Below are 71,389 nucleotides of genomic sequence, written 5' to 3'. Positions count from 1 at the left end.
ATATAGAGTGCGACTTTCGTCGCACTTCCATATAAAATTAAAGATTAAAAATTCAAGATCAAGTTAAATGAGGCTTGAGCATATTCTAGCCGCATGGCAGTACTCGAGTATGTTTGAAGACTCGATCTAATGGAGTACTCAAAGAGTATGTCAGACATGGTGACTACGGTGCAGGACGGCATGGTCTATGTGGCAAGACAAAAACTAGTCGAGGATTAGGAAACTACTCGTAGCAATTAGAGTAGGACTCACTAGTCGAATCCGACTAGTATTGTTGTAAACAACCGATCTGTAACCTTGCTCCCAGCAATATAAGGCGAGGTAGGGACCCCCTCCAAAGTAATTCAATACAACCAATATATAGAACGTAGGGTATTACGCGATCTAGCAGCACGAACTTGTCTAAATTGTGTGTTCGAGTTCACATTCGAGTTCCTGATCCCTGTTGTGGACTTGATAATGGAGTCTCCTCGTCCAGATCCGAGTAGTAGTTGAAGTCCTCGATCAAATTCGAGTTGAATTGTGATCTGGACATGATAGCTTGGTATACAACACCCGAGCTTCGGATTCCGAATGGGAATCAACTTGGGTTGTAGACCGATTCGCATGATGGCTTAAGTTTCAGCTCGTGGGAACCAGTCCGACTAGCGGGAGCAGTCGAGTTGTACTCGGACTCGTCCCACAAGCCTCTGACTAGGACAGAAATTGAAATTTTGCTGAATTTTTCGACGAGATCCTCCGGAGCTTGATGCCGAAAGTTGATGGCATGCTGCTTCTTCTCCAGGGCCGGTGCAATGTGGTGGCGGAAGTTCCCAGCACCGTTCATGACGCAAACCCAGGAGCCGAATATGAATGTCGCGCCCGCTTCGAATGCGATGGAGGGTTGATGACAACTTGAGCCATCGAGTTCACCATTGGATTCTCAGCAAGAACCCCTACCTGGTGTGCCAGTTGTCGGTTTAAGACCTGGCAACCTACCAAGGGGGTGCCTGAGGTAGTGTTTAGTGCGTGGGGCTCGCTGAGATTAGGAACTTGAAGGTGAACTTGAACACACGATTTAGACAGGTTCGGGCCGCTGAATAGCGTAATACCCTACATCCAATGTGTTGGTTGTATTGTATTGGATTGAACTGCTTTGGAGGGGCTCCTTGCCTTGCCTTATATTGCCGGGGGCAGGGTTACAGGTCAGTTGTTTACAAGAATACTAGTCGGATTTGATTAGTGAGTCCTACTCTAATTGCTACGAGTTGTTTCCTAATCCTCAACTAGTTTTTGTCCTCCACATAGACCACGACATCCTACACCGTAGTCTCCATGTCTGACATGTCTCGATGTACAGCCCTGTATCTAGGACTGTCCTAACCTTTTGGTGGGCCCATAGATGTATGGACGACAGCCGCAGCCACGCTGGCTAGCTCTATCAACGTCAGGGCCTCCGCCGCTACTGCTATGATAGTTGAGTCAGCGCCCGCCGGGGCTGCCGTCGTCGGAACATCGGGGACCCTTGTTGCTGCTGCCTCCACTTCGACGACCCCTCAGCCAGACAGGTGAGCACCCATTGGGGCCGCCGCCGTTGGAACCTCAGGGGCTCCCATAGCCACCACCTCTACTCTGGCGTCGCCTCCATCCTCAGTCTCAGGCGGAGTAGAAGCAGAGGTAGATCCGCGTGATTGCACAGCGGCATCCAGGGCCCCACCAGCGGAAACCTCGAAACCCAACGGGCTGGTGGCACATGGGCGAAGTGAGATCTGGTGGGACCCGCTATGGTCATCCACGGTCGTAGGGGCTCCACCCGCAGAGGACTGCGGTCTAGTGAGAAGAAGACCCTTCATGGGAGAGATCTACCAGGTGGAGGGAGGTGGAGATAATGGGACCCTACCTCCAGCCTCACCAGGAGTAGCCCCGGTGAACCACTCGAGCTCCTGGAGAAAGATCACCATCAAAAAGAAAGAAAAGAGAGAGAGGGGAAAGGACACGAAGGTCAAACCTGCATCTGGACCCCGTGTAGATCCACCGAGACGCCAAGGCCACCATGGTCATCCCTATCCTAGGACGCTTGGGCAGGGGGGAACAGCTGGCGAACGCACCTGTTGGTCTACCCACCACCGCAGATGACGTACATTGCCCTAGGGCAGGTGGAGCGTGCGGAGGAGAGAGCGGTGGCGGCAATGATGATGAGAAAGAACCTATCAACGCTTCCCCTTCCATCTAGGAGTCATCATCCCTAACGACCCGCTCGCTCCCCCCTCGATGCGGATGCCTCCAGAAGGGCGAGCGCGGCACGCGACGAGACCGCACGCGTCGGTCTCCGAAAGCGTTGCGAGGAAAGCATGGTGCACCTAGTCCTCACACAAGGGCATGACACCCCCAGCAGGACCCCCATCACCGGATCCCGCACTTCTGCAATTAACACCAACAGCTCCAAAATCTCCGCCTCTATGAAGTTCGTGCCCACCCACCTCCGTGTGCGGGTCGTGTCGTCAACATCAGTGTAGAACCACGCCAGGCAGACCCGTGCGTGCAGGGGGGTGAGATGGCGGTAGAGGAAGTCCGCCACTACCATGATTGATGCAAGTCCGACCTGTCACAGCTAGACAATCTGGTCCTACACTGGCCGCCATCCTTCTCCAAGGACCGGTGGGGCAGACCAGGTGTCGGCAATGGTGACCGAAGGAGAGGCCAGGAGGCAGAGGCGCTTGTGGGGCATGACGACGTTCATGTGCAACCACTGCCGCTTCCAATCCTCCCACTTGTCGCAGAGGATCATGGTGATGTACTCCCCCTTGCACGTGGCTCGAAGCTTGAAGAAGCACACTCCCACCACACGAGGAGCGCTGCCGGTCAACACGCTCGGACATTGGAGGTAGAAGAAGTGGCGGAAGAGCTCAACGGAAGGCAACATACCGATGAACATCTAGCACAGATAGGCAAAGATGGCCAGTGTGAGGACGTCATTGGGCGTGAGGTGCACCAGATGCACCTGGTACTCCTCCAGCACGCAGAGGAAGAAGGTGGAGAATGGGAGAATGAGCCCGCAGAAGAAGAAGGGGAAGAACATGACCACCTCCCTTGGCTCATCAGGAGTCACCGGCTCTGTCGCCCCACGGATTGCCACACCACCATCTGGCCCGACCGGAGGTGGCGTCGCCCGAATCTTCCCCAGGGCATCCCTAGATGTGAGTGTGGAGCGCCTAAGGTGGGCGACTCGAGGGTCGCGCTACTGCGGTGGAGGCGCGCGGCAGCTGGAGCGGTCACTCCTAGCCATGGCGGTGAGCAGAGGAGCAGGCAAAAGGATTACGATAGAGAAGGTGAGGGGTCGAGGAAGATGACAAGTGGAGAAGGAAGCCCTAAAGCTCATGCGGCCTTATAAGGCGACAGGCGTGGCGCTTCAACTTCAAGAAACGGCTACTGAAAAATGAGCGTGGAATGGGGCCTAGAATCTAAGGGAATCCCAACCGAAACCTAGGCATTTTGCGCACAAGGAGAAGACAAAAGCGATGAGAGGCGGCCCTCTTTCCTTCTTCTGGGCCCTACGCTTGACCTAAGGCGGTCCAGCCCAGGGTCGGGGGCTGCTGTCAGCGCCAAGGGAATGGGGGTCCCCTGAAAAGGCACTTACAAGTAGGGTCTGCCTGCAAAAAGAAGTTGCCACCGCGCAGAGCCCAATTAAGGAGATGGGCCGTGCAAATCTGAAGCCCAGGAAGGGCTCAGGAAATACCGCCTCCACATTATGGGACCCATTGGAGGCCCACGCAAAGGGAGCGGGACGGAGCTGAGGAGGCCTCCCGGGAAGCCTCCTAGGAAAGTTTGCTTCCAAGCTAAGCAAGCAATGGTGCATCCTAGTGAAAGAAAGGCACGACAGTCGAGGTAGGCTGCCAACAGGCGCCCCATCCCTGTAAAAACACCATCATTATGGTTGATGCGACGCGTCTGGATGCCTCGGGGACTGACGGCCTCACCCATCCCGTCCAATAGGCAGCGGGTGTAGCCCTCGTGTCAAGAGCGCTCGCCTGGCTCCCGGCTGCCCTCTACTAGAATAGGGCCCATTACGTGGACCCGGGAGGCTGCAAAAGCCTCATGGGATTCTACCATGAGGTAGGACCACCTCGCAGACGCGAGAAGAGGTGAAGGCCTCCCGAGAACTAGGTTCATCGCCCTCTATCCCGGGACGGTGGGCTCGGACTGAGAGGAGCAAGAATTACCAAAGTAAGATGGTAAAATATGGTGATTGCCATCCAGAAGACTTGGACGGGGTGCTCCGGCACCATGCGTACCAAGGCAAGAAGGCGTCAGGGTAAGTGGATGGCACGTTAGAAGAACTATAGCAAGGTGGCCGGCCATTGGCTGCCGCGTTCACACGCACAATGTAAAGGGATGAATTGGGATGCAAGACTCGCCCCAACCGGTCCTCCCTTAGGCCTAGCCTATAAAAGGCCGACTCTTGTACAAAGAAGACAAATAACTCTAGCAACACAACACACAAGATGTAAGGTATTACGCTTTCGAGCGGCCTGAACCTGTTTAAAAACTTTCCTAGCAAACTCATATAATAATTCCTCTAAACGCCTCTCAAATCCCTACACACGAACTAACCCCAGGCTAGATCTCTAAAAGGGTAACCCTCAGGCTAGATCTCTAAAAGGGGTCCCTCCCGATCCCCGCTCTCGGTGGACCACCGTCAACTAAGTATGATTAGATTGAACTGGCAAATAGGAGTTGAGGCGGGCTACAGGAAGGTAATAATACCCTATCTAAACAAATGTGAGAAATCAGAGTTTGAACCATGGCTGGCTAAGTCTTTCCCTAAGAAGACTAACCAGCTGCACTGTAATAAGCTTGTGATAAATCTGAACGATATAATAACTGCAAAAATCAGAATAGTTTCGATAAATTTTATAATGAAAGGATATATTTATCACCATGGTTGTAAAGAGTGGCCTTATAATTGCTACTATTTTCCCAAGATCAATATGGTCCCAGGATGCCCAGGAGTGCCAGCCTGACGGGGCCTCGCGTGAAAGCATCGCTTGTCGTGTCCCATCTTGTCTAGCTAAGGCCTCCTTTGGAACGTAGGAATGGAAAAATATGGGAATTGGAAAAAAAAAGAATATGCTAGGAATGCATATGCAAAAACAAAGGAACTAAAACTAGAGAAATTGTAGAAGGTTAGGTGTTTGGATGGTGTAGGGAGAACATAGGAATTTTTAGTAAATTTTGATTAATTAATGCGGCATGCTTTGCACAAGTTACCGGTGCCTCCTTTGATTAGGCACCACCTGCAGCTATTTATCTCTTGCTTATCCTCGTCCCTTGTGCATAGGAAATTTTCAAAGAGATTTGAGTGGATTTTTTTCTTATGAATTCTATGTTTTTCTTTGTTATTTTCCGCTCCAAAGGAGGCCTAATTAAATATTTAAATTTGTTGTCTCCTCCGAGGATTATCTCACGCGCGCGAGCTCATAGTCCGTCGGTCCGTGTCCCAGCGCGTCCCGGCTGCTTCGACGAGGAGGCAGGTCGCGGGAGCGAGCGTCCCGGTAGCGCCCCACAGGAGCCCTCATCCGTAAAGCACGATTCACTTTTTCGTTGCCGTTCTCATCTCAGCCATCCTCCCCTTTCCTTCGCCGGATGGCACCGAAGGAGCGTGTTGCTTTCGTCTCGGCGGTGACGGCGGTATGGCGGACGCGCCCATTTGCTTGTCCGTGCCCGGCGGGCCGGGCCCAGCAGCCGCCTCCCCAATCACCACGACACAAAAATGTCTCTCTCATTTTGTTTTTCCTTTTGCCCGCAAAGGAGCGTCGCGTCAGTAGTTGCACGTGAGCCTCCGCTGTTCCGCCTTTGATTTCAAGGCGCCGCCGCCGCGCATACCACGGCGGGGCACCGGCCCGGATGGGACTGGCAGCGGGCGGGGCAGGTTGGATCCGGAGTTCCGGACCCGTGCGATGCGATTGCCCTTCAGGACGACCACGACAGACAACCGGGCAGCAAGACTGCAAGAGCAAAGCCGACACGGAAGAGGTTGTGGTTTGCTTTCGTGAACGGAAAAAGGTGCCGGCGTCCTGGCGTAGCCTGACAGCGGCCGGCCGGATTAGCGAAGAGGTTGTGGTGATGGACGAGCAGGCGTGGAGTTTTGCAGCCCACCGGCCACTGGTTAGGCTTTTCAACCTGCTTTTACTCTTGCAAAAGCTAAAAGCCAACCAAATAGCTTAAAAGTCCTATGTGCTTTTATTCAAAATGTGCTTTTGCTCTAGTACAAAATTAAAAGCACATTTCTCCTGCTGTCAAGTGTTTTGTAAAAAATTACCCACCTGCTTATGAAGGAAACAGTTCATTTTTCTCCCAATCTATTTCTTCCGACACCATCCGCTCCTCCCCCGCACAACCGTGGCCTCCTTCGCGCGCCGTCCTCGGCGGCCAGTCACCCGCCGCCCCCGATTGCCGACCGCCGGCCCGTCATCCGCCACCCCCCGGTCGTCGGTCCGCCGCCCCCGAACACCCGCTGCTCACCGCCCGCCGCCCCAGCTGCCCGCGGCACCCCACCCTACGGACGGTCCCGTCCTCCATCGAGGTGCGGCCGAGCTCTTGGTGCTCTACGGCACCTCGGCCAACCCGCGTCCAGCACGTTCAGCTTGCTCTGAGCCTGTTCCACAGCGCCAGGGCTTGCGCTGAGGAGGCGTGCGGCTGTGTGGAGACGTGCCGCGTCCACCTGCGGACGCCCGGCGACGTGCACGACGGCCCGATTATTCCGGGCATGGACGGCTTACTCGACGTTGAGCGCTTCATCGCCCTCCACGCAGGCCTCAAGGCCGCGGCTGATCTCGCGGGGGTCAGCGCCGCGCTTGCCATCACCGCCCACTGGTCGGTGCGTTAGGCGGTGTCAACGAGAAGAGGCCTCTCAGTTGTGTTGGACTCGCGATTTGATCGATCTCAACGCCTGTTCTGTGTTCTTACGTGTTCATTGTGTTCATGCCTGTGTCACGATGAACTCTGAGAAACTGATGATCCAGCAGATGTTCTCTGCTATTGATATATACTTAGCACTTTCTGCAGATGCATGTACGCGCGCCCTTTTCCGTTTGCCACTGCAGATTGGATTGTTAGTTATATCAGGTGTAATGTTCTGATCAGGTTACTTCTTATTAGTTTTGCAATAATATGATGTTTAACACATCAATCATTTTTTTCCTTTTCTCCTCTATTTACGGTGGAATTGTCCTGCTGTCCACTATCATTCAGAAATTCCAATATAGTCATAAAACAACAATTCGGTGAACATGTAAAATTTATTTTTTTCTTTCTAAAATAATTATTTACATGCGAATTAGTCAACACATTATTTTATTATTGGTAATTTTTACATTATTTTATTACGAGTAATTTTCACATAGACAGACCCTCAGACAGACATTACATGTATTTCTTACTGTTGACAATGAATTTTGGAAATATACTCTGAAAGGAAGGAATCGATTGATGATGCAAAAAATAACGAAATCTTCTAAATAAGGTTATTTGTGAGCTGGCCGCAGAAAGTAGAAACGTGTGCATGAAGAAAGAGAAAGCAAGAAAGCTAGAAGATTAAAAGAAGGAAATCGACGCACACATGTGTACAACAAGAGTTCCAATTTATTTGGCATACAAGGGAAGCGCACGTACGGGAGGTTGTCTTATAGAATAAAATATTCCGGAGATAGAGTTGGTTAGGGATAAGCTTGATTAGAGATAGAGTTGGATTAGTTAGAGATAGAGTTTTGATTCGAAAAGATTGTGTACGTGACTTGCCTTGTACGTGATTGGAGTCATGCTATGTAACGTCAAAGGCCATCCGCCCTATAAATATAAAGGGTCGTGGCCATTGTAAATCATCACACGATCAATACAACATATTTACCTTTTCGGCTTCATGCCATTGCATTAGGAGTAGGAGTAATGTAAATTTTCTTCAGTGAGTTCTTTCTGGCAAGCGGGGCTGCATCGACTTCGATCTCTGGTAAGCCGCAAGTTCCCACCACCAGGTATCCTAGACTCCAACTTCCGAGCGCATCGCTGTTGTTGGATCTAGTTCTTACCTACAAGTTATCGAGTATATTGAATCTTCGACTTACGGCACATCGCTTCTGTCTCAATCCACGGTATTCACCAGTTATCGGTTTTGTCATATCTTGTAAGGCTGCATCGTTCGATCTCTTGCTAGATGTGGTAGAATCACAGTTATCCTGCCTCGATTCAACTTGCATCGGCTAATATATATTTAATCTATCGTCTTGCTGTCTAGTTTGCTTTAATTAGCTTTAGATCGTATCACAATGGACGATAGATCGCTTAATAGCCTGTTGAATCTTAATCTCGGTTACCCCTTGAGTGCTGTTGGAATCGAGTTCCATTGTGATTAGATTCGTCGGCTGGCGAGATTTAGATTGACGTCCTGCTGAGTGTTTCTAGGCTGCAACTACCAGGCGCATCACTGTGATTTCACCTAGAAATATTGGTAGTGACGTTAGTTCAAATCTCATCGGCTTGTGGCTCTAGCTATGATGGGGCAAGAGCTCAACAGCGCTCCGTTTCCCATCGCCTTTCTAGCCGATGGTTTCTATGCTTCATTATCACCAACTGTGTTGAATCGGCTGGATAGCCGATGAACCACTCACGCTCATCAGGATACTGGAATCGACTTCATAGTCGATAATTTATTCATCATGCATTATTCTGCTACACTATCATAACTGTTGGTGCTAGGATCACATCGGTCTGATCGGCCGGTTGCCTCGAACTTCAGAAGGATTATCTTCATCTTGTCAGTTGAATGGTCAAACTAACTGACACGCCTGCTTACACCACGCGCGCCGATCTACAGGACCTGCATCGGAGTGAAGCAAATCTCTCAGACCTTTCGTGTGTTAGTACGTGAAGGTCACCGCCCGGTTTTCGCGTCAACACACTTTTGGCACGCCCAGTGGGACCCGATCATAAAATCTAAACACGATCAAGACAAGCATGCATGTGGTGCAAGGATCCACTCATCTACATGGCTGAAAATCGAGTTCAGATATTATTTATCCCGCGGAGAGGAAAACCAATCGGCTGGGGTTAAGTTTGGTCTATGACATCATACTCAGCCAGGACTCTTAAGTATATAAGCTTTTCTGATGGTCGATGGCGATGGTTGAAACAACTCTTGAGCCGATGGAGTTATTTTGTACAGCCAATGGATGAAAAGGAGCCGATGAAGTCCTTTGCTGCGTCTTAGCCAATGGATGTTTATTTAAAAATCTGGGCAGCAAGATTAATGTCCAAAGAAGCTCCAGCGTCTCCTGTGAATACAATTATTAAATGATTGCCGACGGATGGATTCCCTCTCAATATTTGGACGATCTGTTTCATGCATCGGCTACTAGTGACAGAGTTGAGCCAATGAAGAGACGAGGCCCGCATAGGAGAATCGCTAAATGAAGCTTCTGATGCTCACAAAGTGCTCCAGTCGATCTTCAAATATAACTGGAGCTACCATAAGAACTCAGCCGATGACCCAGTCGATGTATAAGTTGGGAGCCAATGACAGTAAAGAAGAAGAAATCCATACTCATAGAGGGCATCGGCAAATCAATTGGATGATAAAATACTGGGTAGCTGCTAGTGATGATTATAAATTCCGTCGGCAATTGGCGAGCTACACGTTATTGATCGGCAATTGGAAAAGCCAACAGTAACAAAAGATTGTTGGACTTAACTACTGCTGCGACTGCCGGCTCATAGTTTTTCCTTGCTGCCGATATTGTTCATCCGGAGTCTCCATCGGCTATGTACCCTCCTGTTATAAGTACATGGACAGCCGATGGAAGGAACAGAGGAAGAACCGATTGCTATTTCCTAATGGAGCCGATGGATGAGGCCAATGCAACGGATCTCAGTGTATCATTAGCCCATGGAGGCTCTGTTGCTGACCACGGAAGAAAAGCAGAGGAGATCATCGGACTGAAATAGTTCGGAGCACGAAGAAAATTGCATCGGCTGACTGCTTGGCAAATAAAAAAAATAATAGCATCGGCTGACTGCTTAGCAAATAAAGGATAGCATCAGCTGATTGCTCGGCAAATGAAGAAAATTGCATTGGCTGATTGGTTTAAGCATAATTGCATTGGCTGATTGGTTTAAGCAGAATTGCATTGGCTGATTGGTTCAAGCAGAATTGCATTGGCTGATCGGCTGCTCATAAAATATATCGGCTATTAATTTCGGAGCATGAAATATTCATACTCCAAAATTAGGGAGGCCTACGTATTGAAAACAAAAGCTTGCTGGTTACTGCACCAAGTTTTGGTGTCCACAGACTGATTTGTTATTTCCACTGCAAGCGAATTCATCAGCTCAGAGTGGGATCAAGGCATTAAGCCGATGGGGTTGTTTATATTTCAAGAGGAGTCGATGTGGCTTTGAATATTGCAATCAGACGTCATTGACAAGCATCGGACTTCTATAATTAGTTTCGGAACATGAAGCCTTCATACTCCGAAACTGGGGGGGGCTGTGTTGACAACGAATTTTGGAAATATGCTCTAAAAGGAAGGAATCGGTTGATGATGCAAAAAATAACGAAATCTCCTAAATAAGGCTATTTGTGAGCTGGCCGCAGAAAGTAGGAACGTGTGCATGAAGAAAGAGAAAGCAAGAAAGCTAGAAGATTAAAAAAAGTAAATCTACACGGCAAGAGTTCCAATTTATTTGGCATCTAAAGGAAATGCACATACGGGAGGTTGTCTTAGAGCAACTCCAAGAGTATCATAAAAAATTCTTCCCCAAAACTATGTATTAGGGGTTTTCCCAAAACAAATTTCCCCCAAAAACATATCAGTCCACAGCAGATCGCTAATAAATAGCCTCCAATATTTCAAACACAGGCCACGTCATCGTATTGGGCCCATCGGAAGGGACGCGCGGGCGTACGGGAATCAGGATTGGGGGAGGAACGCTAACGCTAAAATATACGCGGTGGCAGGCTATTTTTTAGCGTCGCTAAAAAATTGGGGAAGGTTTAGGTGGATTGTTGGAGTTCATTTTTTCTCTCTTTTTTCCTAAAAAAGGTATTGGGGGTAAGATTAGCAGCCTCTTGGAGTTGCTCTTATAGGATAAAATATTCTTGAGATAGGGTTGGTTAGGGATAAGCTTTATTAGAGATAGAGTTGGATTAGTTAGAGATAGAGTTTTGATTAGAAAAGATTATGTACGTGACTTGCCTTGTACGTGATTGGAGTCTTGCTATGTAACGTCAAAGGCCATCCGCCCTATAAATATAGAGGGTCGTAGCCATTGTAAATCATCACACGATCAATACAACATATTTACCTTTTCGGCTTCATGCCATTGCATTAGGAGTAGGAGTAATGTAGATTTTCTTCAGTGAGTTCTTTTTGGCAAGCGGGGCTGCATCGACTTCGATCTCCGGCAAGCCGAAAGTTCCCACCACCGGGTATCCTAGACTCCAATTTCTGATAAGAGTTACAGTATTTCGGCCGATTAGTTGAGGGAGTCGATGAAGACTGGCCGATTGGAAGCTAGAGTAGCTTGGCCGATGTGGGCCTAAGATGGGCCAAGGCGGTGACCAGATGAACACGAGGATTGGACCATAGAAATGCATTAAGAGTGTCGGACCAGAAATAAGATGCCGCAATGAGTAGAGAGTCATTCCTTTCCATATGAGACAAGGACAGATTTATGCAGTGGCCAATTTTTCCCTCATCCTAAAAGACTCTCTTGGAGCTGGACATCTTGAAGAACCACTCTCTCCAGCCGGGAGTTTCATTCGGCCAAGACCTGAAGGTGCCTGTCTAATTGTCCAAATCCATAGTTGATTGTTTAAATGGGATCCTATGAGTTTCCAGGTTAATCAGATTAGTTGGATCAGGATATCCCATAGGGCCAAGTTCGATGAGTCCAAGGGTATCAGCTATGGGATGGTGATTCTTTGCCTGAGTTCCTGAGAAAATATGAGAAAAATTAAGAACAGATCTGAGAATCGTGAAAAGGTAAAAGAAAAGGAGGGGATTAGAAGATCTACCTCCGGGACGAAGGCCATGGTGGCTGTAGGGATTGCCATCGAGATTTAGAAGACTGGCGCAGTTGATGAAGAATGGGAGGAACACCGAAGTGCACTAGAATGCACCTAGAGGAGGAACAAGCAGGGGCGCCGGAGTGCATCAGGAGATGATTCGCCGGAAGGGAAACTTTTTCGCCCGAAGAAGAAGAAGCCGCGGAAGAGATGAGTATTTGAAGGATGGTTCGAGAGAGGGGTAAATGCGGAATTTTTACCGTGCCATCCGCGCAAATTTTGAAAAGAGCGATTGCCTGCGGGCACTCTATTTGAAAAAATGCAATCATTAAACAGAAGATTTCAGAATGAAAAGGGTTTTGCCGCATGTGTTGTTGCGCTTTCTCCGAAGGAAGGAATCGAAGTTGAGAAAAATTCGAAGCAAAAGATATGCTTCACTCCAAAATTGGGGAGCATGTGTTGACGCCGATTTTTGACACGTGTTAAGGTCGGCGTCAAGGAGAGAAAAGTGGCCGATGCGGATAAGCAAGGTGCTTTGGCTGGGGGAATCGGTCGATAAGAGTTACAGTGTTTCAGCCGATTAGCCGAGAGAGTCGATGAAGACTGGCCGATTGGAAGCTGGAGCAGCTTGGCTGATGTGGGCCTAAGATGGGCCAAGGTGGTGACCAGATGAAGACGAGGATTGGCCCATAGAAAAGTTGAATAGTGTTCGACTCCGATGCAAGTTGTATCCGTGTGTAAATATTTGTTATTTTGAATTAGAGATAAAATCATAGTCGGTTCGGAAATCAGTTGTAGCAGGGTATAAATAGGTGCCTCGCAAGGCTTGTAAAACAACACAACAATCATCAATACAAATCTACTTTTTCACGTAAACTTTACTTTCAAGTCGGCAACTTCGCTAAATCTTTTTTTCATGTCACGAGTTTGTGCGAGTTGGCAGGACTGGATCAACACGATCTCCGGCCAATTTGTAAGTTCCGCGTATCGAGTAACATTTAAGCTTTAACTTCGGGCGCATCGCTGTTGTTTCAATTAGATTTATTCACTAGTTATTGATATTTACTAGAATTATAGATTTTACCTGTTATTTTAGTTTTTATCAAAAGTTATCCAGCTTGAGACACAACTTGTCGACTATATCAATATTTTATAGCCGATTAGATCTATTCCAAGTGTTGTTTCTATAGCATTGTTTAGGTCACTCTAGTAATTTCTTTTATAATTGCTACGTGATCATCGGCTGTCTCATAGCCGGTCATCTTTATACTAATTTGGCCGATTCACTGATATATACTTTGAAATAGATCGAAACTTCAGCCGATCGAACCTTTGAAATTCAATACCTTTCTTCGTTTGTCAATCAACAAGTCAGATTGACTGGCACACCGCGCGAACCGCACCAAGGCGATAACCCGAACAGGAGCAAAGCAGATTCTCCCAGGTCGTGTGTCCGACGCAGAGGCCAAATTCATCGTCCGATTTTTGGCGTCAACACACTTTTGGCATGCCCGGTGGGACAGAAGCAAGATCCAACATGTCAAAGGTTGCCGAAATCTCAGAAGAAAACGTCATTGAAGTCACTGAGGCAGATCTCAAGGACGACCAGAAGGCTGAGTTGGCAAAGTGTAATGCCCCTGGTTTAATCAGCCGAGTTAACCTCAAGACAAACCCCAAATCTGCAGTTTCCATCAGCTCGACCCCTGAAACCCAACAAAATCGCACCAACCCAGCAAACGGCAGCTCTTCTCTAAGTCCTGAAACCAGTGTTCCTCCAAATCTTGGAGCTGTGAGAGAGCTATAGACTGGATGGAGGACCCAAAACCAGATCCCACGGATCTCTCGAGTCAGACGTGCCAAAGCCAGTGTGCGCCCTGCTTCAGAGTCTCGCCGCCGCGTGGCTCAACCTCCCCGATGAGCGCCGCCTCGCCCAGTCGCCGGCCGCGACAAGATACATCAGCGCGCCTCCTTCCCAATCGCACGCGGAAGCCCCCTGCAGCCCTTTCCGCCTCATCTTGTCTCACCCGCAACCTCGGCGGCGGCGCTAGGCGCCCTGTCGCCGCTGCGACAGAGGATTGGCCGCTGCCGCACCAAACCACCTCGCCTCCCGCGCTCATCATCTCGCTCGGATCCCCGGTCGCACGCCCCGATGCCTTCCGGCTTTTTCGTCTCCCCCACAGTCGCACTGCCCACGCGCGCGCCCCGCGACGATACCGCCCTCGCCAACCACAGCTCCGACAGAGACAACTCCTTTTCCCACCTCGCCAGTAGCGTGCCCTGGCAAAGCTGCTGGTTTGCGCTTGCTAGTGTCGCTACTCGCCCGGTCACCTCGCCTGCAGCGCCCTCGCCTGCAGTGCCCTTCCTTCCTTCCTATCGCACGCTAGCCGAGCCGCCGCACCCAATCCGCCGCTTGACGCGACCAGGCACACACTCGACCTCGCCAATCCTTCCTTCCGGCAAAACTGCGCCTGCACAAACTCTGTCTCCAGTGCCCAATGACCACAAACCCTATCCCCGAAGCTCCGCTTCGTCGGCCAATGGAGGCATCGATCAATCGCCGCCACGACAGAGCACTCCATCCTCTTAGACCTTATCCTCGCACTGCCTGAGCTCCTTCTCTTCTGCGTAGTAATAAAACGGAGTACCAGAGCCTCTACCTAAGTTCCCTTCGCCATCGCTGCCCTTGCCGCACCTTCCTCTGTTTCGTGCTCAAGCACTGCCGCATAAGCTCTTTGAGGGAACTCTCCCCCTCTCCACTCAAACCCACTTTTCCCAACCTACCAGCCGCCTGTTTCCTCCGCACGGTGCTAGAGCTTGCTTGTTGTCCACAAGAAGCACCGCCGCCGCTGGAGCACTGCCGAACCCTGCCGCCGCCCAAGCCTTAACGCCTCAAGTCCTTCCGCCTGAGTCTGTTCCTTTCGGAACCCAAGACTTCACCAGTAGGCCAAGAGGTAAGCTGCCGACTCCTTTCCGTCTCGCCCGACCCCTTTCCGGATCGCCTGACCCCTTTTTCCGTTTCGCCCGACCCTATCTCTTTCGCTGACCCTTGTCTGCCTCGCCCGAGGGCTCGGCTGTATCTTTTCGTTCACCTGAGGATATGTGTGTAAAATTTCGAGGACTTCTCTGTGTTAAGTCTGAGAACCCCGGTACAGTTATTTCTTAGGTCTGAGGGTCAGATCATAAGTTTCCCCCAATCCGACCCTTTTGTCTTGTTCTCTATCAACTGAGGCTTGGACTTCCAGACCTTATCTTATAGCTTTGCTACAAATTTTTGAGCGAAATCTTGATATTCTTGTTGAAATAACTAACTAAATGTTTAACCCCTTCATTTGCACTTCCGTGTAGAACTAAATCTCGCCGACGGCACATACGAGTTGCATCCGGTGCCAGAAGACGGAACGGTAGCTAAGCCGCCGACCGCAGGAGCTGAAACAAAACCTGAAAGAAGACCAGTTTGCCTCCATCCCACTCGAAGGCAAGCTCTGGAGCATGACCCCAACTTTCTAAACTTGCGCATGCCTTCTTTCGTATGTATGTGCATTTATGTTATAGGAGTTGTTTGAAACCATAGATGCATGACTTAGTTCCATTGATCTGAACACTAGTCTGATAAGTCCGAGTAGTTGCAATGCCTAATAGGACTCGGTAAAAGTCGAGTGATTTCCTGTCACTCGCGAGTTATAGGAGTTGGTTGTCCTCCATCTGGTTACAACTATAAGGACGGTGGACGGGGCAGGGCCTTGTGAACTCTTTTTGGTGGTCGGTGGATCGCCCCGTCTGTCTACTTGAATCCGATTAAGGTCTGAAAGTGGTGGTGTTCGTGATCAAGTGTTTGAAAGTACTAATCTCATACCTAGTATGGGTGGGGAAGCCTAGTACCTGATTGAACCTGGACGTAAGCGATTTGATCCACTGTCTTTGGAACAGAGTTTTCCCCTGCAGCCGCATGTGGTGGCAAGTGTGGTCACAGAACGGCAGAGGCCGGGTCTGTGGAACATAGCACCAAGAGAAGTGGGCCCAACACGAGTCAGGGGATTGATGGGGATGGCTGACACACGTATCTGCCCGAGCTATTCACATAAACTCACCTCTGCATGGCAACTCTACCCTACACTTGACCCACTCTGAGTACGCAAATCCTTGTGCGTATCCTGTAACAGAAGCCCGGATAGAAGACCTTCCTGTTGTCCGTGAGTACTCTGATGTGTGTCCAGATGACTTGCCCAGCATGCCGCCAGAGAAGGATATCGAGTTTGCCATTGAACTACAGCCAGACACCGCCCCAATATCAAAAAGACCTTATCGGATGCCACCCGCCGAGCTGGCTGAGTTGAAAACCCAATTGCATGACCTGTTGGAGAAAGGCTTTATCCGACCCATCACTTCACCCCGGGGTTGCCCAGCCCTGTTTGTAAAGAAGAAGGATGAAAGCCTACGCATGTGTGTGGACTACCGACCCCTCAATGCGGTGACTATCAAGAACAAGTATCCTCTTCCCCGCATCGATGTCCTGTTTGACCAGTTAGCTGGAGCTAAAGTGTTCTCCAAGATCGATCTCTGCTCCAGTTATCACCAAATCAAGATCCGACCCTGTGACATTCCCAAAACTGCCTTCTCAACAAAATATGGACTCTACGAGTACCTGGTTATGTCTTTTGGACTCACCAATGCACCCGCTTATTTCATGTATCTCATGAATTCGGTGTTCATGCCTGAGCTGGACAAGTTCGTAGTAGTGTTCATTGATGATATTCTGGTGTACTCGAAGAACGAAGAAGAACATGCCGAGCATCTTCATGTGGTTCTTCAGCTTTTGAGGGATCATCACCTTTATGCCAAGTTCTCCAAGTGTGAATTCTGGTTAGAGAGTGTCAAGTTCTTAGGACACACCATCTCACGGAATGGCATAGCAGTAGACCCGAGCAAAGTTCAAGAAGTCATGGACTGGAAGCCACCTACTTCGGTTCATCAGATCCGCAGTTTTCTTGGACTAGCAGGCTACTACCGGTGTTTCATTCCGGATTTCTCAAAGATAGCTAAGTCGATGACCGAGCTACTGAAAAGGAAGTCAAGTTTGTGTGGAGCCACAAATGCGAAGAAGCTTTCCACACCTTGAAACACTTGCTGATGTCTGCCCCAGTTTTAGCTCAACCCGACCCTTCCAGGCCGTTTGACGTATACTGTGATGCCTCTGGCATTGGACTTGGGTGTGTTCTTATGCAAGACAACCGAGTCATTGCCTATGCCTCACGGGCATTACGACCTCATGAACTGAACTACCCGACCCATGACCTTGAGTTAGCAGCAGTGATTCATGCCTTAAAGATATGGAGATACTATCTGATGGGTACCCACTGCAACATCTACACCGATCACAAGAGCCTCAAGTACATCTTCACTCAAGCTGACCTCAACATGCGTCAAAGAAGATGGTTGGAGTTGATTAAGGATTATGATTTGGAAGTACATTATCACCCTGGCAAAGCCAACGTAGTAGCAGATGCTCTCAGCCGCAAGACCCATTGCAATTGCTTGTCGGTAATCAACTTCACAGAAACTCTGTGTCATGAGATGGGAAAACTTAGTTTGGAAATTATCTCCCATGGAACCCTTGGTCGTATTTCCCTTGAGTCTGCTTTGGAGAACCAAATTGGGTCGGCACAGTCGAAGGATGAGGAGTTGAAATTAATTAAGAGGAAAATTGCACGGAAGGATGGCGGGTACAAACATTTTCGACAGGATGAAAATGGGAGAGTGTACTATGAAAACCGACTTGTTGTCCCATCCGACCCCACTCTTAAAAGTCAAATCCTAGATGAAGCCCATCTCTCCAAGTTCTCAATCCATCCTGGCAGCAATAAAATGCATCATGATCTCCGTCAAACTTTTTGGTGGAGTGGAATGAAGTTAGAAATTGCACGGTATGTCTCGGAATGTGACACCTGCCAACGTGTCAAGGTCAGCCATTTGAAGGTAGTAGGTACCTTGCAACCGCTACCTATCCCATCCTGGAAATGGGAAGACATCAGCATGGATTTCATTGTTGGACTGCCCCCTACATCTCAGCGACATGATTCCATTTGGGTTATCGTGGACCGCCTCACCAAGTCTGCACACTTTCTTCCTGTCCACACCACCTTCACGGCCAACAAATATGCAGAGTTGTATCTTCACCGCATTGTTTGTCTGCACGGTGTGCCTAGGATGATCATATCTGATTGAGGTATTCAGTTTGTAGCACGTTTTTGGGAACAGCTACAAGCATCACTTGGCACCAAGCTCATTCGTAGCTCAACCTATCACCCTCAAACCGATGGTTAGACCGAGAGAGTAAATCAGATCCTTGAAGACATGCTACAAGCTTGTGTCATCCATTATGACAAGAATTGAGATAAGTGCTTACCGTTGGCAGAGTTCTCCTACAACAACAGCTACCAGGCTAGCTTGAAGATGGCACCGTTTGAAGCCTTATATGGTCGGAGGTGTCGGACACCATTGAGTTGGTCACAAGTTGGAGAAAGGCAAACCTACGGTCCTGATCTAGTAGTAGAAGCTGAAGGACAAGTTAGGGTGATTCAGGCAAACCTCAAGGCAGCCCAATCTCGACAGAAGAGTTACTCCGACAAGAGAAGGAGACCCCTGCAGTTTAACATTGGTGATCATGTATATCTTCGAGTCTCCCCGACCAAAGAAGTGCAATGGTTTGGAGTCAAAAGGAAATTGGCTCCCTGTTACATTGGCCCTTATGAGATTGTGGAAACTTGCGGACCCGTTGCTTACCGGATCCAACTACCAGAACAGCTCTTGGCCATTCATGATGTTTTTCATGTCTCCCAACTGAAGAAATGTGTCCAAGTCCAAACTGAGATCTTGGAACAGGACAAATCAAGCCCGACCTGACCTATGCCAAGTACCCGGCCAAAGTCCTCGACCGCAAGGAGAGGCACACCCGACGGCAAGTTGTGAAAAAGTACAAGATACTATGGAGCAACCACACGGAGGATGAATCAACATGGGAAACAGAGGAGTATCTGAATAAGCACTTCAGAGATTTTCTTTTTAGCCAAGGAGGTAAGAACCGCACACCCCCACTGGTTCCCTTACACCCGAATCTCAGAACGAGATTCTTTTTAAGGGGGGTAGGCTGTAACACCCCTAGTTTAATCAGCCGAGTTAACCTCAAGACAAATCCCAAATCTGCAGTTTCCATCAGCCCGACCCCTGAAACCCAACGAAATCGCACCAACCCAGCAAACGGCAGCTTTTCTCTAAGTCCCAAAACCAATGTTCCTCCAAATCTTGGAGCTGTGGGAGAGCTAGAGACTGGATGGTGGACCCAAAACCAAATCACACGGATCTCTCGAGTCAGACGCGCCAAAGCCAGCGTGCGCCCTGCTTCAGAGTCTCGTCGCCGCGTGGCTCAACCTCCCCGACGAGCGCCGCCTCGCCCAGTCGCCGGCCGCGACAAGATAGATCAGCGCGCCTCCTTCCCAATCGCACGCGGAAGCCCCCTGCTGCCCTTTTCGCCTCATCTCGTCTCACCCGCAACCTCACCGGCCGCGCCAGGCACCCTGTCGCCGCTGCAACAGAGGATTGGCCGCTGCCGCGACAGACCGCCTCGCCTCCCACGCTCATCATCTCGCCTGGATCCCCAACCGCGTGCCCCGATGCCTTCCCGCTTTTCCGTCTCCCCCACAGTCGTGCTGCCCACGCGCGCGCCCCGCGACAATACCGCCCTTGCCAACTACGGCTCCGGCAGAGACAACTCCCTTTCCCGCCTCACCAGTAGCATGCCCCGGCAAAGCCGCTAGGGTGCGCTTGCTAGCGTCGCCGCTCGCCCGGTCACCTCGCCTGCAGCGCCCTCGCCTGTAGTGCCCTTCCTTCCTTCCTACCGCATGCTAGCCCAGCCGCCGCACCCAATCCGCCGCTTGACGCGACCAGGCACGCGCTCGACCTCGCCAATCCTTCCTTTCGGCAAAACCGCGCCTGCACGAGCTCTATCTCTAGTGCCCAATGACCAAAGACCCTATCCCCGAAGCTCCACTATGCCGGCCAATGGAGGCATCGACCAATCGCCGCCACGGTAGAGCACTCCATCCTCTTAGACCTTATCCTCGCACTGCCTGAGCTCCTTCTCTTCCACGCAGCTATAAAAGGGAGTACCAGAGCCTCTACCAAAGTTCCCTTCGCCATCGCTGCCCTTGCCGCACCTTCCTCTGTTTCATGCTCAAGCACTGCCGCATAAGCTCTTTGAGGGAACTCTCTCCCTCTCCGCTCAAACCCGCTTTTCCCAACCCACAAGCCGCCTATTTCCTCCGCACGGTGTTAGAGCTTGCTTGTTGTCCACAAGAAGCACCACCGCCGCTGGAGCACTGCCGAACCCCGCCGCCGCCCAAGCCTTAACGCCTCAAGTCCTTCCGCCTAAGTCTGTTCCTTTCCGACCCCAAGACATCACCAGTAGGCCCAGAGGTAAGCTGCCGACTCCTTTCTGTCTCGCTCGACCCTTTTCCGGATCGCCCGACCCCTTTTTCCGTTTCGCCCGACCCTGTCTCTTTCGCCGACCCTTGTCCGCCTCGCCCGAGGGATCGGCTGTATCTTTTCCTTGACCCGAGGGTATCTGTGTAAAATTTTGGGGACTTCTCTGTGTTAAGTCTGAGAACCCCAGTACAGTTATTCCTTAGGTTTGAGGGTCAGATCATAAGTTTCTCCCAATCCGACCCTTTTGTCTTGTTCTCTATCAACTGAGGCCATGACTTCCACACCTTTTCCTGTAGCTTTGCTACATGTTTTTGAGCGAAATCTTGCAAATGTTGTTGAAATAACTGACTAAATGTTTAACCCCTGCATTTGCACTTCCGTGTAGAACTAAATCTCGCCAACGGCACCTACGAGCTGCATCCGGTGCCAGAAGATGGAACGGTAGCTGAGCCGCCGACCGCAGGAGCTGAAGCAGAACCCGCAGGAGACCAGTTTGCCTCCGCTCCGCTCGAAGGCAAGCCCTGGAGCATGACCCCAACTTTCTAAACTTGTGCATGCCTTCTTTCGTATGTATGTGCATTTACGTTATAGGAATTGTTTGAAACCATAGATGCATGACTTAGTTCCCTTGATCTAAACACTAGTCTGATAAGTCCGAGTAGTTGTAATGCCTAATAGGACTCGGTAAAAGTCGAGTGATTTCCTGTCACTCGCGAGTTATAGGAGTTGGTTGTCCTCCATCTGGTTACAACTATAAGGACGGTGGACGGGGCAGGGCCTTGTGAACTCTTTTTGGTAGTCGGTGGATCGCCCTGTCTGTCTACTTGAATCCGATTAAGGTCTGAAAGTGGTGGTGTTCGTGATCAAGTGTTTGAAAGTACTAATCTCATACCTAGTATGGGATGGGGAAGCCTAGTACCTGATTGAACCTGGACGTGAGCGGTTCGATCCACTGTCTCTGGAACAGAGTTTTCCCCTAGGGCCGCATGTGGTGGCAAGTGCGATCACAGAACGGCAGAGGCCGGGTCTGTGGAACATAGCACCAAGAGAAGTGGGCCCGACATGGGTTAGGGGATTGATGGGGACGGCCAACACAGGAAGTGACCCTAGGTGGTGCGTGGATGTCGTGAGATTAGGTTCACCATGCATGGTTATGAAACCCGAATCGATTCGTCTGCCTTTCACAGTTTGAGACTGCTTGATCGCTATGCTACACTGAGTAAAGATGGAACATGATGATGATATGAACTTGATGCTTGATAAATATATTTTGTTTGGAAACTGTGTTTGCTTAGCATAAGTGCAAAAATAGACGGGTTAATGAACTTAGAACCGGAGCTAAAATATTGAAAGTAAGGACCTACTGTAGTTTCTTTTGGCAAAACAAACACCTCAGCCAAAGAGCCTTGCATGTCTAGAAGTTGGTGAAGTAGTTTTCCCACCGGTCGGTTATGTCTTGTTGAGCTTAGTAGCTCAGCCTTGTTTGTGGCATCTCTTTCAGGTGAAGTTGAAGCTCCTGAGTGCGCTGCTGTGGGCACTTGGCCTCCCCAGTTTCCTTCTGGGTGGACGGTCGAGTAGGATCCCTCCTCGGACGGCAAGGAAAGGGATCACTGATGTCCTGATCGGTCTCATCAGGGACATCCGACCCGACGCTAGCTTCCGCCGTTCTGTTTTACCTTTTTCGCTGCCCTTGAACTTGTGAAACTCTGATTTTCAAACCAGTGTTGCAATAAATTGTTGAAATTGTTTCATTTGGATGTTCTGTTGTATTCTCTGGAACCACTCACCTTCGTGTGAGCTATGCTAACTCGGTCCTGTACAAGTGGTTTTATCGGATGAAATCCGACGGATCGTCGAGTTAAGTTGATTAAAGCATATGATCGCATGTTAGGCGACTTAAATGTGCTTTAGCTAAGTTAATCCGAGGTGTTCCGCCACACAAAGGCTATGGAAGACTTCAAGAAGGCATGCCTGCAATCCTATAGTCGTACCAGAAGCGAGGAACCCGTCAAAAAGACCGCTCTTCCGACTCCTCGCTAGATCACCAATGCTGAAGACTCGGGGATGATGTCCGAGATGATCTAGCAGTCTGTTTATCAGGCTATGATTGATCAGTCCAAGGTGATGACTCACATGGTATACAACGCTGCCATCAGCTCCATGGCCAATGGTATGGCATAGGGATATCAAGGACCATCTTACGCACCTCCTATCAGCGCACTGGTTAGAGGCTATTCAGCGGCACCCAACATGGTCCAGTCGGCTCCACAGCCGATGCATATACAGATTATGCGGTACAACACCACGTTGCCCCTGGGTTATAGCGGTGCACCACCTTTCCAATCGCAAGTACCGCTTCACCCTACACCCGTCCCTTCCGTGCAACCACCGTTGATGACATCGGCGCAATGGGGAACGGCGAGTCTACCTGCTAATCTAGATCCATCCACTGGTTACGGGGTGCCTCCAGGAGTTCACGCCCCAAAATCTCTAGTACAGACATCATTTCCATCGGCCTCTCGGTCGATAGTCCTGCAATATCAACAAGCTACTCCGGAAATCGGCAGGGGGGCAGGCGTCCAAGATCCTCTCAGAACTGCGGCACCAATGGTATTATACGGCGAGGCAGCAGATGTGCTACGACATGCGGACCCCACTCGTCAGCAGCCGTCAGCTCCTCATCCGATAGCCCAGCCGCAAGATCTGCAGCACGCTCCAATCTTCCACCCAATCACGGTGCCGCAAGTCCAACAACATATGCTGATGGCTCAGCCGATTGCACATAAGCAGCACCAACAGTAGGTGGATTGGACCACGAGGATAGCTGATATAATACAAGATCAGTTTGGATTGAAGCCAAAAGTGCAGACCTACACATACAGGACGCCGTACCCACCCGCCTACGATCTGTTGCCGTCTCCTCATCGGTACAAGGTGCCCGACTTCACTAAGTTCTCGGGCCAAGATGACACGTCTACGGTGGAGCACGTCAATAGATTCATCATCCAATGCGGAGAAGCTGCTGCGCAAGATGCTCTGAGGGTACAGTTGTTCTCATCGTCCCTATCTAGATCAGCCTTTCAATGGTTTACTACACTGCCGCCCAACTCCATTGTCACTTTGGCCGATTTGGAAAAACAATTCCACAAGTACTTCTTTGCGGAGGTCCACGAGATGAAGCTTTCAGATCTAACTGGCCTCAAACAGAGAAGTGACGAGTAGGTGGCCAGCTATATACAGAGGCTTAGAGAGGTCAGGAACAAATGCTACAGTCTCATTTTGACTGATGGTTAGCTAGCTGATACCGCCTTTCAAGGGCTCCTACCGCACATCAAAGAAAAATATGCTTCCCAGGAGTTCGAGAGTCTGAGCCAGATAGTGCACCGTTTGTCCGGCCAGGACGCGCGCCCCTTTGATCAACGAAGAAACTTCCAGAAAAAGATGGCATACATGATGGGATCCGATTCATAAGAAGAAGCAGAGATCGGCTTGGTAGAATGGGTCAAAGGTATAAAACCAATCTCATGCCCATTTGGGAAAAAGGAACCGGAAACGTTCGGCTTCGGTACATCTAAGGCCGATAAAATCTTCGACTTACTGCTACAGGAAGGGCAGATCAAGCTCTCACCCTACCACACAATCTCATAGGCCGAACAACTTAAGAAGATGAAGTACTGCAAGTGGTACAATGCCACGTCTCACGACACCAATGAGTGCAAGGTCTTTCGTCAACAGATACAGTCGGCCTTTGAACAAGGGAGGCTTAAGTTCGAGGCCCCACAAAGCCAGCAAAGCTGATGAAGATTGACGAACATCCCTTCCCTGCCAACATGGTCGACACCGGCGGAAAGAATGCACTCCAAACCAAGGTGCTGACATAAGAATCGGATAGAAGGAGTGGGGCTGTAGACCCCAGAAATCAGGTCTCGGCCGGTGATGTTAAAGGAAAACGTCAAAAAGAAACGGAGGATGAGAACTTGGAGAGGCCCTGTCGGCCTATCACGTCTCGGGATCTACTCAACAAGTATCAAAGACAACGAGAAGACACAAGACGCAGAGAAGAAATGATGCGCCGGCACGAAGATCACTGGAGATGTCCATTTTTCATCCACTATTGGGAGAACAATCTCAGATTGCCATCGGCCGAAGACTGTCCTGAGTGCAATGGCCAATACCGTAGCAGCCGTCCGTTCAAGAGGTCATGCTCCGGAGATCGAGGGTAGGAACCGATCAGTAGAAACTAGCCCGAACGAGACGACATGCGCGTTTCAGTGCGTGATCGATTGGGGGGCAGAGTATACGAGTGTAATCGGCTGGGGGGCAGAGCTAGCGCGTATGATTGGCTGGGAGAAATAGCCGACGCAAGAGTCTCCGATGAAAATCCATTGGGCCGAGAGCGGGATTGGGAACGCACGAAGCCACCAGGTAAACCAGTGAACCCTAGATGGTGCCCGGATGATTTGACTAAATCCCAAAAGAGAAGGGTCCAGCGTTTGCGCCAATTGGAACAACAAGAAGAACAACAAAGGCAGGCGTTGGACACGAAAGGAGTCAAATCTCAAGTTTGGCACCCCAGAAGAAAAGCCGATGAAGAGACCGACGACCAGGGTTCGGCTGCCGATGTTAACATGGTGTTCATCTTACCAATGGAGTTCATGGCTCCCGCTGACCGTGATAACACAACAGAGGCAGAAGAGCGAATGGCACAGTTGGCGTTTGAGCCAATGACTACCACTTTTGAGAAACCCGAAGATGAAAAACGCCATCATCTCAAGGCATTGTTCCTCAAACGGCAAGTCGACGGCATACCCGTTGCCAAGCTGTTGGTAGACGGAGGCGCGGCAGTGAACATCATGCCATATGCCATGTTCTGGAAACTTGGCAAGGGTGAAGAAGACTTGATCAAGACAGACATGATGCTCAAGGACTTCGAAGGCAACATATCCCCATCCCGGGGGCACTCTGCGTCAACCTCACTATCGGTAGTAAGACCCTACCCACTACTTTCTTTGTCATTAATGGTAAAAGGTCCTATAATATGCTGCTTGGGCGAGACTGGATCCACGCGAACTGTTGCATCCCATTTATAATGCACCAATGCCTCGTCTAGTGAATCAACAACACAATTGAAGTGGTCACCGCCGATTCCTCCTATAGCGTTGTCGCAGCCGATGCGCAATAGTGGAGCTACGAAGACGTCAGATGCATATCTGGCAAGACTTGGGATACTGACTCCTTGAAAGTATCCAATTTCGATCTACAGCCGATCCAAGCAGTCGGCTCAGAAGAATCGTCTTGATGGATGAGTTCGTCCGAGAAGATGGAAAGCTTGGGCACGGATTTATGTCGGCTGATTCGTTAGATATGGTGGGTATTGGAGATGGTAGCAAGCCAAGGCCAACATATATTAGTGCTAAATTAAATCCAAAGTATAAGCGTGAGTTAGTAGATTTATTAAGGGAATTTAAAGATTGCTTTACTTGGGAGTATCATGAAATGCCTCGTCTAGACCGGTCCATTGTTGAACACCGGTTGCTCATAAAACCAGGGTATCGGCCACATCAGCAGCCCGCACGACGTTATAATCCAAAAATCTTACCTGATATAAAGGCCGAAATCACAAGATTGATCAAAGCAGGGTTCATTCGGCAATGTCGATATGTCGACTGGATTTCCAATATCGTTCTGGTGTATAAGAAAATTGGAAACTACGTGTTTGCATTGATTTCAATAATCTTAACCAAGCTACGCCGATGGACGAATACCCAATGCCGATGGCCGATGTTTTGATAGATACTGCCTCAGGACACAGGGTCATCAGCTTCATGGACGGTAACACCGGGTACAATCAAGTATTAATGGGAGAAGAAGACATCTCCAAAATGGCCTTCAGGTGTCCTGGTCATCTCGGTTTATTCGAATGGGTAGTTATGACTTTCAGCTTGAAAAATGCTGGAGCTACATATCAGAGGGCCATGAATTATATTTTCCACAAGCTTATCGGTGTTCTGGTAGAGATTTACATCGATGATGTCGTTGTCAAGTCAAAGGGGCATCGACAGCATTTGGCCAATTTACGCGAAGTGCTGGAATGCACAAGGAAGCATGGGTTGAAAATGAATCCGAACAAGTATGCTTTTGACGTTTTGGCTGGCCAATTTCTAGGTTTCATGGTCTACGAGCATGGCATCGAGATTAACCAGAAGATTATAACCATCATCAACAAAGTTATGGCCCCACAAGACAAGACTGAGCTGCAGTACTTAATCGGCAAGATCAACTTCATCCGGCGATTCATATCTAACTTATCCGGACGCATTCAAGCTTTCACCCCATTGTTGAAATTAAAACTCAACCAAGAATTTATTTGGGGTGAAGAACAACAGAGAGCGTTAGATGATATCAAACAGTATCTGGTGTCCCCTCCCATGCTGGTTCCTTCGCAGGCTGGTAAACCTTTCAGGTTGTATCTATCGGCCGATGAGCGAGCTATCAGTTCGGCGCTAGTCCAGGAGTTCAAAGGAAAAGAAAGGGTGATTTATCACATCAGCAGAAGGCTCTTGGATGCCGAAACCAGGTATTCTCCGATGGAAAGGTTTTGCCTTTGCCTATATTTTTCATGCACTAAACTCAGACACTACCTATTATCGGCGGAGTGTGTGGTCGTGTGTAAAGATGATGTCGTCAAGTACATGTTGTCACTGCCGATCTTGAAGGGGAGGATTGAAAAGTAGATTCTGGCCCTTTCGGAATTCGATCTGAGGTATGAATCGGACAAAGCGGTCAAAGGTCAAGTAATGGCCGACTTCGTAGCCCAGCACTATGGACCAGAGATTACTGTCGTCGAGCCAGCTCCGTGGACTTTATACTTTGATGGATCTTCATGTGGGGCTGGATCAGGAATCGGTATCATCCTCATATCGCGTCGGGGAGCAAGTTATAATTTGTCTCTGCCGATTGAGGCTTCCGCCACTAATAATCAAGCAGAGTATCGGGCTACTTTAAAGGGTATCCAACTATTGAGGGAGGTCAAGGCTGACGCGGTGGAGATATTTGGGGATTCCATACTTATCGTGGATCAGTTGACTTGAAAATGTGACTGCAAGGATGATATTCTAAGAATTTATTATGAAGAATGCCTCTAGTTATTGAAAGAGTTCAAGAACGTAGTTATTGAACATATTCCCAGAGATTACAATGAGGAAGCCAACAGACTTGCCAGCATGCTTCCAGTTACCGGCCGATTCAAGGCGCTTTGGCTCTGGAGCTTGCGACTGACGACTCGAGGAAAGAAATTGCCGAATATCTGAAAGATCCGTCCAAGAAAGTCGATCGGCAGATACGCTTCCAGGCTACAAAGTACGTATTACTTGAAGATGATTTGTTTTATCGGACGATGGATGGAGTGTTACTCAAATGCCTTGGAGTGGAGGAAGCGAAAACTTTGATGGGTGAAATTCATGAAGGTGTATGTGGGGCCCATCAATCGGCTTTCAAGATGAAGTGGATGATTAGAAAACAATGGGTATTACTGGCCGACAATACTTGAAGATTGTTTTAAATATTATAAAGGATGTCAAGATTGTTAGACATTCGACAACGTGCAACGAGCACCGGCCTTGGCTATGAAACCAATAATAAAGCCGTGGCCATTTAGAGGTTGGGGAATTGACCTTATCGGTCAGATCTATCTACCATCGAGCAAAGGGCATAAGTTTATATTGGTGGCTACTGACTATTTCACCAAATGGGTTGAGGCAGTTCCTTTAAAAGTCGTGACGTCGGCCAACATGATTGAATTTGTGTAGGAGCATATTGTTTATCAGTTTGGTATTCCTCAGACTATTACGACTGATCAGGGGTCGATGTTTACCTCAGGGGAGTTCAAGGAGTTCACTGCCGGTATGGGGATTAAGTTGTTAAATTCTTCTCCGTATTATGCTCAAGCCAATGGTCAGGCCGAAACGTACAACAAAGGGGTTATTAAACAAATTAAGAGGAAGATCGAAAAACAACCAAGACGGTGGCATACGACGCTGGGTGAGTCCTTGTGGGCCTATAGGATGGCTTGCCATGGTGCCACCAAGGTGTCCCCTTAGCAGTTAGTATACGGACATGAAGCAGTATTGCCTTGGGAGTTGAAGACTGGGTCTAGGCGTATGTCGCTTCAGGATCAGTTGTCAGCCGATGACTATTCCGTTCTCATGAAGGGAGGGTTAGAGGATTTGGAATTCAGCGGTTGAGGGCCTTGATTAGTATTGAGGAAAACAAGAAAAGAGTTGCCAGATAGTATGACAAGAAGGTTAAGGTCAAACAGTTTTTCCAAGGGGACTTGGTCTAGAAGTTGGTCCTGCTGATGGGATCTAAAGATCCAAAATATGGAAAGTGGTCGCCTACTTGGGAAGGGCTGTACCGGATTAGTCAATGTGCTCCAGGCAACGCGTACATATTGGAGACCTTCGAGGGAAAAGAATTTACAAGGGCTCTAAACATAAGATATTTGAAAAGATACTACCCCGGTATATGGGTAGACGCTTAGCCAATAATGTGGCATATCAGGTTCTCACAGCCGATGCCTATTGACTCGTGTTCATATAGCCGATGCAAAGGGCGTCGCCTTAAGGATGAAGGAGGCAAGAAAAAGTTCATATGACTAAGCCAATTATTATTCAGTACATTAACTGGATACATGGCCGACATGGTACAAGTCGCCCTTAGAATAAAAATGCCAACACACACATAAGTCACAATAACTCAACGGTGTTTCAGTTGGGCTTTACTCGTGTTGATCTCTCTCTAAAGCTGGTCTAGTTCGATCAGAAGGCGGGTGCTCTTCTTCTCCACTTCCACCATGTCATCTTCGAGGGCAATTTGACGGGGCAGTTGGTGACTCCATTCGGCTGGTTGCTGAGTTGGTCTTCTAGAAGCATTGGCTTCAATGTTGTCTATAATCTTTTTGATATGCACAGGAAGGTGATCCCTGAGTTCCCCTCGATGAGTTTGGATCAAATCTTTGTCTGCCTGGGTCAGCAGTTTGTCAGAGTGCATAATCTCGATGGCTTGTTCAAGACCGGGACTGAGCCGGTTTGGCTGAAAAGATAATAGATGATCAATCGACGAAAAAAATGGTCGAAGTGTAAAAGAGTTAACTTCATACCTGATTGACAGAAGAGGAGGAAGCCATTTGAGTTGCCTGGTCAGAGACTTGGAAGTGTCTATAGGGGGCGAGTTTGGTGGGTGCTATGCGAATGCCTCTAGAAAGGATGCGAAGAACTCGTATTTATAGAACAAAAGGACGATGGGCAACGGTTGGTAAAAGAAGGCATTTAAAGCAAGTAACCGTTGGGCCAAAAGGCTACAAAAAAACTATTCATATTCACATTCAAGATAGAAGCGTTGGAAGTGTCAATGCTATACAAGATATTCAAAGGCCATTTAAGTTCAGTACAACTATCCGAGGATGGTGTCTATGGCCTCGATTGCCTGCAGGCGAACCTGATCTGCTGCATCCAATACTCGCCGATTGTCATCGGCCGACCCTGGGATTTTTGGCATATTAAGATGAAGTCGGATGGCCTCATGAACAAGGGTCTGCCTTTCTTGTTTCAAATCGACGATGACGGTCGGGAGGTCTTCAAGCTTCTTTGCGCCGTTTAAGCCGGTCTATTGCGCTGATGATGCTCGGACGAGAGGTCTCAAGGACGCTGATCTGCTGGTGTACCTCTTGTGCACGGTGCTTGTAAGATTTTTCTCCTTGGCGTGCCTTCTCCAGTTTAGCACGATCGGCCATACGTCGCAAAGCTCTAAACACTAGAATCTGCATGGATTCAATATATGCCCGCCGGCACGAGAACCTCTTCCGCGTCTTCTAGGACTTGGCCTTTGATTTCGTTGAATATTAGTTGTATCGGCTCGGCATCCTCTACCAATCGACCGACGTTGTCCTAGAGAAGGGCTCACATGCTTTGGAGCTTGGCGCGGATTTCTTCTGGTATTGAGCCCAATGTTATCTGGCGTGATGCGACTTCCTCATCGTCGGAGACCGCAACCGTGAAGGAGAATAGGCTGTTGTTAGGCGTATCTTGTTCCTATAAGGAATGGAAAAAGTGTTTTAGCCGATAGAAGCAAGAAATCAGCTAGTGGAGATAGGAGTCCCTTACCTCTTTAAAATGAATCTCCTTCGCCTGAGTTGGCAGAATTGCTGCTCCCATCTCGGGAATCGATGACGGTAGTTCACCAGAGGAAGAAGATTCAACAATTATCGGCTCTCTGGTAATAGCTGGTAAAGTGCTTGGGCCAGCCTCCTAAAAAGTGTAAGGGGAAGTACTTGTGAGTATAAAAGAATATTAGATCTAAATGTGGGTCTAGGTCTTCCTACCTCTGGAAAGCGCACAACCAATGGTGGCTCAAAGGGGACAACCGATGTGTCTGTAGCATCCTATGCCAAGAATCAGTCGATTTTAGTTGAAAAAATTAGGAAGACTAAGTGAAAAGCATGTTTCTTACCTCAATTGGAAGGTTTGCTGGTGGTACAGCTTATGCTCGAGGGTCGGCTGAGTGAGGAGCAGTTTGCTCCGGAATAAGTTGTGCAGCCTGATAAGAGGTGAATTTAGTGTTGGCAATACACTTGGAGAAGTCAAAGCAGAAAGATTACATGTATAACCTCCACCAGAAGAGATGCAACCGCCGACCCAGCTTATGATGCCACCTAGGGGTCGATGTCCTGGATCGTCAGCAGGGTGTCTGTTTCGACTGGTGCGGCTGAGGGTTCGGCTGATGTCATGGCCGATTGGTCGGCTGGCTGAGTTATTGCCGATTCGGTGTGGGCTCGTACCCTGTGGCTCGTTTTCTTTGTAGTGGACATCTTGAGCTTGTGCTTCAATCGGCCGGCGGCTATATCTTCCATTGATAGGGCATGATAGCCGATAAGAGGGTACGGCGTGTACAGATGATGGGTCTCTATCGGCTTGCCACTCCGATTGTGCGTTGGGGGCACGTGGCTACCAGCCTACGCAGGGAAGAGAGGATAGTAATGAGAGCTCTGTGGCATAAAAGAATGAAAGCAAGGAATTGGCCAAGAAAGTATTGTTACCTCTGCGTTTGGATCGGCGTGAGTAGGATCCAGTTGATTGCAATACACCGCAAGAGCCGCATAGAAATGTGTTGTTTCCACTCGGCCCACCATAATTTGAATTGCTGAGTAGAGAAGGATGCTACTAGCCAAGTGCTCAGGTCAATAGTGTTGGAGTCCGGTATCAGATTACATAATCTGTTATATTCAAATCCTCTTGAGACCGACTCTCGGAATTTCACCCGGCTGATGAAGTAAATTCCGATGGGCATTTGTCCTAGGCCGAGTTGCTGGGCTGCTACCGATAGGTTGTAGAATTTGTACGTCGGAGAGTTTTTCCCAGAGAAGAAGTTTGCTGGCAAGATTCTAGGTTTGATCAAAATGTCCATAGTCCCATCGTCAAAAGAGTTGGTACTCGAGTCGAAGCAATCAGGATTTTCAAAAGTTGGACTTTCTCTCTGGTATGGATACCAACTCGTTGTTTCTTCACTGAAGCCATTATAAAAGCATCTGAAGTACTCGGCTGTTCTTAAGGGAGTAAGCTTACTGCCTGGAAAAGATGATACAGCTTCTCCGAAAGAGGTGCAACGGTGCCTTGCCGATGGGTCAGTTTGTGATTCAACGTTGGGGAAGGTCTTGATTTTGATCTATTCTCTGGAGATTTTGCTCATATATAAATTGAGCCAGAGGTTGATAAACCACTAGGGAACACCAGGGTTCCCGATGGGCTCCCCAGATGATAGCTTCACGGCAATTTGATGCATCATATAGTAAACTGACCCCAGCAAGTGTTTTCCCAAAGGGACAGTGGCGCTTCTTGCTATAGCTTCAGCTAAGGCTTGCGTGTTGGAGGTAGGGCCAGCCGATTTACCACAGAAAAGGTGTTTTTCTAGCCACATCATCAATAAGGCTGTGTGCTCTCTTTCGTGATGGGCCCGATCTTTATGTTCTTCTCAATGAAACCTTTCCATTCGCTGATGGCTTTTGTTTCTAGCCGGTGAGTCGGTTTGATTAAAAGATCAAAAGGCGTATCAGCAGAGAAGATATTGACGCTGGTCAACATTAGAACGTCGGCCAAAGTGGGAGTCATCAGTCCGTGGCCAAAAAGAAATGCATTGAGGCGTCGGACCAGAAATAAGACGCCGAAATGAGTAGAGAGTCATTCCTTTCCATATGAGACAAGGACAAATTTATGCAGTCGCTAATTTTTCCCTCATCCCAAAAGACTCTCTTGGAGTTCGACATCCTGAAGAACCACTCTCTCCAGCCGGGAGTTTCATTCGGCCAAGACCTGAAGGTGCCTGTCCAATTGTCCAAATCCCTGGTTGATTGTTTAAATGGGATCCTATGAGTTTCCAGGTTAATCAAATTGGTTGGATCAGGATCTCCCATAGGGCCAAGTCCGATGAGTCCAAGGGTATCAGCTATGGGGATGGTGATTCCTTGCCTGAGTTCCTGAGAAAATATGAAAAAAATTAAGAACAGATCTGAGAATCGTGGAAAGGTAAAAGAAAAGGGGGGATCAGAAGATCTACCTCCGGGACGAAGGCCATGGTGGCTGTAGGGACTACCATTGAGATTTAGAAGACTGGCGCGGTTGATGAAGAATGGGAGGAAGTCACCGGAGTGCACTAGAATGCACCTGGAGGAGGAACAAGCAGGGGCGCTGGAGTGTGTTGGGAGATGATTCGCTAGAAGGGAAACTTTTTCGCCCAAAGAAGAAGAAGCGGCGGAAGAGATGAGTATTTAAAGGATGGTTCAAGAGAGGGGTAAATGCAGAATTTTTACCGCGCCGTTCGCGCAAATTTCGAAAAGAGCGGTTCCCCGCGGGCGCTCTATTCGAAAAAATGCAATCATTAAAGAGAAGATTTCGGAGCGAAAAGGGTTTTGCCGCATGTATTGTTGCGCTTTCTCCGGAGGAAGGAATCAAAGTTGAGAAAATTTTGGAGCAAAAGATATGTTTCACTCCGAAACTGGGGGCATGTGTTGACGCCGGTTTTTGACACGTGTTATGGTTGGCGTCAAGGAGAGAAAAGTGGCCGATGCGAATAAGCAAGAAGCTGTGGCTGGGGGAATCGACCGATAAGAGTTACAGTGTTTCGGCCGATTAGTCGAGGGAGTCGATGAAGACTGGCCGATTGGAAGCTAGAGCAGCTTGGCTGATGTGGGCCTAAGATGGGCCAAGGCGGTGACCAGATGAAGACGAGGATTGGCCCATAGAAAAGTTGAATAGTGTTCAACTCCGATGCAAGTTATATCCGTGTGTAAATATTTGTTATTTTGAATTAGAGATAAAAGCATAGTCGGTTGGGAAATCAGTTGTAGCAGGGTATAAATAGGTGCCTCGCAAGGCTTGTAAAACAACACAACAATCCTCAATAAAAATCTACTTTTTCACGTAAACTTTACTTTGAAGTCGGCGACTTTGCCAAATCCTTTTTCTATTCACGAGTTTGTGCGAGTTGGCAGGACTGCATCAACACGATCTCCGGCCAATTTACAAGTTCCGCATATTGAGTAACATCTAAGATTTAACTTCGGGCGCATCGCTGTTGTTTCGTTTAAATTTATTCACCAGTTAGTAACTAGAATTATAGGTTTTACCTATTATTTTAGTTTTTATCAGCAGTTATCCAGCTTGAGACATGAACTGTCGGCTATATCAATATTTTACAGCCGATTAGATCTGTTACAACTGTTGTTTCTGTAGCATTGTTTAGGTCACTCTAGTAGTTTCTTTTACAATTGTTACGTGATCATCGGCTGTCTCATAGCCGGTCATCTTTATACTAATTCAGCCGATTCGCTGATATATCCTTTGAAATAGATCGGAACTTCAGCCGATCGAACCTTTGGAATTTAATACTTTTCTTTCCTTATCAATCAACAGGTCAGATTGACTGGCACGCCGCGCAAACCGAACTAGGATGATAACTCGAATAGGATCTAAGCAGATTCTTCGGGTCGTGTGTCCGACGTAGAGGCCGGATTCATCGTCCGATTTTTGGCGTCAACACTATCGTCTTGCTATCTAGTTTACTTTAATTAGCTTTAGATCGTATCATCACAGACAATAGATCACTTAATAGCCTGTTGCATCTTAATCTTGGTTACCCCTCGAGTGCTGTTGGAATCGAGTTCGAATCGTTCGATCTCTTGCTAGATGTTGTAGAATCACAGTTATCCTGCCTTGATTCAACTTGCATCGGCTGATATTTATTTAATCTATCATCTTGCTATCTAGTTTGCTTTCATTAGCTTTAGATCGTATCATCACAAATGATAGATCGCTTAATAGCCAGTTGCATCTTAATCTTGGTTACCCCTCGAGTGTTGTTGGAATCGAGTTCCATTGTGATTAGATTCATCGGCTGGCGGGGTTTAGATTGACGTCCCGCTGAGTGTTTCTAGGCTGCAACTACCGAGTGCATCGCTGTGGTTTCACCTAGAAATATTAGTAGTGACGTTACTGCAAATCTCATCGGCTTGTGGCTCTAGAGCTCAACAACGCTTCATTTCCAATTGGCTTTCTAGCCGATGGTTTCTATGCTTCATTATCACCAACTATGTTGAATCGGCTGGATAACTGATGAACCATTCACGCTCATTAGGATACTGGAATCGGCTTCATAGCCGATAATTTATTCATCATGCATTATTCTGCTACACTATCATAACGGTTGGTGCCAGGATCACATCGGCCTGATCGGCCGGTTGCCTCGAACTTCAGAAGGATTATCTTCGCCTTATCAGTTGAATGGTCAAACTGACTGACACGCCCGCGTATACCACGCGCGTCGCACCGGAGTGAAGCAAATCTCCCAGACCTTTCGTGTGTTAGTACGTGAATGTCACCGTTCGATTTTCGCGTCAACACATTTTTTCTTGCTGGTTACTGCACCAAGTTTTGGTGTCCACACTTACATAGCCTACAGTTTCACAGCTGCTGTAATCAAATGGTCTTCTACTTTTCCCACGTATACTTTCTCACAGCTGTTTTTCTACAGCTCACAGCTTATAGTAGCTTTTCAAAAACCACATCTGAACCAAACTCATCCATGATTAAACAGATCCTCCTATATCCATCCAGGTGACAGCAGCAGCAGGCTGACTGGGAGGCGGGGAGCCACCGGCGTCGCGTCGAGCGGGCGAGGATGAGATGGATGGGAGGAGGGTGCCCCTCCCTATTGTGGCTACGATTGCTCGTTACGTGCCACGCCCACACGCTGCGTGAACACGCGCCGAGCATCGCCCGTTCTGGCCTCTTCCCGAGCGATTCCACGGGATTTGGGGAAAAAAGAACGGAACCCCTCCTCCCGTGCTGCCGGCCGACGGCGCGGCCGGCGCGCTGCGGATAATGCTAATCTAATCAAGACGAGCCGAGGCTTCGCGAATCGCGATGAACCCCGTCGTCCTGATCCGACCCAGCACAGCAGCGTCCCGCGCGAGGAGAAGGGCCCCCAACCCAGCCGAACCCGAGCGTGCACCACGGGAACTGCACCCGCTCCCGTGCGCCCCGCGTCCTCGATCAAACGTCCGTTCCCCACCTCTCGGGTGATCGGGTCAGGTCAGCGGGCGCCGGGCGGCGGCCACAGGCGTCGCTCTTTAAATAGCCCCGGCAGGCCTCGCCGGCTCTTCAGTTCAGCCTCGGCTGGACATCGACTTGGGCAAGGTGAGTTCGCCTCTCTCTCTCTCTCTCTCTCTCTCTCTCTCTCTCTCTCTCTCTCTCTCTCTCCATTTGGGGATCTTTTCCCGTTGCCAATCCCCTCGCGATTCTAGCATTCCGGCGCGCCGGGATTGAATCCCTCGGCCTCGGGGGGATCAATCATCCGCTGCGAGCACGAAGGTCGTGGTCGTAGCTAGTGCTGGGGGTGGGGGCCTGCTTCGTTCTAGAACGCGGCGCTTCACCGCCCCGATTGCTCCTGGGTGTCGGCTTCCTCCCGGATCGTTTGCCCAAATTCCTGGCTTTTCCCGACGGCCTCGCGTGGGTCGGTTCCCCGGGCCCTCGATTCCTGCAGATTTTTTTTTTCTAGTTGTGATTTGGCGTTGGAAGTGGCGCTCGCATACTTTGTTGTTGTTTTGGGCGTCCGGAAATACGAGGGGAATGGGGAACCCTGAGAACGCTCCCCATGTTCCCCTCGCCCTGTGCTTTCCGCTCTCGCGCGTTTTATAGCCTTCCTGTTCCTGGGAGATCAAATGTGTTTGACGTAGTTGTATGTAAGTTCGGCTGCCAATTGCCGATACACTAGTGTTCGACGCATTCTCGGTCTCAGGTTGCTTCTCTGTTGTAACCCCAGGTTATTTTCTCTGCCATGAAAACAATCTTGACCTGGACTATTTTGTGAAGCCCTCATGTGGCTGTTCAGATCAATTTTGGTCTGAACAGTTAGTATTTCGTGTTCGTAAGAAGGCGTGCCTTACATATCCAAAGTGCCTAGCCCTGGTCGTGTGATTTTTCGTTCCACCTGTTGTCTTCTCAACTGTATTTTTTACTAGATTCTAGTTTTGTTATGCTTCTTACTCTACAAAAAGTGCCACGCCTGTCCAATTCACATAAGACCTTCCAGATTTATCGGTCGCTTTTAATTGGAGCTATCATTCCCTTCCTTAGTTGGTGCGCTCGGTTTGATGCTCCGAAATCTGACATCTTATGTTATTTTGCTTGTAATTGCAGGAATAGCTTGGTGCTCTAAATATAAACTTAAAAATGGTCAGCGGGAGGCCTGTGAGCGGTGAATTGGATGCGTGGTTCGAGAGCCTCATGGTATCCTCAGGCAGCCAGAGGGGGCACGCTGAAAGTGGTGGCCCATTGCCGACATTATCAGGATGGAAGGACCTTCCAGTGGAGCTACTGTTGAGGATATTATCAACTATTGGAGATGATAGGATGGTCATCGTGGCATCTGGTGTTTGCACAGGCTGGCGTGATGCCCTGGGATGGGGGGTCACTAGGCTTTCCCTCTCATGGTGAGTAAGTTTCTATCCTGGGGTTCGAAATTTCGATCAGTGTCATATTTGCACTGTTAGTCAATTTTGGACAGTGAATTGAATTTGCCCTGATGATTGAAAAGATTGTGCACTGGTTGTTGGATTTCAAAATGTTAAATATGATTTTGCAATGTTCCTACTAAATGTTTCCAAGTATGTTGAACTTGGGTTTCATGTAGATCATGTTGCTATTATCCAATCATGTCTTCTGTAATTGAAAATCAACTAACTAGGTATGCTAAACTTATCCATCCTGCACTGTTGATCTCATCCTTCCTACAATGTGTTTCAACCAATTAGCCAAGTTAGTATTGTGTTTCAGGGGAACATGTTAATAAATTTAGTTAGTTTATTTTCTATGTCATATTGTACATTGCTCTTACCAGTTAGCATTAAAGCGTAAACATCCCACCTTATCCTTGGATTTTTTAAAAATATTTAAATTTTATTTCTGAAAGCAACCTGAACATTTTCAATTCTGTTATACAAGTCAACAATGGGCTCCTCTGATATTGCTTTAGGTGTGTGCAACTTGCCAGCTTGTATGCTATGGATATTATGCTTGTCTCATAAGAAACTTTGATACGCCACTACTATTGATTGACTTTCCTTTGGTTTCCTACAAACAAAGCCTTCCAGTCTATGGTTTATTTGACTTGCCAATCGACAAAGTTGGATCTAAAAGATATGTGATGAGTGGATTCTAATATCATAGTTTTCTTTTAGCTCTCAGAAAAGATACAGTCGAACCATATTACTCACAAAAAAATTAGTTGTCTTTAAGCAAAAATGCTGATCCATTACTGAACTGGAGGCTCAAGGCAATGGGGGTGGAATCATGTGTACACTAACACTTCAGTCATACAACATCATCTTCTACTGCTGGATGATTTTTTGTGTTAACACTACTTTCATCTCTTGTTTGCATTCAAGTTGCTTTGTCAACCATCTCTCAAGATGCCATTTTCTTTTCCTGCTTTCTCCAAACAGCCAAAACCCCTGTGCTTTTGTGCCGAATTATAGTTTGTGGTATACATAGCTTTTAAATGATGCATTGGCTGACCTGAAAATTGTATCGCTTGCAGGTGCAAGCTGAACATGAATAATTTAATGATATCTCTTGCTCCCAAGTTTACAAAGTTGCAAGTTCTCACTCTTCGGCAAAACAAACCTCAGCTTGAAGACAGTGCAGTAGAGGCTGTTGCCAACTACTGTCATGATCTCCGAGAGTTAGACCTCAGCAGAAGCTTCAGGCTTAGTGACCGCTCCTTGTATGCATTGGCCCATGGATGCCCGTGGCTTACAAGATTGAACATTAGTGGATGTTCCAATTTCAGTGATACTGCCTTGACTTACCTTACTTGTCGCTGTAAAAACCTGAAGTGCTTGAATTTGTGTGGATGTGTGAAGGCTGCTAGTGATAGGGCTTTGCAGGTACCTTTTGTTATCTCAATAGTTACTAACCATGCTTTCTAGTATGAATGTCTACTTAATTTCTATAAATTTGATGCAGGCCATTGCTCAGAACTGTGGGCAGCTGCAATCTCTGAACTTAGGCTGGTGCGACGATGTTACAGATAAGGGAGTGACCAGCTTAGCGTCAGGGTGTCCCGATCTCAGAGCTGTAGACTTGTGTGGTTGCATTCTTATAACAGGTATTTGATCAGATTCTTTAGTAACTTAGTTCTCTTTGGTGGTTGACAAATGTGGACAAAGGTTTCTGTATCTTCTTTCCTTGGTGGATAAACGGGCAGTAGCCTTGCCATCAGCCATCTCTGCAAGGTGTTCTGTAATTTAGAAGCCTTGTTCAAAGCACAGCCTACCTTATACTTATTTTAAAAAAACTTAGCCTAACTTATACTCGGTATATTAGAACACAGAAGTTGTTTTGAACTTGGAAGCTTACTTTGTCTTGATGGTAGGAGCACAGTTTGTGGAGTAACCGCACTGATGTGTAGATGGGGCTGAAACGCAGCACATCCTATCTTGAAAATTTTGTTTGTTACATCAGCTGTTTGTAGAAACACATCACATTTTGTTTGGAACGCAGTGCTCTATTAAGACTGTTTCACTATCAATCCAATCTATATTCCCAACACATCCTTTCTGAATAATCAGTCATGACTCCTGAGATACAATTTTAGCTAGCATAATCTGGTGGGGCTCTGTGCATGGGCCGCGCGCACACGCTCGTTGCACCTGCACCTGCACATGTGCAAATATCATAGAGTGAGCATATTCATGTCAGCATGCTTTCTTAGTCTCTGGGATAAATAGACATTTTAGTTTTGGAATTTGGATATGGAAGTGTTGTTTCTAGTGCAGTTTTGGAATTTCAGAAGCTTAGGATAAGTACTAACTACTATACAGGCCTGTTCTCATAGCTTCTAGTGAGCCTTGATCATTGTAATATTAATCTTTTTCGACTCTTCATTGCAGATGAGAGTGTGGTTGCTCTTGCCAACGGATGTCCACACCTGCGATCTTTAGGTCTTTACTTCTGCCAGAATATCACGGACCGTGCAATGTACTCCCTCGCAAACAGCTGCATGAAGAGCAAGCGCAGGAGGTGGGACGCCGTGAAAGACGGGCTCGCGAACCTCAACATTAGCCAGTGCACAGCCCTGACGCCCCCAGCGGTGCAGGCGGTCTGCGACTCCTTCCCAGCACTCCACACCTGCCCGGAGAGGCACTCCCTCATCATCAGCGGCTGCCTCAGCCTCACTTCGGTCCACTGCGCCTGCGCCCTGCACCCTCACCGCGCAGGGCGAGCCCTGATGCTTAACCATGCGTACTGATCATGTTGTGGCTTTGCGCGCATGGTTCTCATGAACAACCGGTGTTTGCCTGGTGGTGGTTCCGTGCTCCCCGCCTAGAGGAAGTTTTCTCTGTACATAAACTATGGAATTTGGTGTAATAAGAGACTGCTATGGTAGGACTGTGTGAGATAATCTTGGAGTGGGGATTATGGAGAGTTGCGTGTACTCCAATGCCACCCAGGACAATGACTAGAAATGTTGTGGTATCTAGTGCATTTCTGTTGGTTCTTGTGTATCGATTTCATGGACTCTGTAGAGTTGGAGGCAGATTGGTTGGAGGTTGACGGCAAAGGTGTGGCATTGCAGGAAGATTTTCCAAAGGGAAAATTAATAGGGGAATTGAACTGTTACCTCCCTGTTGGCTAAAGGGGGTGTTTGGTTACAGGGATTATAGGGATTATAGTTTAGTCCATAAGGCTAATCTCAGTGGGAGTTTCATAGAGGTTTCATGCACATTAAATACGGTGACACATCAGCATATGTGATGACATGGCATGGTAGTTATGAAGTTAGAGAGGGAAGGAGTTTCATCAGGATGAAACTGTATATACACTGTTTCCAAGACTATGAAACCTATTGAAACTTACATTGGGGGCTATAGAGTTTCATTTCATCTAACCATATCCAATCACATACCTCACAATTAAATGTTATGGGCATCCTATGAAATCGTGAAATGAAACTGTGCACTGGGACTTCCTGTTTCATTTATGAGAATACACCTCATAAGATAATGTGGCATTCTTGGAAACGGTACAATGAAACCTTGCACTGGGACTAGCCTAACACATCGAATGTTTAGATACTAGTTCTGGACATTGAATGTTTATATACTAATTAGGAGTATTAAATATAGGCTAATTACAAAATTAATTATATAAATGAAGGTCGAATCAAATGTGATGCTACAGTAAATATGTGCTAATTATGAATTAATTACTTAATAGATTCATTTTGTGAATTAGCCATCGCAATTAGTTAGCCATTGCAATTAGTTTTATAATTAGTTCATATTTAGTACTTCTAATTGGTATCTAAATATCTAATGTCACTCGAATTAAAAATTAGTCAGTGGATCCAAACATCCTCTAAAGAGGTCCCGTGGATTTACTCCTCGCAGGTCCTGTGTTTGAATACTCTGTCGACCAAATCCAGTTTTCTTCTTCTTTCTTGAGCTGGAAAGCAAATTCAGTTTCCTAGGTGTGAGCTGTAGAACCAACATGGATGGATCCTCCGATGTTGATGATTCTAGGATTTGTCTGGAAGGGCTCCACTCTCGACTCCTTCGGCAGCGGGAGCTGAAGTCCTGCCAAACAATGAGACGGTGAATGGCTCTGGCGAAGGAGCTCTGCAAATCCCACTGTCTAAAGCAATTCAACACCGTGGGAGTTCAAAAAAGTGGCTCCCCACGGCGCGCGGGGGGAGGGGGCGAAGGAGCCTTACCGACGGCACCGTGGAGATCTGGATGGGCCCGACTGGCGGTGCTGGAGGGTGACGGCATCGGGGAGAGCTGGTCGGGGAGGGGGGGGAGGAGGAGGGCGAGGTAGCACGGGGCGGAGGAGCCGGGGGATGGAGCGATTTTATAGGGGGAGGGAAGAAAAATAAAAGAGGAAGGAAAAGGAAGAAAAAGAAGAAGAAAAATATAGGAAGAAAAGAGGGGAAAAAAGAAAGAAAAAACTAAGAGTAGTATGAACATTTCACACTTTTATCCAACAGTTATTTTGCTAAATATTTTTTCAATCAGACAAGCTAGAGCTTAAAAAAAATCCGCTCCGTCGGATAAGGCACGGCCGAAACTATTCCAGCCACCCTTAGAAATTCGATATGGAACAGAAGCGCTTCCCGAAATGGCCAAATCCCAAGGACTTGCTTCTGTTTCGAACATCCTTCGCTGCTGCAACAACAGGCCGGGCCGACCTATGTCATATCTGCTGCAACAAAGAGGCCTCGGTGGGCCGGGCATCCAACGCTAGGCAAGCGTCCCTGGGCCAAGCAAGTCCACAACGGTCTCTCTCTCTCTCTCTGAGGCGCCGCAGGACACGGGCCATTGCGATCACGCGTCATGTGCGCACGCACGCCATTACCCATTTGCCTTGCACCGCCGCGGGCGCGCCACCACCGCCCACGCCGAACCGCGTGCGGCGGTGCCGGGGGCGACCGAAGCAACTGGGATCTCGGCGCCGACCGTCCCCGTCCGTGCGTTCGCCACCGCCGCGCGTGCGCTGGCCGCCCACCATCACGCGCATCGACGCATGCCGGCACGACGAGAGGTCGCCGCGCCCCGGTGCGCGCCTCTTCAGCTGATCAGCGCGATCACCCATCCAGCTGCCGCCGCTGCTCGAAAATCCTCTTGCTGACGCGCGGCCGCTCGTTGGCAGCATCCACTCCCGGTTTACTTCCTCCGATCGGCGATCCGGCACCAGGTCCTGGTTGGTGGCTCACCTACTGCCACGAAAAGCGACCGCCCCCTATTCCTATTCCCCCATCTCAGATCAAAACAAACCGTGCTCCTTTTCCCCCGTGCGACCAGCGTGGTCTCCGATCGACACCCCGCACTGATTGGACATTCCGGATAAGACCACTAGACCGCCGCACCGGTGGTGCGCCGTGTGCGCGTCCGCGCCAACCAAGTCAACAATCCCCCGTTTCCTCTCTGACTCTTGCGCTTGCGTTGCGCGCACCATATCATGCTAGCTAGTTGTACTACTATTCTAGTTTAGCCTCTAGTGTGCCAAGCTTACTACGCAGGAAATGACCGTACGCGCCAGGTCAATGCGTTTACCGGGTCCACGGCCACCAAACCGCAGCTTCGCAGCGTGGGTACCCATACTGTTGGAACTTCTCAGAAACAAAACTTGCGAATTTTGTAGCGTTTCCTGTGAAATCTGTGCGAAATCGCAGGGTTTTGTAGCTGCGGGGGAGAAATCTTGGTTGGGTTAGGGTAGGCCGGTTGGATACTAGCTAGGCTAGTCGCGGCAATCGGGCCGCGTGCCCTGTGCCGCCGCGTCGCACTCGGCGTGGGGCCTTTGTTATACCCGCTCCCAGCTAACCCACGCACGGCGCCCACCGTTTCTCCCCCTCGTCGCGTCCTCGTCCTCTCCTCTCCTCTCCTGCCCGTCCCCCTCGCTTGTCTTCTCCCCCACCTCCTGCTCCGCGCTCTCGTCTCACCCGCCGCAGGCAGCTTACCCGTTCGTCTCGATCGGCTCCGCCGTCCCAGCCCAGCCGACGCCGCCCCGCTCCGGCCGGTCCTCGTGGAGGTACGTGTGTCTCGTTCTCCCCCTTTTGCTTCGCGAAATCATCTTCGACTTCGCCCTTCCCGCTTTCCTGGGCCCCCTTTCGCTCGTAGTGGTGGACCGCACGATTGATTGCCCCGTTCTCGGTGATGCTCCGGGATGGGGCGAGGTTCGGCGGGTTCGAGGGAGAGGGGGGTAATTAAATTAGGGGGGCGCTATGTTGATCGGAACGAGGGGAGAAACCGGCGGTGTTGCGAGTGGGGATCGGAGAATCGCAAGCCTCGATCGGAGTTAAACGCCGATTGTTCAGCTTCGCAAACCTATTTGTTGATCTTTACACTTGGCTCAACAACAACCAAAAAAACTAGTCTCAGTCTCTTTCGATAGTTGTATGCTCGGTGGCCAATTTCGTCAAAGTTCGTGGGATGTTTTTCTTCTTCCTACTCCGATTTCTGTAGCTGTTTAGTGCTTACTTTTATGCCACCGCGTATAATATTGTAGGACAATACAAATATGTTGGTTCTCGCTGGTCTACCTTTCACATCGTTTACTTATCCATTTTTTGATTAAACAGCTGGATTTTTGTTCCATCTGCAGTATTGTCTTGGGTGTGTAGTTTAGGTATGAATAATTGAATACGCATATGCCCAGCAAGATTTATGCCTAATTTTAGAGACTTTACTAGGTATATCTCCCACTTGATTTAGTTTTCGTTGCAAGTGCAACAAGTTAGTCAACATTGCAGGTCTAGGGGATAAGGTTACCAGGTCTTACAAGCAACTCTTTTTCGGGGTGGGCTACCCTTTTCCATTTTTTTAAGAACAGGTCCTGGACAGCATGCTTTAATAATGGAATGTTGGATTTCATTAAAGGGGTGTCTGTTTCCTAGGGGCTAAACTTTAGCCCCTGTCACATCGGATGTTTGGATACTAATTAAGAGTATTAAATATAGGCTAATTACAAAACTAACAGATGGAGGCTAATTCATGAGACGAATCTATTAAGCCTAATTAATCCATGATTTGACAATGTGATGCTACAGTAACCATTTTGCTAATGATGGGTTAATTAGGCTTAATAGATTCGTCTCGCGAATTAGCCCAAGGCTTCTGCAATTAGTTTTATAATTAGCTCATGTTTAGTCCTCCTAATTAGCATCCGAACATTCGATGTGAGGGTAGCAAAAACAAAACAAATGGCAAACTGTAAGTGCCTTTTTGTACTTATCTGTTGTTTTCTAACTGCAGGTGTTAGGAGTTGTTTGGGCTGAATTGATCGGTGGAAGACTGGAAGCTGCACATTCACTTTTATCTCAGATTTGAAAAGTGATTAATTGATCTGGCAGGCTGATAAATTGTCAGATAAATAATGTCTTTCGTTAGGCAAGCAGACCCATCAGCATCCTGTGCGGAGAGTCCTTACATTCACAAATTTGGGCCACCAGGCTCAGTTTTCCCAGCACAATTTGCCTCTGGTACAGAATTGCTTCATCATGGACCTCAACCGTACAATGCTGAGGGCTATAGGCAGTCTGGTTTCAATGGCACAGCGGCTCATGCATTTCAGAGCTCGTTTTACAATACTGATAGCCATGTTGAATCTCACTTCAATGAAGCAACATGTTCTCCAGCAAACTCCAATATATCTCAGCAGAACTCCCAGTCTTTGTCAGACAATCAGACCGCTGATCTTGAAGTAGAGTTTGATGAAGATGAGATGAGGCTAAAGCTTCAGGAGCTTGAGCATGCTTTACTCGATGATGGTGATGAGATCTTTTCTGATTTATCAGGAATCATTGATGATGAGTGGAATGATAACATGAAGAACAATGACTGGACTAATACCATGAAGAATATCATGAGTCCAGACTCTCCAAAAGAGTCATCACCGGAATCAAGCCTCTGTTGCCCTGACAGCAATAATGGAGAAGCACGGCATCCAAAACAGTTGCTCTTTGACTGCGCTGAAGCAATTTCTGAGTATAGCGTCGAAGAAGCACAATCAATAATAACAGAATTGCGACAGAAGGTTGCAATTCAGGGAGACCCTTCGCAGAGAATTGCAGCCTATCTTGTGGAGGGCCTTGCTGCCACAATACAGTCTTCAGGGAAAGGGATCTACAGGGCTCTGAGGTGCAAGGAGGCCCCTACTCTGTACCAGCTTTCAGCTATGCAGATCCTCTTTGAAATATGCCCATGCTTCAGGCTAGGCTTCATGTCCGCCAACTATGCTATTCTTGAAGCCTGTAAAGGTGAAGAGGTTGTGCACATTATTGACTTTGACATCAACCAGGGTAGCCAGTACATAAATTTGATCCAGTTCCTACGGAATAACAGTAACAAGCCACGCCTTTTGAGGATAACAGGAGTTGATGACCCAGAGTCAGTGCACAGGGCTGTTGGAGGACTGAAGGTTGTTGGTCAGCGACTCGAGAAGCTTGCAGAGGACTGTGAGGTACCATTTGAGTTCAGGGCAGTGGCTTCTAACATCGAGGATGTGACACCTGGAATGCTGGATTGCCGTCCTGGAGAGGCCCTCATTGTTAACTTTGCATTCCTGCTGCACCACCTGCCCGATGAAAGCGTCTCAATTGTGAACGAAAGGGACCAGCTCCTCCGTATGGTGAAGGGTCTCCGACCAAAACTAGTGACAGTGGTGGAGCAGGATGCAAATACTAACACCACCCCATTCCTTGCAAGGTTGGTTCATGGAATTTTTTTTGTACCACACCTAATGTCAAAAGGGTCTAGGACTATATTTATCGAGGGTTTTGTGAAAGAAATATTGCCTTTCAACTTTAGTATTTGCATTACGCCCTAGTATCTAAGGCATTCCTCATTTAACTTGCAATTTTCGTTTGACACAGGTTCCGTGAGGTCTATGACTATTACTCGGCACTTTTTGATTCACTAGATGCAACCCTTCCAAGGGAAAGCCCAGATAGAATGAATGTGGAGAGGCAATGCCTGGCACGAGAAATTGTCAACATCTTAGCTTGTGAAGGTCCTGACCGTGTGGAAAGGTAATAATTCTTAAACGATTCTTCCTTGCAAACTCCTATTTCTAAATTCCACTTACAAAAATAATGGTATCATGCTTCAGGTATGAGGTGGCTGGGAAATGGAGAGCAAGGATGGCGATGGCTGGCTTTGTACCGTCCCCATTTAACAGCAACGTGATTGATGGCATAAAATCTCTACTGAAATCATACTGTGACAAGTACAGGTTCGAGAAGGTACACGATGGCCTCCATTTTGGCTGGGGAGACAAGACGCTCGTCGTCTCGTCGGCATGGCAATAGAAGCACATGTCTCAGATCTTAGCACTGCTGCATTTTAGGCGCCCCTGGTGCAAGAGTAGAGATTTCTACCACCGTATTGTTAACCTATCATATACTCATATCATATCTGACCTTAGCGTGCTGCTTGTAGACTTATGAGGTCTGTCTAGTTTGTTAGATGAAATATGTTGCGTATTGTACACATTTGTGCAGAGTCACTGGTGTACAGTGTACTTAATTTTGCCCTTCTTTTGGAAGGGTAGATCGCAATATGCCGACACTGTTTCATGTATAAAGTCTTGTGTGGATGCTAGCTGATAGATGGGATAAATAACAAAAATTCGTCATTCAGCCCTGTTTGGTTCTCATCCATACTATTCCACATCTCTTGCCAAATCTTGTCACCTAAAGTGTGGCTAAAAAAATAAATCTGTGACAAGTGGCGTCTAGAGCTAAAACATTATGCCACGTCACAACCATGGCATGGACCAAATCGGCTCGACGAAAATGTGCGGCAAAGTTTGGTAAATTGTAGTCAAAGTAAACACGCTCGCTCGCTCGTTCTGGGACATGTTTACAATAACTTTCCATGAGATGAGAATCTGAATGTTTTTTCTTCTTGCGGGTCAACATGTAGGCATGAGTTTGTAAATGCAGCGGTTTGCCCATTCATCTCTATGTGCTACCTCCTAAAATAGGCATTTAGCAAAGACTGAGGACGGCTTGCAAGCGACAGAAGCTTCGACGAAACACACTTCAGCTGCAGGTCTCTCCGGCCGGCGGCTGCCGAGTGCTGAGTATGTAGAGCTTTCCAGGACCGAAACAAGTTCAGAGAACATTGTAGAGATTGGCTGCATTTTTCACCAAGAAAGGTCACGAGGGGCCTGGCGGGGGCTCCTATATCGCGCACGGAAGCCAGCTAACGAGGTTGGCTTCCGGCCCACCGAGGCCCGCTGTGGGCATTCAGTCCATAACGTGTTGGGCTGCAGCAAGAGGAACGCAGAAGCCCACTAAGGCACAAAGCCTAGCAGTGAGCAGACTGCATTGCGTTGTGGGCTCTGCACTCCACCGTGGCGTTGCGTTGCCAAGCCATGCCATCGCCACTAGTGGATGCTAAGGGTGCGTTTAGTTTCAGGACTGAAGTGGGACAGGATGATCCCACTTTGTTCCATGTTTGGTTTGGAGATAGATGGGACGGGAACATTCCCGAGAGGGAATATACCCTCTAGATGTGGGACGTCCCTGTCCTACCAAAAGTGGCTGACGGGGTCGTCCCCGTGCACACCGTTGCCTCCCATCTCGCATCTGACAGGGGGGCGAGCTCCGGGCGAGCGTGAACGGCCGGCGGCGAGCGAGCTCCGCGTGGACGGCACTGCGGCCCTCTTGGCCAGCAAGGGCGAGCACCGCGGTGCCCCATGGTCGGCGGAGGCGAGCAGGGGCGGCGGCGGGGTGGATTAGGGGGCGACGCCGCGGGTGGAGCAGGGGCGGCGCGGGCGTGACCCAGGGGAGGCCGGCGGGGGCGAGCTCCGCGGCGCCCCATGGTTGGAAGGGGCGAGCAGGGGCGGCGACGGGGTGGAGCAGGGGCGGCGCGAGCGTGACCTAGGGGAGGCGAGGGCGGCGGCGGGGTGGAGTAGGGGCGGCACGAGCGTGACTCAGGGGAGGCCAGCGTGGCGCAGGGAGGAGGAAGAAGATGTTGTTAGTATGACAGGTGGGCCCCACAAACGGTGTCTAACGGAAGGAGAAAACGATGCTCGTCCCGTCTGTTGTAATCTCTCCAACTAAACAAAAAATTGGGACGGATCCATCCCATTCAACCAAACATGAAATGGGATCATCCCATCCCAGAAAACTAGGACGGGACTGTCCCATCCTACATTGTCTCCCATCCAAACACACCCTAATCGAAGAGCGGGTGGCTGGGATTAACCTAGAAACCGAAGCAAAGCCTGTTGCTAATCGATTTCATTTGATGTTTCCAAAATAGTTACCTCAGCAAGAGGAAAATAAAACCGTGTTTGAAACTACTCATCACGTTATTATTTGCCTGTGTCATAGGCATCATATAATATTTAATTTCAATTATATTTCAAGATACATTTAGAGTTGGTTTCCGTATCGAGAGAGATTTATCTGGACGAAACTAGTTCCCTCTCTCTTAAATTTCCGGCCACATTACTAGATTAGCTGAAGTGTCACTGTATTTGTATTTAAGGTGAAACTCTTATAAAACTACCATAGGAAATAGTCTTATTAACTTGTTCCATGTAATAAAAGGCAATAACCCCAGTTACATGGCAGTACATTAATGTTACACGCACTCCCGTATATATACGTTCAGGTACTCAATCACGGAGAGGAAGACCGTCGGAACACAACTTACAGTCACACATGAAAAGAGAAGCAGGGGGAATAAAATTGAAACGGCAGCGAACACGCACGCGGTGCAAGCAAGCAGATTTCATGGCGGCTGGCCGAGGTGGCTAGCTTAGCTAGCTACACCAGGCGGTCCGCATTGCCGGCGCCGCCGACGTCGTGGGCGACCTTGTTGCTGCCCTTCGCGTCGGAGGCTGCCGCCATCTCCACGTCGTCGTCCACGCCGCCGTGCTGCTTGCCGCCCCGCCCGCCGGCGCCCGCCTTGCCGCCGCCGCTGTTCCGGTAGATGGCGTACAGGATGAGCTGCACGGCGCCCAGGAAGCTCCCGCACCCGTTGGGGATCTGCATGCGCGCCAAAACCAGAGAAGCATATGCACAGGTGACGGTGAGTCGGTGACGACGGCTCTTTTGGGGGTTGTGGCATGCTTAAATTAAATGCTTACCGCGACGAAGGGGTCGCGGCCGAGCAGGCCGTAGACAAACCACGACGTGCCGCACAGGAACACCGCCAGCGACAGCAGGAACGGCATGTACTCCACGCTCTTCGTCTTCACCACCAGCCTCTGCACGCACACGCGCAAGAGTCAGAACTCAGAACAGTTTGAGTTCACCGATCATGCCACCGCCCCACTGCAAGGCCTGCAACCTACTTGCTTACCATGATGGAGAGCGGCGAGCCGTACATGCAGATGGAGCAGACGGTGGCGGCGATGCCGCAGAGGAGCTTGCGCCTCTCTCCATGTAGCGCCAGCATGGACACCAGCGCCACGGCGGCGAATACCATCGCCACCGCCGACGCCAGGCCCAGCATCCGCAGCCGCGTCTGCCGGCTCGACGCGAACACCAGGAAGATGACCACGTACACGGTCTCGATCGCCGCGCCCGCGCCGTTGATCGTCGACACCAGGATGTTGTTCGGGGACACGAACGGCAGCCCGTACCTGCACACAGACAGAACCAGCACGTCGTTGGCCGTCAAAAACTTGGTTACTCTGCAACTTAACAGTGAGCAGTAGCAGTGTTTACCAAGCTGATAGGAGACAGTTGAGGAGCGTCATGTTGTACGGTACTCCTGAGAAGTCCTCCGTTGATCTCCTTCTGATGATCCTCCAGAAGGTAGGCCTGTGAAAAAAAGGGGTTGCCCACTGATGATCAGCTTAAAAAAGCTTTAAGCTAGCAGTGTGACTCGCATCAATGGAGATTAGCAACAGAATGACAGAAAACGTGTTCCGAAAGGAAGAACGGATTGTCAGAAATGGACAAAGAAAGAGACGTCTACGTAGCTTAAGGTGGCAACAAGATCTACACGGTGCATTGGACGTTGGATGTTTCCAGCATATAATAAACTAATAAATGAAGCAAATAAAATAAGATACACATAGGCCCCACAGTTATGCATCAACTGGTTTGTGTGTATCTTCTTTATAAGCTGTGCATGCTTGTGGTTTGTGTGTATGATGTATGAACTGCAATATCAATATATCACTCGACAGATAAATCTTTTGTCCATTTTAATACTGGAGTATGTTTGAAACTATTACAATGGTTTTTCCCTCTCTTGTTTTTAGAAAAAAACTGGGCAAAAGACAAAAAAATTAAAGTAAAAAATGGTGCCACATGAGTGCTTACACTGGGGATAGGAAGAGAAAGAGCGCAATGACATTTCCTGAAATCCAACCGGAATACAGTAAGTAAAAGAGCCCACAAGAACATCACCAAACTGATATGATGAGGAGCGGCAAACACCCTCACCAGAAATTCCAAAGATGAACTTCACCACATTCTCCATCTCTTCAAACCCTAACTCAACCTCTTGTCTCTCTTGCACTTGTGAAGCCTTCTCCTCCTGAAGTACTAGAGCAAAACCAAAAAAACTGAAACTTGCTCGTTAGAGCAGGAGATGTGCAAGGGGGTGTTTAGCTGCCAACAAGAACAGCTAAATGACAATTGTGTCTATGTGTGTGTGGATGGATGGACACATGGATGGCTGCATGTATATATAGGAAGAGTTGGAGGGAGGAGGGCATCTCTCTCTCTCTCCCTCTGGTGTCAGGCCAGGGGAGAGTGCCCGCTGCCTGCGCCCATAAGCCCATTGATTGCGTTCTTATCTTGGACCACCATCTGAAAACGAGTCTCCCAACCACAGACGTGCGTGGAGCGCCGGGACAGTGAGCAGTGCGGCTTCCAGCACACTCAGATCCCGGTACGGTGTTCTTGTTCCCCACCACACAAGTCATCTCGAATCACGATCAATCTAGCACTCGGTCCACTAGCTCATGGAAAGTGAAGAATTTCTTAGTTTTTTCTTAACCCCAGTGTGGTTTCTATATCTTTTTTTTTTGGGTAAATGCCGTCTGCTTTTGTATGATGCAAATGATGCATTTGGAAGGTTCTCAGCAAGCAACCTTTGTTTCACAAAAGGAGGGGAGAAGAATGAAGAATCTACCTATTGTTTAGCTTTATCATGCTGTTTTTTTTTCCAGTTGGGTCCGTGCGAAGCCTCTGAAGCTTCTAACGATACCGACCGGCACTAACTCCTGACGGAGGAGCGGAGTATTCTGGGCGCAGTTAACCGGCCATTACACTTGATACCGCTAAAATCTCAATCGAGATGATTTCTCATGATACTCCTGAATGATTCAGCAGTCTATGTCGAACGAGTTCTGGAAAGCATCCGTTTCGATCTAACAGCTAATACTGAACGATATGATGCCGATCAAGGCCGTAAACTGGCACTGTTAGGATGAGTATTTTACTGGTGCTAGCATATCAGCAGTGTCCTGCGGCCATTCAACGCACGTCTACGTACGTGGACACCCAACTAACACGGCGCCGCCATGCAACGCCAGCACGACACCCTTCGCTTCCTTACACAAATCCTTGTTCGACGATAATGCTGCGAGCGCGTACATATCTGAATTTCTGATGACTGATGTCGCTGGCAAACATTACACTACAGAAGGTTAGGATGGGGTCAAACTCGACCGACACCAACGGCGAAAATATAAATGCGTCAGGTGATTGAGGATGGATTGAGGATATGCTTGCAGTATATGCAGGTGCTTAGCGAGCCATACGTGCGTGCATCATCAATTCCGCAGAGGATATACTTGCTGCAACACCCGAGGCATCAACGGCTACCGAGATCTGTAGGCTAGGGCGCGGCGCTGTAGGCACAGGTCCATGTGGCGATGCTATCCGTTCCGGAAAATCTCGACTCCATCCAGTCCAGAATTCCTGCCATTTTTGTCACTTTGTAGACACTTTTGGTCGTGAAAAAGGAGGAATCCACGGGCTTTCCAATTCTTTCGAAGATGCAGCGCATCTTCTGGGGCGTTTGACTTTAATTCCGACTAAAATTCATGTCACATCGAATATTCAGAGACTAATTAGAAGGACTAAATATGAGCTAATTATAAAATTAATTATACAGATGGAGGTAATTTCCGAGACGAATCTATTAAGCCTAGTTAATCCATCATTAGCACATGTTTACTGTAGCACCATATTGTCAAATCATGAACTAATTAGATTTAATAAATTCATCTATGTGATAGACATTTTAGAAGGATCTAAAGAAACAAACGGAACTTACGTGGTTCCGTCATGGAACCATGTAGAAGGCGGCAGAACTAGCATTGCCGGGAGGCATGGAAGCACACAGGGTTCACCTCGGCCGTGGGCGCCATCGAGGTGGAACAGAAAATTTGGATACAGGGTCTGTTTGTTCAGTGCCCTAGTGGCCTTCATTTGGTTTGGGACCAAACTTAAAGCTAGGATTCACAAAATTTGGCCAGCCCAGCAGGCAGGCTACGGCCAACTGGCGGACGCCGGCAATCTTCGGGCGAGCGAAACAGCGGCCCTGATTTGGCTTGGCTATGTGGATCACTAAGTTTAAACGGAGGTATAGTATTGAATTTGTGATTTACTTTCTCAATTATAATTCCAATAATTTTTTTCTTTTTGCGAAACAGATTATAGTACAGATGTAGACGCTCACATAAACGCGCACACGGTGAACCCTATGAAACCCTACCCGTATAAGCACATCAGACTGAGTTTCTCAATTATAATCCATGTATTTTTTTTTTGCGGAACACAGTACAGACGCAGACGCTCATATAAATGTACGCACACTAAACCTTATGAATACATTGAGAGACTAAGCTGGCATATTCTCAAGATTGACAAAGTCTCCACTGGTGCCTCGCTGTCGACGGGTACATCTACCACTGAAAGCATAGCTCTAGTTAAATCCTAGAATAATCCAGGAAAATGCAAGAACAGTGCTGAATCGATGACTCAAAATCTGGTGGGCAGGTTCCACAGCAAAGAAATCTTACCAGCTAAACTATGCTCAATTTGTATAATCCCTATAATTTAATCTATAAATTAAACTAGTCAACCAACCTGTGCTCACGAGCTAATAATTTTAAGACCAATTATATAAGGAAATTGTTTAAAAATTAGACCCTAGTTAATAATCAAAATTATTTACTTATGACTCTCTCATAAATGATATTCTAACACAATACTCATATAGGTGTGTACTTATTTTTGCCCAATTATGATTAACTTTTAGTTAGTATTACTTTATACACTTTTTCATTGACATTCATACTTTTTCACTTTGCATCGTATCTTCATACATGGAATTAACATGAAAATCATTGTTTTTCATTGCTTCCTTCCATACATATAAATGGTGTACATGGTGACACCCATCATGTATATATACTTTAACTTAGTATTTCTATATTAATAATGATAGAAAATAAATAATTTAGAACCCTACATTGGTTTAACTTTAGACCTTTTTGTAATGAACATGCATAGAATTAGATTAAGATTTAGGTGTTTACTTTAGATTATTTTAGTAATGACATACATGGTACATTAGATACAAATTTAGAAAGGATTTTAAGTTATTTTTTATAATGACATGTATGGCTAGTTTAGATGAAGATTACGGAGTAACTTTAGACTATTTATAATAATGATAGAGGTGGGTAATTTAGATATTGGTTTAGAGGTTTACTTTAAAATATTTTCATAATGATAGTGGTAAATATTTTTTTAGAAAACATAACACATCAAAGGCTATGATTATTAGAGTCTATAGGAGTGATGCTTGAAGAATTTATAAGATTTATCTTTTTTCCTAACATGTCTGATGAGAATTAATCGGAGTTTCCAATTGAAAAAAAAATTGAGGGCACATAGCTAACAACCAAAACTTATATCTTAAACTCTCTCTCTCTCATTTATTAGATATATAAATATATACCTATTATCTTCACCTGTTTGTCATAGATTTTAGTTATTAATTACTATATAACGTTTCATCCATATTTAAGAGGTTATTTTAAATTAGTGGTGGGCGATTTAGATGCAAATTTAGGTGTTTATTTTAAATTATATTTTTATAATGGTATAAGTGGGTAATTTAGATGATGATTAGGGGTTACTTTAGTTTATTTTATATAATGGTAGTGGCGGGTAATTTAGATATAGATTTAATGGGTTACTCTATGTTGTTTTCATAATGGCAAAGGTAGGTATTTTTTAGAAAAAATAGAATATATCCAACGATTGTAATAATTTGAGTTTACCGAATTGATGGTTAGATATTTTACTTTTTGGAAGAAATTCTCTCTTTGCCCACTTAGGATTCTAAATTGCTTCATGTGAAGGCTTCAAATGGAGCCTCCAATGGTAATACTAAGATACGGTCCAAAATGACTATATTTTAAAATTCAATAGTACGTGGGGCCTAATGTCATACTTAATTTATCATGGTTGCCAGCAAACATGATTTTTTAACTAAAACTCTCTTACCAGCCTACTTTTGGCTTGGGTACAAACCAAACATCATATTTTTAGCATTGCTGAATTTTAACTTGGCCACCATGGAGCACAAACTAAACACATCCTATGATGGGCATTCCACCTGTTAGCCTGACCCAAACATTCAATGCTTGATTCCTAGGTCCCACTCCCACATGTCAGCCTAACTCTGAAAAACTAAAGGTATGAACCTTTTATTTTGGATACAATGTTTTAATTTTTTTATTTATTTGAGGGTTTGATCATGTTAGATAGCATTCCATTAATCTTTTAGTGATAAGCATTGTGCTTGTCAACGGTGAGAAGCTTCTAGTGCCGGCTCAATCTCTTGAAAGTTCTCCTAGGGGGTAAAATTGCACGCCTGCACGTCCCGTGGGCATCTGCGTTTGTACCGTGTTTTGCAAAAACAAATGATAGCATTCTATTTTTTTCATGCCTAGCCTAGTATAACAAGTACATAAACATAATTTTGTTCATGATGTGTGTTATTGTACTCAAATGAACCTTGGAGGCTTTGGTACCTTTCCTCTAAATTGTTAGTTTATATTTAATGATAAAAAAAGAAAGGTATCAATTGAAAGGTATTAAGTTGTTTTCTAGTACCACAAATGGTACACTAGGTACCAACAAGATTAGGCACAAAGGAAGAAATGTAATTGCATTTTCTCATCAAAATTAGAGCAGATAATAGTTAAGTATGTTTTTATTTCATTTCCTTGTATGAATAAATACAGAACTTGGTGATGGGATAAGTCTCAAATATCTCTTCCAATAAATCAATCGTCCCTTCGAGTACAACAAAAGCAGATACGACTATGTTAGCCGAAGGGCATCAGAAGCACAATGGTTGGTACATATCGGCCAAGGATCGATCCCTAGAAACCACAACATGGAGTCCAAAAAACGCCAGGGTTTACCTTTCTTTCTTAAAAAACAAGAAATCTTGACACCCACGGCTAGCCTTTTTGCCAAATGTATATGTCTACCTAGAACACCTCATGACATTCTCCATCTTTCTTTCTTCTCAGTGACTCGTGGCCCGTGGCTGAATTGATGATACTGGTAAGATGATATTATAGGAAGCGAATTGACTAAAAATAGCCGTTCATAATATAACCACGTGTATAAATATTTATATTCCTAAACTCCCCATATGAAGATTGCTAATTCAGATATTTTGAGTGGGAAGGTACTTTCTAGGCACAATAACATTTAGATTCATTGATACATCCAGATAGGATTTTTTTTGAACAATGAGAAAAAATATTATAAACTCTTACATGATAGGAAGCATTGATCATTTATCGTATAATTTTAGTGGCTAGTGTAGTAGAATCGGCTCCAAGCACTAATCATATATACTCCCCATGCCCTAAAATATAACCATTTGTAGTTTGTTATAAGTAAAGCTATATTAAATTTGGTCAAATTTTATAGAAGATAAGTATCCACATCTATCACATAGAAGGAATATATTATGACAAGGTATTTTATAATGGATGCAATAATACCAATTTGGTATCATAAATATTTTTTAAATAAGCATAATCTCACTAAAGATGGTTTGAATTAGATAAGATTACAAATACTTTTATTTTAGAACAAATGGAGTAAGTTAAGAAGCAGTCTGTTCTTTTATAATGACACTCTTTCTCCCCTGAGTGGGTGGTGTACAGAGTATAAAATCTTACAGATCCATCATGAGTCATATCACGACTTCGGGGAGAAGAGCAGGAGACAGGTAGGGGGAGCAAGAAGGGGTGACGTTTGAGGCGCATCGGCCCTTGCTAGTGTGTCAAGAGAGGGGAAGGCGAGAAGGAGATTAGAGGTCAGGTTGCTCCTCACATGATGATGAATGAGTAATTATTGGCTCTAGATAATTCCTCATTAAGTATCCACAGTACAAGGCAGTGCTATTGTTGATTCCAAATCAGCAGATGTTGAAGTTTAACTCTAAGTGTATTAAGTTCGATAATCATGCTATGTTTGTCTGAGATGATTTACTCTAGATAATTTTTTTAGAAATAAATTTATATAGTTCTCCAAAGAATTATTTTGCTTGGACCAGAAAATTCTCCCAACTAAGTTTCATCTAGGCTAATCTGAATCACTTTGTTGTGGTAAAAAAATTAGACCAAGAGACAGTGTCCATGTATCTCTCAAAACACATAAACCACGATCCGTCAAGTGAAAAGATATCATTAAGACTTTATCATTCTCCGGAGTTTTCTAACTACGAACAAACTTCTCGCATCAATACAGCTAGGGTATTGGATCATTGTGACCTTTGAATTCAGTAAATAATAATTTCTAGGAATTCTGAATACCTGGATTAGTTTTTAGTTTTGTATCTTAATTTTGTGAAAACTTAACATCCGCAAATTCATGTTCTATAAATTCCATCTATAATTCCTAAAACTTTTCTCCATGTTTTTGCGATGATATATATATTTCCACAGGTTTTGAAGATTTTAGAGGATTGACTACCTGTTACGCTCGTTATTGACATACTTTTTGTGCCATTTAACTAGTGATTTCATGCATATTCTTATACTAACCCGCCACTTGGCACCTGAAATAACCACTTTTTCACATACGCAAGATAGTTTGGAGGATATTTTGTTTTCGCAGGAAATTGGGCTAAATATGAATTTTTGGACATAGTCTTGAATGAGCAGTGGATCAGAGGAAGATGAAGACCATGAGGCACAAAAAAGACCCAGGCCGGTGAGCCTGGGGTCTTTTGACCCCCTCTCATGCTCATTTTTGGCAAGCAATCCTCCAAACTGACTTAAGGGCTAAGTTTGTGAAGATATGGCAACGATCACTTTGAGATCAAGGGGGAATCAATGAAGATCAAGAGGAGACTTGGAAAGTTATTGAAGCTCAATCTCATCCTGAAGCTACCGACGTGCCAGGCCTACATGCAAGTGAAAATAAGCTTTTAGAACATCAGAGAAGACTCGGGGATGAAGGAGGACGTGAGAGGCCACAAGGAAAGGCTAGGTCGATTGGCCTGGAACACACACACCCCCAGGCCGATCGGCCTGGGGCTTTCCTTGCTCCTCTCGCCTTCCAATTTCTACCACGCGCTTTCTAGACTATAAAGATCCCAAAAATTCACCGAGCCCGTAGATCAATCCACCAAAACTCGACAAAACCAAGAACATCCACCAGAGAGAGCTGAGGGCCACTGCAAGTCTTCGAATTTGTCTAGAAGATGGCTTAGGCCGACCCTAGCCATCATGGCCTCCCTACGCGGTTGTGCCATGGTGGAGTTCAGGAGCTAGTGCTGATCATCAATGGTATTACTCGGAGGTGATGATCTAAATACATCTATTATATGAGCAATGTTCTTCATGTCATCCGATCTGTTAGCGACTCAATGCCTCCTTTTATACTCTTCTATTTATGCTTGTTCCTTAGTCTAATTCATGGTTAGACTACATAGCTTGCTTTATGTAATCATGGTAATTAGATCTAGTAAGTTGATCGTTCTTGATAGCTAGACATGTTTACCTTGTGATCGTGCCCTTAATCTACCTACGCTGATAGAGAGGATCGTGACGGGGTCTTTCTTGTGTAAGGTGGTGATTTTCGAGAGGTTGACCGGAGGTAGTAGTTTAAAGATAGCTTTGGATGAGATGCATGTTGTGCTTGCTTATTAGCTAGAACTACAACTAGAAGACGATAGGCTTTTGCTACCCTTGGTGGTGTTATCATATATATCTGTGGATGGGGTCTACTTTTACTCATGCTATTAATCCTTACATCAAGTTTGCTCTCATATGCAATCTATGCTTCATGCTAGGATTAGATCCGCTGAGCTAGATAGAGAACCCTAGTCAATTTGTTGTCGATCCACGGGTTAATAAACCTTGGATGGCATACTCTAAGAGAAAAGTTACGATGATCCGTGGGCTTGCGGTTCACAAACTGACGTGCTAACTGCTATCAACAAGCTTTTCTACCGCCGTTGCCGGGGATCGGCAACTCAAATCCTAAGGAGATCTGTCTAACATTTCGAACTAACCCTAATTTTTTATTGCATATACCCTATTTTTCTTGTTTGCGTCCTTAAAAGCAGATAAATACTAGACACCAGATGATGGAGGAAGTGGATTAAACTTCAAGTTCATCAAATCCAAAATCACTCTAACATGAAGATGATGACATCAAGATTAGCTCTTTAGCAGTAGGTGCTAACTTGGTTAGTGGCCCAGCATCTTCTATTGAGTCTACACTAATGAAGACAATACAAATGATGATAAATGAGGTATGCTACTGTGTCAATTATTTTTAAGGCTAATGTTTCTTAGAGATTTGTTTGTTTAAGCAACAGGTGTTGGAAGCAACTATGTCAAGCAAAGAGGGATAATTGGAGGTCCTCTCTGCATAGAAGGCGATGATTTGGAGGTGATCAAGACTGGAGTCATCAAGATTAGAAGCACCATGACACTACAAATCTTCTCCAGTGGGATGCTCAAGAGCTTCTAATTAAGTGATGCAACTAAGGAAAAAAAAACCGCTCAGATCGTCGACACAAAGCGCAGGAGCCTCCTCTGATCCCGGCACTGTAATACCTCCCATTTTAGTCATCAAAGTGACTTTGAAGAAATGGAAGCAATTCATAAAGAAAAGAAGAAGAAAATGGCCAAAAATCAAATTCGGGTCAAATTTGACCGAAATTTGAACTTTGAATTCAAAATTCGGAAAAATTCGACAAAAATATGGAATGAAGATGTAAGGGTGATTATAACTTAAAGATAAAAATTTGGGACAAGGATTGGTCCTGAATACCTCAAGAAAATCAAAGAAAGAAAATGAAAAACAAGTTTACTGTTCCCCGTCCGACAGTAGCAGTTTCAGAAAAACAGCACAGAGTTCATTTTTGGAAATTGAATTATGTTGAATTTTTCAAATAAGTGGATCGAAACAACTACACCATAAGTGTGGACTTTGGAAAAGATTCTTCAAGTGTTGTTGATCAGGAATAGTAGAGGGAACCATTTCAAATGGAGGCCTAAAGTGGCACTTTGTCACAGTAGACAGCCTTGCTGAAAATGGCTAAGTCTGAAAACAGCAATATATGGCCGAGTTTAGAGCTGATTCCAGAGGAATGTAGATCACAAGGTGTAGGTGTTTTTGGGCAAAATGGAATCCTTGAAGGTTGTAGAACACAAATGGGGAGAAGTTGGACTACAAGGAGAGGATTTGGATCACTGAACTCATTCACAAAGTGAGGTAAATGGCACTGTCATGTAACTGACGAAACTGAATGGAGGGATAGAAAGGTTCAGTCACTTGCTCGAGAAAAATTCAAATTTGAAGACTTTTTGATGTTTATCTCGGGCAAAGGTTTAAATATGAATTGAAAAGCTCAAGATTATCTACAACTTTGGTTAAGATACATATGCACCGTCGGATTGGAAATCGACCGCAATTTGGGTCTCAAGATTTCGGGTGTCAGAAAACAAAGGAAGGGGGTTGACAGAGCCGAGCTCGACGTGTCGCCGCCGCCGTTCTCGGTCGCCCGCCAGCGCGGCAGCTACGCCACCTCCTCACCACGCAAGCCTACGAGTAGGCCACGGTGTCGTTCATGCGCGCGGTGAAAGCTTGAATAACTACCGCTCCCGCGCCGCCCGCTTCTACCGCTGTTCTTTTACCGCTGCCGCTCCTCTGTCCAAGCCGCCGCCGCCCAGCAAAATTCTCCCGCCACGCCTCACCTCTCATCGATTCCTCTCGCCCACTCCTCCACAGACACCCCAGCTACACCCCAGTCGAGTCGTTGTCCAACATCCTTGCCGGTAGGCCCTGCGCCGCCGCCGTTTCCGACCGCCGTCGCCGCACCTCCTGCTCACGGTGAGCACCTCCTTGCGCTTGCTCTCTTCCTTCTTGGGTAGTCGTAGGCAGGTCCTTGGGATGCTAGGAAGGTGTAGCAGCAGTCGTTGGGATAGGTTGCGCCGTCGTCGCGCGTAGCCACGACCGGCCGTAGGTGCCGCCGCCCGCCGCCGTGGAGGGAGTGGCTCCAGCCATCTCCCGAGGAGCTGTCGCCGCGCACGGGTGCGCTAGGGCATGGGGATGCTTCCCCGGCCTAGCCCCGTCGCCGGTAGGGCGCCGGCCGGCGAGCCGCACCGCCCCCTGCCGCGCGCAGGATTTTGGCGGGAGGAAGAAGAAGGCGCTGGAGCCTTGGGCCCGCGCGTCAGAGGGGAGAAGGAGGAAAGGTAGAGGCCGGCCGAGCGCGGGCATCGGATGGGCCGCAGTCTTGGAGGCCCAGGTGTGCGTGCGGGTGGCCGGTGGAGAGAAAAAGGCCGGAGGCCCAGGAGAAAGGCAGGCCGCGCTCGCGAGGGAAAGGAAAAGGAGAGGAAGGCCGTGGGCCGGTGCCGGTCTGGAAAAGGAGAAAGAAAAGGAAGAATCGGCCCAATAGGGCCCGGCCGGGGGAGAAATAGGCCGGCGGGTAGAATGAATAGGAGAAGGGGTGGGTCCACGCTGCGGGCCCAGCGTAAGAGAGAGGGGGTAGAGTAGGGTCGCGTGAGAAAAGTTGCCGGGGGAATTTTTCGGGAAAATTTAGATTTCCTTTATAGAATAATTAGTTTAAATCCGAATCTCACCATTTAAATCACAGAAATTTCTAGGAGTGTCCAAAATTAGTGAAACCAATTTTGTTAGGCTTGTTTTATTTTCCTTTATGCATTAAAATTTTTATACCCTAGAAAAATAATAAAAATTTGAGTATTTATTTAATGCCTTTCTTTTAAGGTAATTAAATAAATACTTAATCTTTATAAAATGCATAAAATATGGAATAATATTTTCGTAATCACAAATTATTATTAACTCGTAGGAAATTAGGTTTTCAAGTTAGAAAATAATTGTAACCTTTTCTAAAAATAAAAGAAAGGCCTTAAGTAAGGTTAATTAAGGAAATAAAAATTGTGGGCTAATCTTTTCGGGTTTTTGTGTGTTGGCTTGCAACTCTATCATGATAAATTGTATAGTCCATGTTGGCTTGCAACTTTATCATGAAGGAAAGTTGTATAGTCTTATATTCAAAAATTTGCATTCCTAACCCCTGCATATGTTGTGCTATAGACCCCGAAGCGCCAGAAGGAGATTACTTGGAATTTTCAGAAGGATCTTCGGAGTTTGAGGAAATCTTTGAATTGGTCCCCTGCGAGGCCAAGCCTTCGGACAGTGCTAACTTTTTAAGCGAACAAGGCAAGCCCCGGTGTATTACACTTATTATTTTGAAGTCAATATTTCATGTGTCCTATATTTAGCTATTTGCTATATGTATGCACTAAGTCTAGGAGTTGCTTGAAACCCACTCTTGTGCATGATCATACCTTGTTTTAAGGACATCTTTGCCACTTGTTCAAACCTTTAGTAGATAACCCAAGTCTAGAATTGCTTAGTTGTTTAAATGCTTGGTTTACCAACCTTAAGGAAAACTTTTGAGTCATACATGTTATTTATGGAAAGATGACGTGGAAATTGAGAAGCGGGCAGAAGCTAGGGATGTAGTTCTGTCTGCTAGATTAATTTGGTTAAGGCCCGATTCGTTGTCTTAACCTTTGATCAAGTGATAATCATCTGATCACTTACTGGGTATGGGACCAGTAAAGCCCAGTAGGTTAGTAAACTCTCTGATCAGGAATACTTCGTACCCGCGCTTGACGTGCTGGAGATTGGCAGGGGCGTAGCCTGAAACTCACATGGTGATCGGGCCAGACGTGGGGTCCCATGTGGGGGTGCGTCCCTGGGTTCGGGTAGTCTTATTCCCAATCATTGAATTTGCTAATCGAAAAGTCGTTACGTACGACCTGGACAGTCGTATATAACTGGTGATCAGGGTACTCTCCTGCAGGATGTAATATGATCCGGATCGCCGCAATTCTCGGTTATGAATGCACTTGATCACTGTTGAGCATCGTAGCATAAATTCATGAATGTTATATCTTTCTGTTAATGATTGATGTATGACTTAATACCTTGTTGTTCGCAATTAATCTTTTCTCATCATCTAGAATCGTTAGGTAACAACTTAACTCAAATAAAAGATAAAACTAAGGCATCACTTGTAGTAAGCTTTTCGGCAAAAAGGTATCAGCCAAGTACACCAAAAAGCTATCATGTACTTCCAAAAAAAACTATTATATTGGTTAGTCGGGTAAGACTTGCTGAGTACACCGTACTCAGGGTTATCCCTTGTGGCTATCTTTTCAGAAGCACCGCCGGAGTCCACCGAGGAGGAAGCCCCGAAACCCTAGGGTATTGTTATGAGTCTCACAATACCCTTAGAAGAAGTTTTATAATGCTCATCTCCACCCGAACCGTTTATGTTTTAAGTCCTAGAACTCTGTCTAACACTGCACTATTAAGTTTGCTTCAAACTATGTCTTGTATTAACTCGTACCTCTTGTATGTATGTAAAAATGTAATATTTGTTGATGCTATCCCATCGCGGATACAATCCTGATGTATGGCTATGAAACACGATGTGATCTTTCGAGAAGTCCGAGGGACACTCGACGGACGACCGGACTTATACTGTTTTAAGTGCGTTTCGGATAATTGCTGCGTCGGCAGCAATTAGGCGCATTTAAACCAGTTTAAGTTGGACGGTTCCACCACAGGCACCTTGGCTAAAGCAAGAACAATAGAGAAGACATATTATTGCCGCCATGTTACTCACTAGTACAGCAATGGTGATAACCTAGAAGCCAAAGGGTGTGCGACATAATGCCCCAAACACCACAAGATCAAAATCATCAACATCACCAGATCGATTTACGAGAAGCTACTATTGTATCAAGATTTTGCATGAACTCTGAAGAAAACAACAAAATATTTTTAGAAATTCAGAAGCCACATGAAGTCTATGTTCCAACAGATTAAGAATCAAGGCAATCGGAGGTTTCTACAAACGGTTATGGCCAAATCATCGAACGTCGTGCATCCTGAAATCGTTTTGGATAGCACGCAGTGCTGAAATAAAACGGGCATAACTCTCTCATTTCAACTCTGTTTTAGATGAATGACCACTCATTAGAAAGATAATTTCATATACTTTTAAATGGAGCTATATTTTGGTATATTTTATATTCTGGATGCAGGGAAAATTCATGAAGAAGAGGCAGCAGCAAGGCAATGAGAACAAGACAGAGGAGATGACGATGATAACAATGAAGAGGACCTTGGCCAATGCTTACATCAAGCGTACATTATCAAATTCAGAAGCTTAGAATAAAATAAAAACCTCTATATCATTAGTACATGAATACACAAGCATGCTACATTCAATACATGAAGATGTTAGAAGCGAACCATGAAGGATTACAAAAGATGACATCAAGCTGGATGGACACTTTGGATTCTCACACAAAGGACCATGGCTTCACATGAACATGATCAAGGTGAGTATTCTAGCTATATGACTATAACTAAAGCACTTTGCGGGAGGCAACCCATCTTTTATTTTATTTATCTATATTAACATGACAGTCTATATTGTGCTCTTCAATCGAAAACATCAAGTAACATTGTACCATTGCTCTAACAATTTTTGCAACAACATGTTGTTTGCCTTAAATAATACTGAGGGAGAACTTTGTTATTTGATCTTGGAAAACTTATAGACCACTTTTTGTTTTAGTATTTAGAGTCTTTTTCTTTGTGCCTTCTTAGAGGGAAATATGAAGTATGGCACCACCCTTCGCTTCTAAACTTGTGGCTAGTTAATTTAGGCTAACTTTTGTTTTTATTTTAGACCACCACCATATCATGTCATGTCACTTTGTTCTTCCCCCTCATGTTGCATTGCATTTTTATGTTGTTTTTGTTAAATCCTTTTTCCACCTAAGCCTTCCTATAAACCTCGCCAAAAACCAAAGCCAACAGAGGTAGAGTTAACCTACGTTGATCGACTTGCTGCACCATTCAGATCGGCCTAAGTTGTTTTTGCCTCTGTTTGAACTACACCCTTACCCAGAGCCATCCTAAAACCATAGGTTTTTGCTTCATCCAAAAATAAGCCCTTCCTTTTTTAAAAAAAACCCGACTTAGTTAGAATCTATATACCTGATTTATCTCTTCAAAATTCTTGTTTCAAGCTAAAAATATAGGATACCTATGAACCTACCCAAAGCCTTGTTAGTTTGGTTATTGGATCTTTTCGATGGATAATTTTCTTGTTGACATTGGTTGACTTCTTATGAAGTGGCCAGGCTTGTTTTGTCATTCTAAGTAATTCTTTTTGAATCAACAAATTGCGAAACAACATCGATAATCTTTTCGACCTTGCTAACCTTTGTTTTTGCTAACTCTTTGCATTTGCATTCTGCATTTCTTGATGTCCATGCTTTGTTATGCCAACATGTTTGGTTTTCTAAACTTTTTGGAGCTCTTGGATTCTTGGGCTTTAATGTGGTGTTTTATCTGAGGATTTCAGCAGCTTAGTAGTAAACGTGGTGTTTAAAACTATGTGTGATCTCTATCAAGTTTGGCCCCTTCCTTTAGTGTTACTAACTTTATGCATTCACACTTGCACACACGTATACTCATTAGGTTTTTGTTTTTCTTTTACTAAGTTAGCTATGCCACAAGTTAAGGTCTTAGGGATGTCTTTGGTTTGTTGGCAACTGTTTCTACTCTCATCACCCCAGGGTAGTATGTTCGTTTGAATTATTTTGCAGGCTTGATGAAGCGCTCTCATGAAAGAAAATGAGAAGAAAGTGATGGACAATTAAGGCGACAAAAGTGAAGAAGCATAAAGACAAGTTCTAGATGTGGAGCACCATGATTTCAAGAATCACAAGACGTTACATCTTCTTCATCCATGTCTAGCACATGCTAAGCATGGGGGAGGACTTGCTGGAAAAAAAATGAAAATGCCGCATGAAGTACGATGGTCACGATCGCCACAAGATGCTTATGATTCTTCTTGCATGCTAAGCACAATGCTTAACCATGGGGGAGGGTGCGCTACACTTCAAGCATCGAAAGGATGGTAAATTCTTCCTCAACCTTCTCTTTTTCCATCTCTTTCTAAATGTTTGTGTATATAAGCCTTCTACTATAAACTCGATGCAACCTTTATATATCTCTCAATAATAACATGGCTACTAGGAGTGCAACCTAGTTTTTCTTTTCTTTAAATCTCGATCACCATCACCTTGTGCGTACCACGATGTTAATAATTTTGGTATAATTTTGCTTATGGAAAAATGATGAACATTGCCGCTTTGTTTTACCTACACAATGTCGTATATGACTTGACCAATTGCTCTCTATTTAATGAACTTAAATTGATTAAATACTGGCTCTTTTAATTGTGGAGGTTAAATAACTAAATTCTAGACCAACAAACTCTGTGTTGCTCTTTGATTTAAGTTTACAGATGACCTGGTAACTTGATTTGTTTTTATTTAAAATTAATTCATATGCTATCTACATTTGTGAATCTCTTGCAAAGTTCTACCTACCAGAGCCTATATACATGCATGATCCTTTATGATGAAACCTTTATATTGCAAACTTATATTTTGATGAGTTGGATTAAATTGATTTTCATGGTATGAGACTTAGAAGTTGGCCATCTCCTTTGCGTAAATCTTTTTCTTGCTAGCCTTTTTGTCAATGCATCGTGAGTTTCTAGACTGGAAATTTCACAAACCTCACTGGGCATCCAACCTAAACCCAAATTATCATTTTTTGTGACTACCTCCTTGACCACAACCTATTATTGAGTATGGAAAAATATTTCGACAAGGATCCAGTTGAAGATTTTAGTACTTACCTCAGCAGTTTATCTTTCTTTCTCTCACATGCTCAAGGAGTCATCGCTTTATCTCTGATTGCTACTGAGTAAAGTACTATGTTGCAAGAAGTTCTAAGAAGCAAAAAGAAAAAAATGAAAAAAGGAATAAAAAAATAATAAAGGAGAAAAAGAATAAAATGCTCCTCAGTTCTTTGAGCCTCATTAAAGTTCCCAGTGCTCTCAAGATTAAGGATTGATCCATACTCATTTTCCAACCATGTGCAATCCGATTACGAGAACTTCATTTGTGACTCGCGATCACCCTTTGCCCTTGCACATGTCCAACTATTTAAATGTGTGTGTTTCATCCCTCTTCCTCTCCAACATTTATTTTCCATGACCTTTTTGACAAGTCTCAGTAATCCCAATAGATCTCTCTTAGTTTCACAATATTTTAGATATAATGTTTTGCTAGGATTGTTTTTACCTACCAAGCTCCACATAAACCTTCCACTTTCATATATAAGTAGAATAGGTTGAAAATAATCTAGTATAGGCTTGAGTGACTTGATGAGATGAGTGTTTCCATGAGTTTTTGCGAGAGAATACCACTTATTAGATTTGCATCTTTTTGAAAAACTCTTCACGATGGAACAAGGTAAAGGTCTGAACTTCGCTTAAGTTCAAGAGTATTATATTTATTTTATTGTGGCATGTTCTTTATTGCTAGTCTATATTCCACGATGAAAAGAAGCCAGTCACAACTTAAACTTTAAATGCTAAACACTTGAGAGAGCAATGTATCTGACTTAGTGCAGGGATTACATCGAAGGGCAATGCTGATTTACTGATTAAGCAAGCATCCTGGACTTATTCGAGGATCGAGTGAGTGTTTTTAATGTCTATCTTTGCTTGCTTGTCTTTTATTTTGCCTTTGCAACTTTTGATCATAAGCATTGTCTTGAATTCTAAATCTTAGTTGTGGAGTTTAGTAATTATTTTGCCTTTGCAATACACATGCATTATGATGATCTAGTGCTTTAGTTTTAATTATACTTAATGAGTAAGGCTTAATTTGGAGGTGATGTGAAGTTTTTGTTACTTATCTAAAACCTCTGCTAAAACAAGTTTGAACAAGTTCTCTACCAGGTTGAGAGTTTTTACCTATCCTATCCAGTGCCTAATAAATAAATTTCGTACCACCATAAGCGGAGTTGATGCTTTGAATTGATTTAGGGTCGCTCTCTCTTAGTTAAGCTTTAATTATGAGTATTGATCATGTCCTTACTATCATCTCTGATTGCTAGAATCATCAATATTTAGTAATGAGAGTTCTTCATTGGAACAATCCTATGCTCTACTAAATTCCTAAACCCGAACAAAATATTTCTCAATTTTATTACCTATTCCTTGAACACAACACAATTTTCGAATATTTGTTCCATTTCTGATCGGGGATTATACAAAAATATGGGAAATACAAGATATGGAAGCCTCACCAGAAAGAAGAGCCAGAAAAGAAGGCAGAGGAGGCCAGGCCAATCGGCCTGGGGTCCTCCAGCCTTGGTTCCCACATAAAAAATTCATGTAAGGTCTCTGGAACATTCTAAAACTAATTTTTGTAGGGTGTTGTTCAAAGGAGGTTTGGAGAAGAGATTAAAAATAAGAGAAGGAAAGAAAGAAAGAAAGGAAAAGAAAAAGAAATAGAGAAAAGAAAAAGAAAAAAAAAGAGAATTAGAAGGAAAAGAAAAGAAATAAAGGATTTTTTCGCTGTCATGAAGATCAAGAAAAGTGCAAAGAAGGATTACCTTATTCACGGAACGGATTTTCATTCCAACCATGTGCAATCCGACGACAAGGACATCGCCTATGCCTCAGAGTCACTATTTCATTTTACCTTTGCACATGTCCACCATTCTATATCTTCTCATCCTTAAAAACCTCATACATTGTGGATATTCTCATGATCATTGGCTCGGAAGGTAAGCAATCCTTAGAGAGTTTTCTTATTTTGATAATATAAGTATTGATTCTCGCTAGCCATGTCCAAGCTCCACCGCATAATAAGTGACTTTTTGAGAGATGAGATCTTACAAAATAACTAGGATAGCACTTTTAAATTGAGCGACATGTAAGCACCTGGAAGAGAATTTTATTTTCAATTCTTGTTGCAGGGAGATTGTTTTATAACAAAAGAAAAACCCTCCAAGGCAAGACAGAAAGTAAGTATAATTGATTCATAGAGTTACTTAGTTCTAAAAGTTGTGGGGTAATTTTTGCTTAGATAAATCTTTGAACACCCATACTTTGATTATCTTTGCTGCTGAACTTTCGTTTTGAGGACTAGGTACTTGACTCGCTTGCCCAGGTTTGGTTCAAGATCTTTATTCGACCCATTGGAGAAGTTTGTAGTCGCCTAACTTGCTCGAGGATGAGCAAGAGCTAAGCATGGGGGGATTGTTGATGCTCGTTATTGACACACTTTTTGTGTCATTTAACTAGTGTTTCCATGCATATTCTTATACTAACCCGACACTTAGCACCTGAAATAACCCTATTTTCACATATGCAAGATATTTTGGAGGATATTCTGTTTTCGCAGGAAATTGGGCTAAATACATATTTTCTAGGTAAAGCTTTGAACGAGCAGTGGACCAAAGGAAGACGAAGATCAGGAGGCACAAAAGGGCCCAGGCCGATCGCCCTGGTGTCCCTCAGGCCAATCGGCCTGGGGTCTTTTGACCCCCTCTCTTGCTCGTTTTTGGAAAGTAATCCTCTAAGATAACTTAAGGGCTAAGTCTGTGAAGATATGACAAGGATCACCTTAGGATTAAGGAGGAATTAAAGAAGATCAAGAGGAGACTTGGAAAGTTATTGAAGATCAATCTCATTCCAAAGCTACTGACGTGCCAGGCTCACATCCAAGTGAAAATAAGCTTTCAGGACATCAAAGAAGACTTGGGGACGAAGGAGGGCATGAGAGGCCACAAGGAAGGGCCAAGCTGATTGGCCTGGGGCTTTTCTTGCTCCCCTCGCCTTCCAATTTCTGCCACACGCTTTCCAGACTATAAAGACCCCGAAAATTCACTGAGCCCGAAGATCAATCCACCAGAACTCGACGAAACCAAGAACATCCACCAGAGGGAGCTAAGGGTCGCTGCAAGTCTTCAAAGTTGTCTAGGAGATGACTTAGGCCAACACTAGCCATCATGGCCTCCCTGCGCGGTTGTGCCATGGTGGAGTTCAGGAGCTAGTTGTGATCATCAATGGTATGTACTCGGAGGTGATGATCTAAATACATCTATTATATGAGCAATGTTCTTCATGTCATCCGATCTGTTAGCGACTCAATGCCTCCTTTTATACTCTTCTATTTATGCTTGTTCCTTAGTCTAATTCATGGTTAGACTACATAGCTTGCTTTATGTAATCATGGTGATTAGATCTAGTAAGTTGATCATTCTTGATAGCTAGACATGTTTACCTTGTGATCGTGCCCTTATTCTACCTATGCTGATAGAGAGGATTGTGACGGGGTCTTTCTTGTGTAAGGTGGGGGTTTTCGTGAGGTTGACCAAAGGTAGTAGTTTAAAGAAAGCTTTGGATGAGATGCATGTTGTGCTTGCTTATTAGCTAGAACTACAACTAGAAGACGATAGGCTCTTGCTACCCTTGGTGGTATTATCATATATGTGTGTGTGTGTGAATGAGATCTACTTTTACTTATGCTATTAATCTTTACATAAGTTTTCTCTCATATGCAATCTATGCTTCATGTTAGGATTAGATCCGTTGAGCTAGGTAGAAAACCCTAGTCAATTCGTTATCGATCCATAGATTGATAAACCTTGGATGAAATACTCTAAAGGAAAAGCTACGATGATCCATACGCTTGCGGTTCACAAAATGGCGTGCTAACAGCCGTCAGCACGCCATCAACGCTACCCCAAATTCCACTAGGGTCGCTACTATCCATCATTTAAAAATAATCTGTTATCGCCTCATCCAAATTATTGCTCTTGCTGTTCTCCATCGTGGTAAAAAGTGGCTCTTAATTCCAATTTGTCACGGGTTCGGAGAGGAGTAGAAGAGCAGGAGGAAGGAGGAAGGGGGCAATGCTGGAGGGTGTTGACCCTTGCTCATGCGCGGGGAGAGGGGGGAGGAGAGGGAGAGAGGGAGATTAGAGGGCAGTAGGGAATTTCCCTAAACTTTTCTTAATTCTTTAATTTACAATCCCCTCAGTATATATGTGTTGACGCCGGATTTCGTCACCAATAGAATCGGCGTCAAGAAGAAAAGAAATCGGGGAAGTACAGTTGGGAATCGGTCAAATGGTGCTATAATGAGGAATCGGCTGGCAGCTTTTGCTTCGCTTCGGGGAGAATACGCCAGACTCCCAATCGGCAATCCTTTGCTGATGAGAAATCGGCCGATCAGGAGGATGGACTAATTGGGCCTGTATGGGCTTGGAAAGGGATGGAAGGATAAGGTGGAGGACAGCCCAC

The 71,389-nt window shown here is 46.1% G+C and overlaps 3 protein-coding genes across 3 annotated transcripts; 2 read left to right on the top strand and 1 right to left on the bottom strand.

The window, feature by feature from the left end:
- Positions 1-36,101: 36,101 nt before the first annotated feature.
- LOC117849798 (F-box protein SKP2A) lies at positions 36,102-40,628 on the top strand. Its single transcript, XM_034731491.2, has 5 exons — positions 36,102-36,258; positions 37,261-37,553; positions 38,660-39,008; positions 39,088-39,229; positions 40,014-40,628. Exons 2-5 carry the CDS (start codon positions 37,294-37,296, stop codon positions 40,370-40,372), a joined length of 1,110 nt encoding a protein of 369 aa, XP_034587382.1. The 5' UTR covers positions 36,102-36,258; positions 37,261-37,293; the 3' UTR covers positions 40,373-40,628.
- Positions 40,629-43,439: 2,811 nt separating this feature from the next.
- On the top strand, positions 43,440-47,261 carry LOC117849765 (scarecrow-like protein 1). The gene is made up of 4 exons (XM_034731432.2): positions 43,440-43,650; positions 44,874-46,325; positions 46,493-46,648; positions 46,729-47,261. Exons 2-4 carry the CDS (start codon positions 44,995-44,997, stop codon positions 46,925-46,927), a joined length of 1,686 nt encoding a protein of 561 aa, XP_034587323.1. The 5' UTR covers positions 43,440-43,650; positions 44,874-44,994; the 3' UTR covers positions 46,928-47,261.
- A 1,875-nt stretch (positions 47,262-49,136) lies between these two features.
- Positions 49,137-51,340, bottom strand: LOC117847273 (bidirectional sugar transporter SWEET1b). Its single transcript, XM_034728451.2, has 6 exons — positions 51,032-51,340; positions 50,909-50,945; positions 50,306-50,401; positions 49,938-50,220; positions 49,723-49,842; positions 49,137-49,621 (listed from the first exon to the last, which is right to left on the bottom strand). Exons 1-6 carry the CDS (start codon positions 51,066-51,068, stop codon positions 49,400-49,402), a joined length of 795 nt encoding a protein of 264 aa, XP_034584342.1. The 5' UTR covers positions 51,069-51,340; the 3' UTR covers positions 49,137-49,399.
- Positions 51,341-71,389: the final 20,049 nt, after the last annotated feature.

This window comes from Setaria viridis, chromosome 3 (genome assembly GCF_005286985.2).
Source record: "Setaria viridis chromosome 3, Setaria_viridis_v4.0, whole genome shotgun sequence".
In the NCBI taxonomy this organism is placed as follows: Eukaryota; Viridiplantae; Streptophyta; class Magnoliopsida; order Poales; family Poaceae; genus Setaria; species Setaria viridis.
Note: the sequence above shows the minus strand (reverse complement) of the source record. Positions and strands in the feature narration are given on the sequence as shown.

Excerpts from the sequence above, each read along its gene's own strand:
- LOC117849798 (XM_034731491.2), top strand. The coding sequence starts at position 37,294 with ATGGTCAGCGGGAGGCCTGTGAGCGGTGAATTGGATGCGTGGTTCGAG. Across the intron at positions 39,009-39,087 it reads CTAGTGATAGGGCTTTGCAG|GCCATTGCTCAGAACTGTGG; the intron begins GTACCTTTTGTT and ends AATTTGATGCAG. Across the intron at positions 39,230-40,013 it reads TGGTTGCATTCTTATAACAG|ATGAGAGTGTGGTTGCTCTT; the intron begins GTATTTGATCAG and ends TCTTCATTGCAG.
- LOC117849765 (XM_034731432.2), top strand. The coding sequence starts at position 44,995 with ATGTCTTTCGTTAGGCAAGCAGACCCATCAGCATCCTGTGCGGAGAGT. Across the intron at positions 46,326-46,492 it reads ACCACCCCATTCCTTGCAAG|GTTCCGTGAGGTCTATGACT; the intron begins GTTGGTTCATGG and ends CGTTTGACACAG. Across the intron at positions 46,649-46,728 it reads GGTCCTGACCGTGTGGAAAG|GTATGAGGTGGCTGGGAAAT; the intron begins GTAATAATTCTT and ends ATCATGCTTCAG.
- LOC117847273 (XM_034728451.2), bottom strand. The coding sequence starts at position 51,068 with ATGGAGAATGTGGTGAAGTTCATCTTTGGAATTTCTG. Across the intron at positions 50,946-51,031 it reads GTTCATCTTTGGAATTTCTG|GAAATGTCATTGCGCTCTTT; the intron begins GTGAGGGTGTTT and ends GTTGGATTTCAG. Across the intron at positions 49,843-49,937 it reads GCTCGCCGCTCTCCATCATG|AGGCTGGTGGTGAAGACGAA; the intron begins GTAAGCAAGTAG and ends GTGTGCGTGCAG.